The following is a 58,822-nucleotide window of genomic DNA, read 5'->3' as shown; positions in this document are numbered from 1 at the left end:
ATCACACTCTGTACCATAAGAGCCCATCCTTCCTTTGGCCAGTTTGAACTCACAGCAACCTTTTCAAAATGTTGGAAATACTGATCAACCTGATCTTCCTCAAAAGGAGGGACTAATCGAACCTCCCTGCTGGCTACAAACCCATCATCAGAATCAGATTCCAAACTCTTTCGCTTCATTTTTAACTCATGCTGCCTCTGTTTTTCCTTCTCTGCCTCAAACTTTAACCGAATTAGTTCCCGTTCCCGTTCAGCCTCTAACTTCATCCGAGTTAGCTCTCGTTCAGCCTCTAATTTCTTTTGCTCTTGTTCAGCCTCTATCTTCAACTGGGTTTGCTCTCGTTCAGCCTCTGTCTTTGCCAGCTGCACCTGTGCCTCAGAAATTGCTATTTCACTGCCAGGAAACTGTTTTAACACTTCCTTCTCAAACACCTTCTTTTCCACATAATGGCCAGCTATCAGTCTCTGAATATCTGCCTTTCTCATAGACTGCTTTACTTCTGTAAGGTTTAGCCTTGTAGCAATCTTTATCAGATCATCCTTTTTCGCCACCTCCAATCCCTTTAGGGTTGGTGACTCCAAAAATGCCTTAATATCCATTGTTGCTGGTTTCCACACACACAAGCCAATTAAAAAGAATTTATCAGACCTTCCTCAACAATCTTTGGATTGAATCCCGAACAAATCTCGTCAATCTGGGGAACGATCCCAGATGACACTCGTTAATCTTTGGGTTGGATCCCGGACGAATCTCGTTAACCTTGGGAACTATCCCGGACGAGCCCCCAATTTTGTCACGAACCAGCAACAAAAGAAACACACTGAGCATGATTCAGTGTTAAAAACTCTTTTATTAATCACTACTTATGACCATACGTAAAATAAAAGTAAAAATGTTAGTACGTTAGAATTCAAAAATGTTAAACCTTGAACGTTAACCCCAAAACTAAACTCTTCGTGTGTGTGTGTGTGGCAAAGTCCCAAACTCCAAGTTCAGGAATGGTTCTTAAAGTTCAGTTCCGCAAGCCATAAGGTGAAACATGAGTAAGGGCTTCTTCAACAACCACCGTTGTCTGAAGATAAGACGTAGACGTAGAGAAACATAGACAGAGTAAATACGAAATCCAAATGTTCCACGATGGAACCCAAGCGACATTTCAGTGTTTACTCGGTAGTGACTTCCTCACCCCGAAAAGCATCCGAGTCGTGGTCGTCCACACACAAATACCTGTTTCCTTCTACAGGTCAGCAACAAAGTGAACTCCACTGGATTACTTCCAAGTTCCATACATGGATTTCTAATGGAAGGCACAGTTATTGTTTCTCATCCATCGATAGAGAAAACTAGCAGGCTGGTGTCTCTCTCCCTTCTCTCTCTCTCCTTCTGCCTTCTTCAACAACGTCATTACGTCCTTTATCTTCTATTGACGTAAGCACGCCCCACACACACACACACACACACACACACACTCTATCTAAAAGGGACATTCACTGAGTCCGTAACAGTGAAGAAAATACGATGATGCTGGAGGAACTCAGCAGGCCAGGCAGCATCCGTGGAGAAAAGCAGGCGGTCAACGTTTCGGGTCGGGACCCTTCTTCAGGACTGAAGATAGGAAATGGGGAAGCCGGATATATAGGAGGGAAAAGTAGAGCAGTGCCCACCCCACCTCCCCACTTTTGTCCACCTAAGAGGGGAGGCAGGGTGGGCACAGGGAGGTGATAGGTAAGAGATAGAGAGTGGGGGGGGGAGGAGGGGAGAGCAGATCCACCAGGGGGATGGGTCAAAGGTAAGGAGAGAATATAGAACAATTACAGCACGAGTCAGGCCCTTCAGCCCACAAAGCTGTGCCGAACATGTCCCTACCCTAGAAATTACTAGGCTTACCCATAGCCCTCTATTTTACTCAGCTCCATGTACCTATCTAACAGTCTCTTGAAAGACCCTATCGTATCCGCCTCCACCACCATTTCTGGCAGCCCATTCCACGCATTCACCACTCTCTGAGTGAAAAACTTACCCCTGACATCTCCTCTATATCTACTCCCCAGCACCTTAAACCTGTGTCCTCTTGTGGCCACCATTTCAGCCCTGGGGAAAAGCCTCTGACTAGCTACCCTATCAATACCTCTCGTCATCTTTTCTCCAAGGAGAAAAGGCCGAGTTCCCTCAACCTGCTTTCATAAGGCATGCTCCACATCCCAGGCAGCATCCTTGTAAATCTCCTCTGCACTCTCTCTCTCTATGGCTTCCACATCTTTCCTGTAGTGAGGTGACCAGAACTGAGCACAGTACTCCAAGTGGGGTCTGACGAGGGACCTATATAGCTGCAACAATACCTCCCGGCTCCTAAATTCAATTCCCCGATTGATGAAGGACAATACACCATATGCCTTCTTAACCACACAGTCAACCTGCGCAGCCGCTTTGAGCGTCCTATGGACTCGGACCCCAAGATCCCTCTGATCCTCCACACTGCCAAGAGTCCTACCATTAAGACTATATATACATTAAGAGAGAGAAGGAACAAAGGTAGAGAAAAGAGGGAAGACCCACCTATCACTGCTCTGCTTTCCCCCCCTATATATCCGGCTTCCCCTTTTCCTATCTTCAGTCCTGAAGAAGGGTCCTGACCTGAAACATTGACCGCCTGCTTTTCTCCACTGATGCTGCCTGGCCTGCTGAGTTCCTCCAGCATCATCGTGTTTTTCATCTTGATTCCAGCATCTGCAGTCCTTTGTTTCTCCAATATATTTGTGAAGTGTTGATACAATGCAGACCAAGTTAACTGGGAGGGGAGAAGAGGTTTTATCCTTCAAACAGCATTTCACTACATTTCTCATTAATATCGATTAGCACAATAAATTAATGGCAAGCACAATGCAAATTACAGCGGCTGCTACATTGATCCAAGTTCCTCCCATTGAGCTCAGTGATGAAGTCAGAGCTGAGAGAAGCAGAGGCAGTGATTTCTGCAGAGAATTTACTTTAAGCTTAAATGGTGATCACCTGGGAAGACTGTGGTGAAGGAAAAGTGATAAAGATAGCCAATAACAAACAGTGCTAATAACCAGTGATAAAGATAGCCAATAACAAACAGTGCTAATAACCAGTGATAAAGATAGCCTCCAATGCAACTGAACCCATGGTGCATCGCGGCTTGGTACGGCAACTGCTCTGCCCAGGACCGCAAGAAACTGCAGGGAGTTGTGGACACAGCCCAGCGCGTCACGGAACCCAGCCTCCCCTCCTTGGACTCTGTCTTTACCTCTCGCTGCCTTGGTGAAGCAGCCAGCATAATCAAAGACCCCACCCACCTGGGACATTCTCGCTTCTCTCCTCTTCCATCAGGCAGAAGATACAGGAGCCTGTGGGCACATACCACCAGGTTTAAGGACAGCTTCTATTCCACTGTGATAAGACTATTGAATGGTTCCCTTATACGATGAGATGGACTCTAACCTCACGATCTACCTTGTTGTGACCTTGCACCTTATTGCGCTGCACTTTCTCTGTAGCTGTGACACTTTACTCTGTACTGTTATTGTTTTTACCTGTACTACATCAATGCACCCTGTACTAACTCAATGTAACTGCACTGTGTAATGAATTGACCTGTATGATCGGTTTGTAAGACAAGTTTTTCACTGTACCTCAGTACAAGTGACAATAATAAACCAACACCGATACTCTCCAAAGACACAAACTTCAGGCCAATTTCCAGTTCAACAAGAACTCAGCCATGTATTTTGTTGTGTTGACCAGTGCTTCATGTGTTGCAGTACCTGTAGTCTTGTGAAAGGGCTGCATTTGAACCTGTGATGTCCGATAAAGGCCAGCAAATGATACTCTGGATGCTGGGTCGTTGAGAAGAGAGTGTGACTTTGGATTTGAAAAACTGCGAGAGTCGGAACAATACCATGTTTACGTGGAGGCTGACAGCATTGAAACCACAGAGATTCTGGTGGAAAGAAACCTGAGCACGGTAATTTTGATGGAGGACATCACGAAGATCGAGGGATGGAATGGAGCTATTTCACTGAGAATGACCCAGACTGGGAGTGAAACACCTCAGTGCAGAGAATCATGTTGGACAATATCTCCTCAGAGAGAAAAGCTCTGTGAAAGGAAGAGGCAAGCAAGTCAGTTGACCCTGGTCCTTTCAAAAAGGAAGCATCATATTCTGGCCCATTTCCAGTGTTCCCTTATTTAACAGAAATGCTGTCAAGCTCATTTCTTTAAATTTTCATACCAATTCCAGCCTTTCAGAATGCTTTCTAGTTCAGACATCACCTCTCAGATCTCATTTTAGAAGTTCCTTTCCTTTCTTTGGAGATCTGTCAACAAAGAAATAGGGAAAATGGAAACGGACAAATTATTTAATGAAAACATCTCAATTTAATCATCCATTAATCGCCTCCGTCTGCCTCCCCTCCTTTAAGACGGTGCTCAAGACCAACCTCTGAACATGTGTTTGATTTCCTAAACTCTCATTACCAAGTCAAAGTTGTCGACTGGTTTATGCGACATCACCTTAGTCACCTGCATTTACCCTGCAAAGATATCTGGTTGCTTTTATGTACAAATCATTTTCTTGGCACGAGGCCATGCTGCGCCATGAGTCAGCAACATCAAGGATGATTTGATTGAACTGCAGTGTTCAATTATCTAGCCTATCAGTAGTCAAAGTCTTTCTGTTTAGACCTGCTGATATTTAACCTTGGATTTAATCAAAGTTCTATTTGGTTTTTCTCCCCCCACACTCTGTAAGAAATGTGGAATGAACAAGAAATAAGTTGTGTTCATAGAAACTCTATCAACCATAGAGTTATAAAACATAATAAGCAAGATGAAGTTACAGTCCAACTGAACAGTACTCTGCTCAGTTTGCACCTCAAGTATTAAGTCAAGTTCTGGTCACTAAGACTTAAGCTGTTGGAGTCAGTACACAAAAGGAACTGGAACACTGATCGCTATTGCAGGGACTGATTGGTGAGGAAAGACCGGGTTCTTCAATCTGGAAAGGGATGTGTGTGAGATGATCTTACGAGGCCAGACAATGGGCAGCTAAAGGCAAATGCAGAAAATTACATGAAGTCTATGTTCTGGGTCAAGACAACACAATGTGAACATTTGTATGGTGACAACTAACTCAACGCAACTGCACTGTGGAATGAATTGACTTGTACGATCGGTTTGTAAGACAAGCTTTTCACTGTACCTCGGTACAAGTGACAACAATAAACCAATACACCAGAACATTCTTCCTTACAAAGGAAATCCAAAATATTGCTCAAATCAAAACCCTGGAATAATTCAAAAAACAGTTGGATACAACATGGAGTGATTGAAAGGGTTAATATTGGACAGGATACTGTGCCCCCTTGTACCTGGACCAAGATGTCAGACTTGGTTTTGGTTGCATATCATGCCTGCATTGTCCTCAGTTCTGTGGAGAGAGACTTGAACACACAACCTCTGGCACAGGGAAGATGCTTTCACTGAGCTACAGTCTCCTGAAAGTACTAAAGCTAAAGGTATTTCTAATCCGATAGCATCAGTGTGATCTCGGAAGCTGATCTCAATGCCACTGTAATTGGTCACAAAGTTATGTGTACTTGCTTGCTTGTAATGTCGAGAGACGTTAATCAACAGGTTTAAGCTGAGTTAGTAAAACAGGAATTAGTGGATCAAGATCTTCATTGAGAGGCTCAGTCTACAAAAAAATTACCAGATTTCTACATGTATTAACTTTCCATCCCCTTATTTCTAGTGCTCTGCACTAAGACAAAACATTTCTTTTGCAATTATAAATAACATTTTGGACAGTTGACACAAATCCTTTCATAGATTGATAAATGAGAAGAAACCTGCTCCAATAATTAGAGGATTCTAATTGGTTTATTATTGTCACTTGTACCAAGGTACAGTGGAAAACAACTGTCTTTTGCAAGTTGTTATTGTACCTGCCTCAACCACTTCCTCTGGCAGCTCATTCCTCACACATACCACCCTTTGTGTAAAAAAGTTGCCCCTCATGTTCCTCTTAAATCTATCCCCTCTCACCTTAAACCTATGCCCTCTAGTTCTTGATACCTCAAACTCTGGGGAAGAGGACTGAGTGCATTCACCCTATCTATGCCCCTGATGATTTTATACACCTCTATAAGATCACCTCTCAGTCTCCTGTGCTCTAAGTCCTGGCCTGTCCAACCTCTCCTTATAACTCAGTCCCTCGAGTCCTGGCAGCATCCTTGTAAATTTTTTCTGCACCCTTTCCAATTTAACATCTTTCCTATAGCAGAGTGACCAAAACTGAACACAATCCTCCAAGTGCGGCCTCACCAGCATCTTGTACCTCCCAACTTTTACGCTCAATGCCCTGACTTATGAAGGCCAGCATGCCAAAAGCCCTCTTCACCACTCTGTCTACCTGTGACTCCACTTTCAGTGAACCATGTAATGGGAGTACACACTTGTTTTACGGGGCTATAGGGGAGTGAGACTGGACAGCTCTATCAAAGGTGGCACCAAAATGGTAGTGTGGCAGATGAGGAAGTTGAAGCAAGCATATCCAGTAGGCAGAACAGGCAGGGGCAGGACAGAGAGCAAGGAAGTTCTGATAGACTAAACTGCATTTATTTTAATACAAGAAGCTTGACAGGTAAGGCAGATGAGCTCAGGGCATGGATAGATATATGGGACTGGGATATTATAGCCGTTACAGAAACATGGTTCAGAGATGGGCAGTACTGGCAGCTCAGTGTTCTGCGGGTACAGATAGAGATAAGATATTTATTTATTAGTCACATGTACATTGAAACACACAGTGAAATGTGTCTTTTTTTTGCGTTACTGAGAAATGTGCCAGGGGCAGCCTGCAAGTGTTGCCACTCTTCCGGAACCAACATAGCATGCCCACAGCTCCTAACCTGTACATCTTTGGAAAGTGGGAGGAAACCGGAGCACCCGGAGGGAACCCACACAGACACGAGGAGAACGGGGTAAGAGAGGAGGAGGAGTTGCGTTTTTGATGAGGGAGATCATGGTAGTACTTGGAGAGGATATTCCTGGGTGATCAGTCAGGTGAAATGGGTAGAATTTAGGAATAAGAATGGGTGATCACTTTGATCAGATCGTACTGCAGGCCCCTCAATAGTCAGTGGGAATTAAAGGAGCAAATAAGTAGGAAGATTGCAGATAACCATAAGAATAATTGGGTTGTGATAGAAGGCGATTTTGACTTTCCCAATATTGACTGGGATTGGCGTAGTGCTAAGGGATTAGATAGGGCAGATTTTGTTAAGTGTGCCCAGGGAAGTTTTTCTCAAGCAATGTGTAGGTGGCCTAATAGAGAGGGGGGAGCATTCAACCTCCTCTTAGGAAATGAAGCAGGGCAAGTGTCAGTGGGGGAGCACTTTGGGACCAGTGACCATAATTCTATCAGTTTAAAGTAGTTATGGAAAAGGATAGGACTGGTCCACAAATTAAAGTCCTAAATTGGGGCAAGGCTAATTTTGATGGCCTTGGACAGGAACTTGCAAGGGTTGATCGGGAGAGGCTGTTTGTAGGTGAAGGGACGTCTGGCAAGTGGGAGGCTCTCAAAACTGAGAAAAGGAGAATTCAGGGCCAAAACGTTCCTGTCAGAGTGAAGGGCAAAGCTGGCATGATTAGGGGACCCTGGGTGACAAGGGATATTGAGGCTCTGGTTAGGAAAAAGGAGGCATATGTCAGGTATAGGCAGCTGGGATTAAGCGAATCACTTGAGGAGTATATCAGATGTAAGAGGACACTTAAGAGGGGAATCAGGAGAGCAAAAGGGGGACAGGAGATATCCTTGGCAGATAAGATAAAGGAGCAAACTAAAAGATTCTATAAATATATTAAGAGCAGAAGGGTAACTAGAGAGAGAATAGGTCCCCTTAATGATCAGTGTGGTCATCTATGAGCCACAGGAGATGGGTGAGGTCTTAAGTGACTACTTCACATCTTTATTTGCCATGGAGAAGGCCATGGAAGTTTGGGAATTCAGGGAAGAGAACAGTGATGTCCTGAAACATATCAATATCACAAAAGAGGATGTGTTGGCAGTCTTGAGGCACACAAGGGTGGATAAATCCCTGGGCCTGACCAAGTGTATCCTAGAATGTTGTGGGAAGCAAGGGAAGAAATTGCTGGGGCCCTGGAAGAGATTTTTGTACCTTCCTTCACCACGGGTGAGGTAGTGGAAAGCTGTAGAGTGGCTAATGTTGTGCCTTTATTTCAGAAGGGCTGCAAGGACAAGCCAGGGAATTGCAGACCAGTGAGCCCAACATTAGTAAGTTATCGGAGGGGATACTGAGAGACAGGATATTTTCTGGAATCTGTGGATTTTTCCACAGATGGCACCCAGTTTATCCATTATCTCCACAGCCAACCTTGGGATACAGGTCATCAGGTCCCAGAGATTTATCTTTCAGTCTCATTAACTTTTCTATTAGTGCTAATTTCTTTCAGTTTCTCATTCACTCCAGACCTCTTGTTCTCCAGTATTTCTCAGAGAGTCTCTGTCTCTTCTATGAAGACAGACATAAAATATTTGTTTAATTTCTCTGCCAGTTCCTTATTCCACAGTATAATTTCTCCAGTCCCAGTGTCTAAGCGACCTGTTACCTTTGGCTAATCCTTTTCCTTTTCCAGAACAATAGAAGCTTTTATGGTCTGGTTTTGTCACTAACTGGATTGTTCTTGTATTTTACTTCCTCTTTCCATATCAATACCTTTGTCCTCTTTTGCTGAATTCTGATGTTCTCAAAAAATGATTTTTTTTCATAGAACGTAGAACACCACAGTACAGTAAAGGCCCTTCGGCCCACAACGTTGTGCCGACATTTCATCCTACCCTAAGATCTATCTAACCCTTCCCTCCCACATAGCCCCCTATTTTTCTATCATTCATGTGGCTATCTAAGAGTCTCTTAGATGTCCACAACCTCCGCCGGCAATGTGTTCCACACACCCACCACTCTCTGTGTAAAAAACGTATCCCTGACATCCCCCTTATACCTTTTCTCCAGTCACCTTAAAATTATGTCCCCTTGTGTTAGCCATTGTCGCCCTGGGAAAAAGTCTCTGACTGTCCACTCAATTTATGCCTCTATCATTTTCGTTTAATGTTTACTCAGGGTTCATCAAAGAAGAGTATGGTGGAGGCAGAAATTGTCACAATTCTTAGGGAATTCCTGGCTATACATTTGATGGCCAAAACATACAAGGCTGTTGACCAGGAGGTGGAAAGTAGTATTAAAGCAGATGTTCCACTTTTGTTCAGCATGCATGCAATGGGTTGAATACGCCTCCTTCTGGCCTCTCAGATTTGGAGTCCTGCATTCGTGCCTGTAGTTACAAGGCAAGGAGCGGTCACATACACAAAGAGGGAGACACACATTAAAACCACAAGCCAAGCACGTAGTAAAGAATCACTAAAGATGTGTAGGTACCAGGGTTTCCATGCTTCCTGCTGTTGGAGTTCCTTTCAAACTCAATGCAAGGTTCTGTCACGGAGACTCAAGAGCCTGCAGGTGCTGGGATCTGGAGCAAAAAAGTACAATCTGCTGGAGGAACTCAGTGGGTCGAGCAGCATCTGTGGGAGGGAAGGGATTGTCGATGTTTCAACCCGCTGAGTTCCTTGAGCAGATTGTTTGTTGCAAAATTCTATCATATCATGATGCACCCTAAAGATCCCTTTACAATAAGAATATCAATTAACTGTATCATTCCACAAAACAAGATCTAAAACAGCCTCCTCCCAGTTGGTTCCTCAATATATCGATCTAAAAGAAACATCTAGTACACGTCCTATGAAATTTTCCTTCTCTTTATTAATGTTAATTTGAAAGTTAGTAATTACGGAGGACTTTAATCTAACAGCCAGAAGCAGTGGAGAAATTGGTATTGGTTTATTATTGTCACTAGTACCGAGGTACGGTGAAAAACTTGTCTTGCATACGGATCGTACAGGTCAATTCATTACACAGTGCAGTTACATTGAGTTAGTACAGAATGCATTGAGTTAGTGCAGGTAAAAAAAATAACAGAATATAAAGTGTCACAGCTATATACAGAAATCTATATACAGAAAGTTGATAAATATTAGAGAATTAATAACTTGGGCAAAGAATGGGAGAAAGGGCAGGGAAATGCAAAAAAGTGAGTGACACAACAGACAACTTTAATCCACATAGTCCCACATGATTATCCGTGTCACATGCACCTCTCCTTTCCTGATTTCTGCTGTCACATGATTATTTCATCAGATGCTTTATAAATAAGACATCACATGTTCTAAATCACATGGCCAGAGAGCCTTTAGCTTAAACTTATTGGAATTTCCCCACCAAAATCAGCTGTTCTAGGAGGAACTCTTAGAGAGAGAAAAAAAACATTGTTTAGAGCAATCACAAGAAACTAAAATCTAGATGGTGTGACTCAGGTAAAAGAGTTTCACATGAAGAGCAAACAACAAAGTTATTTGAACACCAGATTGTAAAATGGTAGCCTGACAGTCTGAACCTCCTTGACTCCCTAAAATGGATGATATCAAGAGTATTAAATGCTGCAAGTGATGTTTTGCAGTTAACTCCTGGGGTAATTTAAATTGTTAGGTTCCATTTTCCCAACAGAAACTGTTGCCTGAACTAAGCATGGACTCTCTATTACCAACTCACGTTGCACACATCTGTTCTCTAGAAATGAGCAGCACAGAAGGAAGCCATTCAGCTCTCTGTGTCTGTTCTGGCTCTCTGAAAGAGCCACCCAATTTGTCCACTCTCCTGCCCTTTTCCTTACAATCTTCCAAATTATCCTTTTCCCAGAATTCACATTATATATCTGGATTCTATTTTCTCCACTGCTTTTGGCTGGAGCATTCCATAGCTTAAACAAATCGTGGATTGAAAACAATTCTTCTGACCTCTTTTGTTTTAGTAATTCACCTCTGCTCTCTGGTACTACCTGGTATAAGTTGGATTGCCTGATTTACTGTATTAAAGCTCCTCACAATTCCAACTACTTCTCACAGATGTCCTCTTAAATGTCTTTTCTATTCTTACAGAACATTGGTTAGGCCACATTTAGAGTATTGTGTGCAGTTCTGGTCACCACACTATAGGAAGGATGTGATTGTGCTGGACAGAGTGCAGAGGAGATTCACCGGGACATTGCTTAGATTGGAGGACTTTACTTATGGAGAAAGATTGGATAGGCAGGGTTTGTTTTCCTTGGAGTGAGGGAGGCTGAGGGATAACCTGATAGATTACATAAGATTATGAGAGGCACAGATAGGGCAGATCAGAATATTTTTTGTGCTTCAAGAGGCTGGTCATGGCTCGCATTAACTCCAGCCTCCCAGACAACCTCGACCCACTGCAATTCATCTACCGCCGAAACAGGTCTACAGCAGATGCCATTTCCCTGGCCCTACACTGATCTCTGGAGCATCTGGACAGTAAAGACACCTACTATTGTTTATTGACTACAGCTCTGCCTTCAATACAATAATTCCAAGCAAACTCGTCACCAAACTCTGACACCTGGGATTCAACACCTCCCTCTGTAACTGGATCCTTCACTTCCTGACCAACAGACCGCAATCAGTGAGGATAGGCAGCAATACCTCCAGCATGATTATTCTCAACACTGGTGCCCCACAAGGCTGCGTCCTCAGCCCTCTACTCTACTCCCTATACACTCATGATTGCATGGCCAGATTCTGCTCTAACTCCATCTACAAGTTTGCAGATGATACCACCGTTGTGGGCTGGATCTCAAATAATGATATTGGAGTACAGGAAGGAGATAGAGAGATTAGTGACATGGTGTCATGACAACAACCTTTCCCTCAATGTCAGCAAAAGAGCTGGTCATTGACTTCAAGAAAGGGAGCGGTGCACATGCACCTGTCTACATCAATGTGGCTGAGGTTGAGAGCTTCAAGTTCCTAGGACTGAATGTCACTGATAGCCTGTCCTGGTCCGACCACGTAGATGCCACAGCCAAGAAAGCTCACCAACGCCTCCACGTACCACCAGGTTTAAGGACAGCTTCTACCCCACTGTGATAAGACTATTGAACGGTTCCCTTATACGACGAGATGGACTATGACCTCATGATCTACCTTGTTGTGACCTTGCACCTTATTGCGCTGCACTTCCTCTGTAGCTGTGACACTTTACTCTGTACTGTTATTGTTTTTACCTGTACTACCTCAATGCAATCTGTACTAACTCAATGTAGCTGCACTGTGTAATGAATTGACCTGTACGATCAGTATGCAAGACAAGTTTTTCACTGTACCTCGGTACAAGTGACAATAATAAACCAATACTTCCTCAGGAGGCTAAAGAAAATTGGCATGTCCTCTTTGACCCTCACCAACTTTTATCGATGCACCATAGAAAGCATCTTATCTGGATGCATCACAGCTTGGTATGGCATCTGCTCTGCCCGAGACTGCAAGAAAATGCAGAGAGTCGTGGACACAGCTCAGCACATCACGGAAACCAGCCTCCCCTCCATGGACGCTGTCTACACTTCACGCTGCCTTGGTGAAGCAGCCAGCATAATCAAAGATCCCACCCACCCAGGACATTCTCTCTTCTCCCCTCTCCCATCAGGCAGAAGATACATACGCTTGAAAGCACATAACACCAGGCTCAAGCACAGCTTCTATCTCGCTGTTATAAAACTATCGAATGGTTCCCTAGTATGATAAGATGGACTCGACTTCACAATCTACCCTGTTATGACCTTGCACCATATTGTCTGTTTGCACTGCACTCTCTCTGTCGCTGTGACACTTTACTCTGTATTCAGTATTGTTTTACCCTGTACTAACTCAATGCACTGTTGTAATGAATTGATCTGTACAAACGGTATGCAGGACAAGTTCTGCACTGTACCTCAGTACATGTGACAATAGTAAACCAATTCCAATATTCCCAGGGTAGGGCTGTCAAGAACGAAGAGGGCATAAGTTTAAGGTTTGAGGAAGGATTTTTAAAGGGGATCTGAGCGGGTACGCTTTTTATATAACTGGAAAGCTTTTTATATAACTGGAAAGCACTGCCAGAGGAGGTGGTCTAATCAGATCAATCACTACATTTTAAGACACATTTACACAAGCACTTAAATAGGCAAGGCATAGAAGATATGGCCCTAAATGACTGTCTATGCTTCCCACTGTCTTGGGAAAGCAGCCAACTTCATCAAAGACTCTTCCCATTCTCACTTCTCCCCTCCCCCCACTTCCCTCGGGCAGAAAATACAAAAGCTTGAGAACGTGTACCACCAGGCTCAAGAACAGCTGCTATTCTGCTGTTGTAAGATTTTTGAAAGGACGAAGATAAACTCTTGATCTCTCACTCTACCTCGTTATGGCCCTTGCACCTTATGAGTCTGCCTGCACTGCCCTTTCTCTGTAGCTGCAACACTATATTCTGCATTCTGTTATTGCTTTTCCTTCTGTGCTACCTCGGTGTACTTTATGTTTGGAATGATCTGTCTGGATGGCACACAGACAAAAGCGTTTCCCTGTATCTCAGCACACGTGACAATAATAAACCGATTACCAATTAATGTGGGCAAATGGGATTGATGTAGATGGGAGAAGAGGTCGGCATGGACATGGTGGGCTGAAGGGCCTGTTTCTGCACTGTATAACTTTTTAAATCTATTTCTGTTAGATCTTGAGGTCAGGATTTGAAGGATTCTGCCTGCAGAAAAGAGAAAGGGGAGGCAATCCCTGACTAAAGGATTCGAATTTATGATAATATTAAAAGAACAGTGAGGAGAATTTCTTTTGTGCAACATGTGGCTGTGACCTTTTACCATGGCAACACAGAAGTAGCCATTTGGTCCCTCAGGTCCATACTAGCTCCCAGTGAAGCAATCCCACCAGTCCCCTTGTGTACACTAAGAGGCAATTTACAGTTGCCAATTAACCTACCAGCACTTCTTTGGGATGCAGGAGGAAATGGAGGCATCTGAGGGGGGAATCCTGCAAAAACAGGGAGAACGTGTGAACTCCACACAGACAGCACCGGAAGTCAGGATCAAACCCGGGTCATTCATTCAAACCCGAGATCCTTCATCATGGGACCGACACCCTTCAAAAGGACCCTTTCCGGTCCTGATGAAGGGTCTTGGCCTGAAACGTTGACTGTTTATTTCCCTCCATGGATGCTGCCTGACCTGCTGAGTCCCTCCAGCACTTTTTGTGTATTGCTCCAAATTCCAGCATCTGCAGAATTTCTTGCATCTCTAACATGGAGACAACATTGGTCTGCCCTTATTCTACCCTTCCAGCTTGCATTCTTTGCCTGAGCACGGAAGCCTCCAGGAACATCTGCCCAATAGTTGCTAGCAAGAAACCAGAAGCAAAAGCACCCACAAGAAGAACTTTTTTTTTATTATACAGTGAGTCATTATGATCTGGAATGAACTGCTTGAAAGGGAAGTAGATCTTTCTTTATTTCAGATGTCCAGCATGTGTTCTTTTTTTAAATGTTGATTATTTTACTAAATTGATCATTCATTTAGAAGGGGAATTCTGCATAGCTTTGCACTTTGGGAGGTCAAATGTAAAATACAATAAATGGCAGGACCCTTAGGAGCATTGATGTACAGAAGGATCTTTGTGTACAAGTCCACAGTTCCCTGAAAGTGGCAACACAAGTGGATGGGGTGGTAAAGGTGTATGGCATGTTTGCCTTCATTGGTCAGGGCATTGAGCATAGAAGTCAGAAAGTCACGCTGCAGCTGTTAGAACTTTAGTCAGGCCACATTTGGAGTATGGTGTGCAGATCTGCTCACCCCATTACAGGAAGGACGCGGAGGCTTTGGAGAGGGTGCAGATGAGGTCCACCAGGACGTTGCCTGGATTGGAGAAAATTAGCTACAAGGCGAGATTGGACAAACTTGGATTGTTTTCTCTGAAGCGTTGGAGGCTGAGGGGTGACCTGACAGAAGTTTATAAATTTATGAGAGGCATGGATAATTAGAGTCTTTTTCCCCAGGGTGGAAACGTGAAATACCAGAAGGTATAGCTTCAAGGTGAGAGGGGGGAAAGTTTAAAGGAAATTTACAAGGCTTTTTTTTTGTTACACAGAGAGTGGTACGTGCCTGGAACAGACCAGCAGGGGAGGTGGTGGAAGTGAATATGATAGCAATGCTTAAGAGGCATTAGACAGACACTTTAAACAGGCAGGGAATGGAAGGATATGGACCATGAGCATTTTAAGTTGGTATCTTGGTCAGCACAGATATTGTGCTGTACTGTTCTATGTTCTAATTTACAGTATAGGGGCACAAAGATGCAACTGTATTGAAGTATTCTATAACAGTAAATGAAATTGAAAGCTTCTCCCAAGGTATCATGGATGTGTCATGGAAAATATCTCAGCTCATGTTGCTGCCCTCTGTAGGGGCCGTTGATGTTCAGCTGTGAACTTGGTTGGTGTGATCGATGTATATGTCAGCTAATAGTCCCAATACCACCATCTGCTTACAGTTCTTCAGAGCTGAACAAGACAAAGGACAAGAGAGAAACAAGTTTCCCTGTCAAAGAAATGTAACTATACACAGGATGCTATCACTTTTGGTGAAATTTCACTATAAAGCAGATACAATACCACATTTAAGAGGGATTTAGACAGACACAAGATCAGGCAGTGAACAGAGGGATGCAGACAGATAGGATTAGTTAGATTGGCATCATGGTCAGTGCTGACATGATGGGCTGAAGGGCCTGTTCCTATACTATGTTCTGTTAATAGACAGAAGAGTCAAACAGCTCAGAAACAGACCCTTTGGCCCATCTAGTCCATGCAGACCGTCAAGCATCATTTACATTAATCCTACACTAATTCCACGTTATTCTCCCTACATCCCTGTCAAGTCTCCCCAGGTTCACATGAGCATGGAGAGACATCAGTCATCGAGAAGGCTAACAGGTAGGACAAGATGATACAACATCTGAGCAAATGGTTCAGAGAGGATGGAAGACCATAGGCCCAACTAGGACAAATACATGCTCAAGGTGACCTGGTCTTCAGAGGCAAAAGGGGAGTTGTTCCCAAGCTAAAGGAGGAATAGATGTATTCACTTTCATATCTGGGAGTGAATGGTGGAGTTAGAGAATCTACTGACCGGGAATGAATGGGGAAGGTTTGGGACAACGTGCAGAAATGTGAGACCCGCAGAACTCCAGGAACCAGCCAAAAGGAAATACTTTCATTTCATCAAGACTTTCTCAGGGCATAGGTTTTTCTCATCAGAGCTAGCCTATCTGGTGACTGTAAATTGTTCCCCAATTTTTTTTTGAAGATATATTTTGAGATATTTGGAAACATTTCGGGCCAAGGACTGGAAAGGAAGAGGGCAGAAGCCAGAATAAGAAGGTTGGGGGAGGGGAGGAGCACACGCTGGCAGGTGATGGGTGATTCCAGGTGAGAGGGGGAAGGTAGGTGGGTGGGGAAGGGGATGAAAAGGGAGTGGTGCAAAGCTAAGAGGTGATAGAAGAGGCGAAAGGCTGGAGGAGGAGGAACCCGGTAGAAGAGGGCAGTAGACCACTGGAAAAAAGGGAAGGTGGGGAATAGATGGGCAGGTCACGAGGGCGGGGGACCCACAGGAATGAGGGAAGATGGGGGGGGGGCTGGCGGGGGTGAGAAAAAGAGGGGTGTTTTTACCGGAAGTTAGAGAAATTGACATTGAGGCTGTACTTTCTTACATCACTCCCTTTCACCCCCACCCCCCCCCCCCACCCTTCCCCACCCACCTACCCACCAGACTCTCACCTGCCAGCCTGTGCTCCTCCCCCCAACCTTCTCATTCTGGCTTCTGCCCTCTTCCTTTCCAGTCTGATGAAAGGCTTCCGAAACGTCGACCGTTCATTTCCCTCCACAGATGCTGCCTGACCTGCTGAGTTTCTGCAGCACTTTGTGTGTTGCTCCAGATTCGAGCATCTGCAGAATCTCATGTCTGACATAGGAACCAAGACTAGATGGGAGCTCCTCCTAGTGGACTTCATCATACACTGCAACCACCCGCAGTTTTGGACCACCAATTTACATTTACTGCATCAAATTCAGTTGCCGCACTTCCATTAGGACAGACTGGGTTATACCGAACTACATTAACTATACAAATATTTCCAATTTTTTTATTGCAGCAAATATAATCGACAAGATAAAAGACTAATAGAAGTTACTGCAATTGTAATGAAATAGCTTTTTTTTGAAAAGAACCAACTGTGCAGAATGGTCTCATGTTAATTTATAATTCCTTTAGAGGCAACTTCCTTTTAAATAAAAAGCTAGACTAATATTTCAGGAGAAAAATTAAGATTACAGTGGGGCAATCTCCATATACTGGAATTACTCCCATCCTTTGGGAGTTGCTTCTGTTCCATGTGTGGGAGATTTTAATTTTCATATTATGCAAATGACAAAATCTCAAACAGTAAAGGTAATGCACTTCTAGAACAACCTGCCTAAAAACCAACACAAGAGTAGATTGTATGGGGTTTAGTACTGAATCATGAGCCAGAATTAGTCTAACAGTAAAAAGGAGATTTTAAAGTGATCAAATTATTGAATTTAATATTGGAGAAACAAAAGGACTGCAGATGCTGGAATCTAGATGAAAAACACGATGATACTGGAGGAACTCAGCAGGCCAGGCAGCATCCATGGAGAAAAGCAGGCGGTCAACATTGAGTCAGGACCCTTCTTCATGACTGAAGATAGGAAAAGGGGGCTTGAGAGGGGGAAAAAAAAGTCACAGGATTAAATTTAATTAACTTTCAAAAGGATTATAAGTATTTCCCATTGTTTAACAACTTGAGTTTTTTTTTGTACAATTAAGACCAATGCATACTCCTCAAAGGCAAAGGGTCCATTATGTAATTAAATAATCAAGGTTACCAAAACATGCAAGAGACAACTAAGCCAAGTGAGGAGGTCTGAAGAGCCTCAAGAAAAGCTTGCTGGATTAGGAGAGAAGAAAGAAATGACGAGGAAAGCTAGAACTGGGGACACAGTCAAAATTAAGCTCAAGACTATTAGGAGTTAAATCTGGAAACTTGTTTTAAAAGAAAATACAACGAGGAAGAAGAAACCAGGAACACTCTGAAATATCGGTTGTGCTGGGTTAACCGAAACTTACCTGGAACTTTCTGCTGGAATAAAAGAGTAACAGGAGCTGTAGGTATTGAGGCACAGATCAGCCATGATGTGGTGCAATGATAAAAGAGGGTCTTTTCTCGTCCCCATGTATCAAATTCTATATTTTATTCTTGATGCTACTGGGGCTCCTCAGTTTATTATTTATGTGATCACATGCTCCATAATCCCATTTCCTTGCACCATATTTTGAAGACTCTAGGGTTTCCCTGCCTGTCAGTTTTACAAGGTGAAACTCTTATGTGGAGAGTCCACAAGACATAGGAGCAGAATTAGGCCATTTGGCCCATCGAGTCTGCTCCGCCATTCAATCATGGCTTATTTATTTTTCCCCTCTCAACCCCATTCTCCTCCCTGTAACTTTTGATGCACTTACTGATCAAGAACCTATCAACCTCTGCTTTAAATATACCCAATGGCTTGGCCTCTACAGCCGTCTGTGGCAATGAATTCCACAGATTCACCACCCTCTGGCTATAGAAATTCCTACTCATCTGTTCTAAAGGGACGTCCTACTATTCTGAGCCTGTGCCCTCTGGTCCTAGATTCTCCCACTATTGGAAACATCCTCTCCATGTCTACTCTATCCAGACCTTTCAATATTCAGTAGGTTTCAATGAGATTCCCCCCCCCCACCCCCCATCCTTCTAAGCTCCAGTGAGTACAGGCCCAGAGTCATCAAACGCTCTTCATATTGTCCTGAGAGACGACAAACATAGCAGTGAGCATCTCCATGTTGCACACAACGGATGCAACAGCCCATTTCTCAAATATCATGAAGAATGTTAGATGCCAACCTTACAAGACTACAATGATAAAATCTAGGTACAGCACCAACAGAAACCCTTTTAAAATGGGCCCATTTCTTTCATTTAGGGAATCATTACTCAAATTTAATCACATGGGATTCATTCAGTAAGCACATCAGGTGCAAGATCCCTTGAACAACTCTTCAACATCACTGCCTAAACTTGCATCGCAAACCTGACTCACAGAGGATTGATAACAGCCAAACCAAATCCTAGCAAGAATCATCATGAGGGAGGTGGAAACGGATGGTGGCAGATGGGTCTTAAGTAGTCAGAGCCCAGGATTTTTGCAACAAGTGATTTGAATCAAAAACTAAAATGTTTATATTTAAGCACTGCAATAGATTTATTCCTCATTGTCTTTTAATCTTTTAAACAAAATAGAGATCAAGCTGTATACCATGCCAATTAAACATGGCACTAGAGTCTGGACTGTGCATAGGTAACAGTCCCCAAATCCAGGACCAGCCTTTAGTTTCAAAGTGCTTTTACCATTTAATTAAAACTATTTTTCACCAATCAGGAGATACATGTCAATATCAAAACAAGAGGTGCTTAATTTTTGCTTATCTATGCAATGCCAGACACATCCAGTGTTACAACAGATCCCAGGGTTCAGTTGATGACAGACTCAGCACTCCTTAATGAATGGATTATTTGAGACACAGGTTTCTAGTTTGCAAATACTCAGTCTGTATACAGGTTCAACAACAAACGCAAAAGGGCATTTGGATCAGAGAAAACAAAAATCAGTGATGAATTTTGGAACAATTTTGTATGTGGTGTTCTCATTACCAATCTCTCAAGATGTAAAAGCAGCACACTACATTCTCAGCATCCCAGTGAATCCACACCTAGACCGGTTTACACAACTGTGCATGCCCCTTACTTGTGAACTCAGTCACCAACTCCGTCCACCGAAATCCAGAAAGTTACATGCGTAGAAAGGCTTTGATAAAAACAAAGTAGTACACAATCCATTTTCACTTTTTTGCAGCAGGATTATATATGGCCAAAAAATTAAATATCTTTATTCTGTGCGCAGAATCTTGCTAACATGGAAATAGTTGTCAACATCCATTTTAACACTGGTTGCTGCAGCAGTTTCAGCTGTGACTGGACAAATCCGAGAGGTTGTGTTCACAGGCTGGATTTGGGCCCAGCGTTCACAGGAATGGCTCTCAGCTCTGTCCGCATGCACAGGTACTCCCCTATCACAGCCATCAGGGCAATGCACACAATGTTCACCAGCCACCAGCTCAGCGCCGTGGGAAAGTGCAAATTGTAGATCCAACAGCCCATAAAGTGGAAGATATGGACAGTCACGGTGAAATCCAAACACTGCTTTCCTCTCCGGATAAAATACCACAAGCCAAGTGCGCTGGTGAAGGAAACAGGAAGAGGTTAGATTTGCACAGAGCAGAATGTAAAAAGCTTTTAGTGTTGACATCAATGATCTGATATTGTTTGTGGTGGAGCGCCAAGCATTCACTCACACAGTGACCGATGTACCACCTACGACGTGCACCGCAGTATTTAACCAAGGCTACTTTGACAGGACCCCTCGCATCCGCAGCCTCTACTACCAAGGAAGAGAAGTATGCAGACAGTGGGAAGACCATTTCCCTTCCAAGTCGCACACTACATCCATTTGGAATTATTATGCCATTCTTCCATCACAGCCAGGATCCAAATCCTGGAAAACCTCATCGTGGAAGTACTTTCACCAAGGATTGCAGCCGTTCAAGGAGGCAGCTCACCAACCTTCAAGGGAAGGTAAGAATGAGCAATAAATACTGCCCTTGCCTGTGACACCCACAGCTAGTAAATATAAATAGTTTCATACTGCAGCAGACTATCAATCTAAGGGAAGGCTCTACTGCTGGATCAGATGTTAAACCAATCTCCCAGGTGGAAGATCATCTCACCCCATTTCAAGGAACCAGTGGTCCTCCTGTCCAATACTGATCCCTCAACCACCACCTCCAGGAAAAGAGATTGTGTATAGTAAGCTCCCATGAACAAGCAGACAAATGGGCTGGGGGTTTCTCTATAGTGACTAGACTTCAAAAACACTTGCTTGTAAAGTATTCTGGCTTGTCCTCACATCACAAATAGCGCTGAACAAATACAAGTCTTTTCTTCTTATCAAGTCTCAGGAATGCAGCTGTTCCAATCACCCATAATCTGAATTGTATGCCCCACTCAGATACATTGCTACACTGAAACTTTCAGCTCGAGAGAGTCCCCCTGTTTCAGCAGTGAATCGTTTTGCCCACCATCACGACAACCCGCTGGCAACTGACAGTCAGATTCGGGTGGACTGAGCCGAGGAACTGGGCTGTCAGGGCTAAATCATTTCACGTAGGATTCCTAGAGACAGAAGTGAAAATAAAAGTCCATTTAAAAAAAATGGTCTGATCTGGTTTCAACCCATTGGGTCAGATACGAACAGATTTCTCAGCTCAAATGCCCCATTATTCCCTTTTTCTTAGCACTCAATTAGGATGTTGCAACTTCTGAGTGATCACAGCCAACACAATGGTGACATTCCATCAAGGTGAAGACATTTCCTGTGCTTCTAGCTGCACATATTCCTGCATTTTACAAAGCACGACCAGAAATAAAGCAGCAGAAACTCAGTGAAGAATTTGTGTAGTTTTAAGCTCAATTTGCTGGTGTTTAACCGGACTTTGCTTACATGAACAACTATGCACACTGTCAGCAGGAGGCAACTGCATGGATGAAGAATTTGCATTTCTGCAGTATCTTCCACAGCTTTACCGAAGTGCTTTACAGTCAATGCCATGGTAGGAGTGGTCACTGTTGTGATGCAGCAAACAGCTGCCAATTTACACACTGTAAAATTCCACAAACAGAAGTTCAATAAGTCACCAATAAACCATTTTTGATGGCTTGTTGAAAAGGAGAAAACACTCAATTTTCCTGCTGTAGTTTTATAGGACAGATGGAGCCTCAATTCAACACTTCGTCCAAAATACAGCACCTTCAACAGAGCAGCACTCATTCAGGGCTGGAAATAAAGTGCCAACCTTTTAATATCCTCAAGTCACTCGAGTATCTTGCAAATATGACATTATCGGCTACAATACACTCATTTGGGGCAAACAAGTGAACACCCTACGTCTAGTCACTATTACCCACCGACTTGCTATACTGGTGAGGTCAGCCGTTTATTACTGGGAGTGCTGTAAATATTGCATGATCCTTCAGGGCCCCCTCCTGTGTCCAGTGAAACCTCTTTGCCATGAGATGGAATGTATTTGATGTCGTGCTGGCAGGTAGCAAAGTAGTAATAGTCAGGTGTGCAGTTGGAGCCAGGGTCCAGAATCAGGGTTGGGTGTTTTGCTTTGTTAATGACTATGTAATTTTACATGTGAATAACCACCCAACTTGCAGGTTATTTCTAAATATACAACTTTGCAAGTCCTGTAATCATCAGTGTTTTAAGTTACATTGATATCTGGCTAATACTGCAGCCAGACCCTAGGTGTTTGGTCAGAACTAGGGGTCAGGTGTGTGGGTATATTTTGGCCAGGGCTGGGGTTGGGAATTTGGATAGCTGTGCTGACAAATCTGCCATTTTCTCCTTCAGTGGTAGCCACTAGCTGCTGTGGATGGTAAAAAGAGTCAGAAGCTGGTTAATCTCCTCCTGGTAAGGCTGCAAATGGCACTCATTCTGATCAGCTGAAACATGCACAGAAGTTGTTACATCCAGGGAGGGATTGATCACAGTACGTCATTGCAGACTTAGTACCTTAGCGGTATCCATGCTTTTTGTTATCCATGGGAGAACTATGCCCTGTCCCTCGTGGAAGATGAATACTGTGTGCAATTTGAATTCTGCTGCTCAGAGCGTTTGCTGACAAGAGGAACAGCACAGCAGTCATTGGCAAGAATATCCCCTCAGGGACAAACTCAAGAAAACATGCCAGTTTACCCAAATAAAACATTTGTCAATGAGAATTTATGAGTTATTTTAAGTGAACAGAGAAACAATGTAACTGCTGGGATTGTAGCTTTGCCCATGATCAAGGTTGGCCTTCATAGTTCTAGACATTCAATAACAAAGAATACCCCGTTGGCCAAATCAATGGAAGGCTGGTGTTTGAAACCATACCATAGCATGACTCAACATTGGGAGAAGAGAAAAGAAGGGGAAAAAAAGTGGCTGCCAATGCCTGGCCACCCAAAGAGGAGGTTCCAAGAGGGATATAGATAAATGAAGTGAGCGGGCAAAGGATCTGACAAATGGACTAAATATGAAATTGTTCTTATTGGCATTTAGAAATCAGCTAAACAAGAGGAGATTGTAGAGTTCAGAGATGCAACAAGATCCTGGTTTCCTTGTGCATGATTCTCAAAAGGTGTGTACGCAGTTATCTTGAGTAATTAGGAAAATGAACGTTATTGTTTAGTGCAAAGGAACGGAACACAAAAGTAGGGAGGAAGGTTGGACAGGCAAGGTCTGTATCTGCTCAAGTGAGAGAGGACTTGATTGAAATACAAGAACCCAAGGGGCCTTGACAGGGTAGATGAGGTTTCCTTTTGTGGCCGACTGTAGAATTTAGTGGGGTGGAGTAGGGTTTACACTGTTTAAAAAAGGGGCCACCCCTTTAAGACAGGCGAGGGGAACCCTTCTTTCGGTGGGTCGGGGGTCCTCCACCATCTCCATTCTCTGACTCCTTGAACAACCAGTTGTGGTGAACAGATTTATTCCATCTTAAACAGTGAGAAAACCAAAGTCATCATCCTGTCCAGCACAAACTCTTTTCCCTAATCATCAACTCACTCACCCTGCCAATTGTCTGAACCTGAACCAGACCGTAGCAACCTTGCATTTGACCTCAAGACAAGCCTCCATTGTTTATTTTCAACTCTAACATCATCCAGCTCCAAATCTGCTTCAGGCATTGAGCCTTCATCTGTAACCAAGTTATCCCTACACCCGACTTATCAGACTGAAAGACAAACCCTCAAAGTTAAAATCTTCATCCTTATTTTCAAATCCATTCACAGCCTCTGCCTCCCCATCTTAAATCGCCCCTGGTACCATGACCACAGAACTCTGTGCCTGTCCAGATCTAGACTTGAGCAACCCCTGTATTAACTGCAGCCAACTACAGTGGCTCAAAGCTGTGGGATTTCCTCTCTAAATCTGACTTATTACTCTTTCCTCTAAGAAGCTCCATAAAACTTACCTACAAAACCTGGCAATACTTGTCTCTCAGCAAATCCTTACACATCAAGGAAAATGTACTTTGAAAACATTTTCAAATTACATTTCCTCCATTGCTGCAAAAATTTAACTATACAAAATGCAAAAGCAATTAAATATTCAGCATCTCGGGTTCCTGCAAGTAGCTAATGCTGGATTGTTAAAGATAACTAAATGCAGAAAGAGATTGAAGATCACCTATGGTGCAAGTTACAAATTTAAAGAGGGAACTTGTAATGATTACTTTTAAAATCCACCTTTTTTTTTATAACCCAAAAGCAACACAAGTTTTAACATTGAACACTGCATCAAAGTGTGGGCACATCAGGTCAGAAATCTCACTTACACAGCAATCCTCTGCTTTTGAGCAGCTATGAGCAAAGATAACCTTGGCAAGGATAACATAACTACTGCTGATGGTAGCTCAGATACCTCGTTTCTTAAGAGAGCATGGACAAGTTGGATTTATATGTTCTTAATTTATTAAGCCCTCCCTGGGTGTTTCATAAAAGGTTCCAACATAATTTGGCACTGAGTGACTAAAAGCTCCAGTAAAGGGATAAAGGAGGAACAAGTAGAGGAAGGGAACTCCAGATCCGAAGTGTGATGGACACAAAGTCAACAAAAGGAAAGCACAGTTATCACTTGCTACTGATATTGTTACACGGATTTAAATGTCAACAAGTGAACTTTGAATCCTTAAATAAGTTTGTTCTTGCATTGTTCCTGGGGATTCTGTAAAACAGACAGCCATGGAATAAATTATAAGCAGCCCGGTTAATCTCCAATTCTCTCCTCACCTCTAATCTGTACATGCACTTACCACGTGAGTGAATTGAGGACAAAGGCCATCATCGAGAGTCTCCCCTGACCTGTGGAAAACCCCAACACCTAAATCACAAAGAAATCAAATGTAAATAGAGAAGTAAAATAAAACCCCCTCCAAGAACCAGGCCTCTATCCAGGTACTTCCCAATATAACAAAGGCAGCATAGTTTCACACACTTGTTTTGCTGGTTAGGATGTTTATCATAGAACATCAGCTGTGATGCAGAAGGTGGCCTCATTTGTAAGGGGGCCAGCAATTTGCTGCAAAGAAACATTAATACTTACCCATACAACAATGCGAGAACGCACCAAGCTCTTCCCTAGTATGGTTCCACCTTACCATGGTGCACTTTGGGCTCAGTTCTTCCAAGTTTAAACAGTAAATATTAAACTTCTAACAGCCTACTTAGAATATAGTTTTTAAACCAATAAAACTGTGCTAGCAATAATGTGATGCATTTTGTTTTAAGAAAAAGATAATGTGGATGGACTACTGACCATTTTTAAAAAAAAATGAATGTGTGAAAGAATATGCTAGCCAATGGTGAAGCTTGGGTAACTCAGTGGAGCAGGAAATCTAGAACAGTAAAAGTATGGCCTCATTGTGATTTTGGATGGGCTATCATTGTTATTACCAATTTAGTTCAAATATTTTAAAAAAGCTAAGCACATTTGCACACACACTTTTATAACGACTAAAACTACTTGGATTTTGCCAACCATTACAGTAATGGTAAAAACATTCATGTCGAAGACCTTTCATCAGATTCATCTACTATTTTACAAAAGCAGAAACTTTATACTGCATGACTATGTGAAGTAGAGCCTCGAATTTCTCTGCGACATTGAATGGACAACAGCCTTGAGGTGGTGGGGGTTGGCAATGAGTGAACGATTCCTGTTCCTATGTTAGGATGATTACTTGCTGTAGATTAGTGAAGGAAATATCAGAGACTAAATCCTGGTTGGCACTTAGAGGGTGATGAAACCCATGTTGCAGTTGAAGGGAAGCATGTGAGATATTGGATGGGATACACATAATAAAAGAGAAAGCATTAACATGCTTGGCAACTTCAAAAGTAGATAAAGAACCAGGCAGTTAAAAGAATGGACGAAAATGCAGGATGGATTTAAGGAAAGATCACTTCTGATTGAATATTTTGAGGCAGTAACAGGAGGGTTGAGGAGAGATGCACTTTTTACATAGTCTACTTGGATGCAAGACTTTTGACAAGGTCCCTCACGGCAGGCTGATAAAAGGAAGAGTAAAGGTGCATGGGATCCAACTGAGAAGGGCAAATGAGATGCAAAACTGCCTCAGTGGCACAGTCTTGATTCAGAGCCTTGACCTCAAACATCAACAGTTCATCTCTCCCCGCCCTCCCTCCCACACACATGCTGCTCAACCTGATGAGTTCCTCCAGCAGTTTGTTTTTTTTCCCCCAAAATTGGTAGGAAGCAGAAGATAATGAGCGATGGGAGCTTTTGTGACCAATGTGGCTCCATGGGGTCAATACTCAATTCCTTGCTTTATTTATAAAGACAAAAGTTTGCAGATATTATAAATGTGGCCACATGGTTGACAGAAGAAAAGGTTTCAGCTTCAAGAGAACATGCATGTAGTCTGGTCATTGAGGCAGAGAAGTGGCAAATGGAATTTACTCCTGAGAAGTGCGAGGTAATGTATTTGTGAAGCAGCGAGAGAGTATGCAATAAATGGGAGGATATTGGGAAGAGTGCAGAAACAGAGGAACCTTGCAGCGCAAATCCACAGATCCTTTTAAGGGTATATGGAATGCTTTCCTTTATTAGCTAAAACAGAATACAAGAGTAGGAAGGTTATCCTATAACGTACACAATGTCACAGCTTGAGTATTACGTGTAGTTCTGGTTTCCTCACAGAAATGGTGCAATTACAGAGCGTAGAAGAGATTTATGATAACATTGGCAGGAAGAACAAAGGCCGAAGAAAGGCTCGGTAGGCCAGGGATGTTTTCTTTGGAACAGAGGTGATGGAGAAGACCAAGTGGAAAGTTGTATAAAGTGAAGGGTCTATTTCAAATGGCTAAGGGGTCAAAAACCACCAGGCCTAAATTTAAGATAATTAAAGGAATAAGGGGAGATGAAGTTGTCACCCCAAAAGGTGCTGGGGTATTGAAATCAACACAATCAAGACTGAGATCCTCACCATATTTAAAAAATGTTTAGTTATGCATTTAAAGAACTGTGACCTACACATTAGTGTTGGAAGGTAGACTAACAATAGATAACTGTCCTAACTGGCACAGACGATAGGGTCAAATGGCTTCCTCCTGTCTCAAACTTTTAATTTGTAAATTACCTACTTTTTAAAAATTGGTATGGTGCAGCTCTCAAAGTATTATATCAACTGGCTGATATTACGGATTTGTTTACAACCTCTTCCCATTCTACTCCACCCCACCACAGACTGAATGTCTACTCACAACTGAGCCTCACGTGTACCTCATGGAATGGCTGTCACCCTTCCCAAACTACAATGTAGGGGAGGGATAATAGATAAACTTGTGATGCTTCTTTTCCTACTGATGAATTAGAAGTGTCTTACTAATACTGTTGGGAATTTCTCCACCCACAGAAAGGGGAGAGTAAAGTGATTCTAGTTTAAAAAGACTTCCTCATCATAAGTCCAGTCAGTGTGGATCAGTCGTAACATCTCCTCCTCACTGACAATCAACACAGGCACACCTCAAGAATGTGTGCTTAGCCTATGCTTCTACTCTCTCTGCACTCATCTAGAGATGTGTGGCTAAGCACATCTCGAATGCCATCTATAAATTCGCCGACGACACCACTCCTGTTGGTAGAATATCAAATGGCAATGAGGTGGCGTACAGGAGTGAGATAGACTGGCTGGTTGAGTGGGGTTGAATGCAAGGTTGTTGTTGTGACATCAGCAAGACCAGGGAATTGATTGTGAACCTCAGGAAGGGGAAGTTGGGAGAATAGACACCAGTCCTCATTGAGGGGTCAGCAGTGGGAAAGGGTGAGCAGCTTCAAGCCCCTGGGTGTCAACATCTCGAAGGATCTATCCTGGGCCCAACACATTGATGCACTCACGAAGAAGGCACGCCAGTGGCTCTACTTTGTTCGGAATTTGAGGAAATTTGGTATGTCACTGAAGATTCTTACAAATTTCCATAGATGTATAGTGGAGAGCATTCAGACTGGTTGCATCACAGCCTGGTAAGGGAGCCTCCAATGCACAGGATCACAAGAGGCTGCAGAGGGTTGTAGACTTAGCCAGCTCCATCATGGGCACAACCCTCCTCACCATTCAGTACATCTTCAAGAGGTGGTGCCTCAGGGTGGTGGCATCCATCACTAAGATCCCTCACCATCCGGGACATGCTCTCTTCTCGTCATTACCATCAGGGAGGTGGTACAGGAGCCTGAAGACTCACACTCAATGATTCAGGAACAGCTTCTTCCCCTCCACCATCAGATTTCTGAACAGTCCATGAACACTACCTCATTATTCCTTTTTTTTTGCACTATTTATGTAATTTATTGTAATCTTATGTCCTTGCACGGTACTGCTGCTGCAAAGCAACAAATTTCATGTCATACAAGTCAGTGATAATAAATCGGATTCCGATTCTGAAAAATCTTAGTTTAAAATATGTTTGGGTGTTGTTAAAACATCGAGGGGTCCAGTAAACAATACTCAGCATTCCAGTTAGTACCAGAGTTATGCTGTCTCCACCCCTCCCCCAAGAGGTTCCTTATTTGGAAGCAAATTGCCAAATTCTTACTTGTACCTAAGACAATCTCAGAAACAAACATCACAAACCCCATATACATCTCTCCTCCAAAAATCAGTAACATTTTCAGTTAGTAGTATTTAGCCAAGACTATCCAAACAGCTTCATATACACTGAACACACCCATAGATTTCATTTTTCTCTCCCAGAAAGTAGGATAATTCTGTTTCAACATGGAGGAGGGAGATATTTAGAATCTTTTGCAAGAAGAGAGGATTTTACTTTGTGAAAACTTTTACCTCATAACTAAATATTTGATCGAGTGAACGACTGTTCTGTACAAGGCTATCCACCATGGCCAACCAGATGCCCAAGAAGCTGTAGTAGATGCACTGCATTAGGATGATCTGAGACACAATGAGAATGGGATCCCACACATAGCTGCGGAAGTGTCCAGCCATTCCCACAGCTCCCTTTCGAATCACAGCTGCTTTCAGTCTTTAGTTACTGGGGGCATGGCTTTTGCAGAGACAAGGTGCTGAGAGAAACATCCAAAACACCAAGGGCTCCGAGTCTAGAAACCGATGCACTCACACACCTAGAAAGGAGGAAAACAAAATTCTTTCAGATAAAAAAAAAACACAGTTACTATTATCATCGTAATGAAGTAATAATGAAACTTCATGGAAAGAACATTTAGGGAATAAAAAGGTAACAAAGAGTTTCTGTATGTGAATATAAAGACAGGTGAACAAGATCAGGCCAATCAGTCCTCAAAAGTTCGAGATGCTGCCCCATTTGTACAGCAATTTCACTTGCTTGCCTTGCATTCACCAATATCCTCACTTGACAAAAATCTTTTAAGTTCCATTGAACTTGTTTTTAAATGAAAGGAAATTCTGAGACCATAAACTGAGGGTGCCCATACATGTATCTTCATAACCTTGTGTTCTAAATGAGCAGCTTAAAACTGTGAGCCCTCTCATAATTTTCATACACAGAAAATCTCAATAGATTGAGGCCAAAAACACCAACAGTTTTGGGGCTTGGGAAGGGTCAGGTTCTACTTCTTATGAGTACAGATCTAAGTTTAAGATATCTCATTAGAAACATTGGTTTCTTTGCATCTGCCTCATCTGGCTATTTTAAAACCTCAATTAGATCACCTCTCAACCGTCAAAACTCGAGTGAATAAAAGATAATGCAATTCATTCTCCACTTCAGCCCTGATAAAATTCTGCAGAACGTGTGCTGCAAACCATCAGAAGCCCATCTGCTGCCACTGCAGCACCACTTCATTGCATTCATTATTAGCTTAGAATTGCATACTCAGGTTCCTGCAGCTTGAACCCAGTCTGGTCACCAGTGTGAAAAGCTGACAGAGAAGGATGCAGCGGAAGTTTCAGCCAGTCATTACTGTGGCATAGGTGCCCAAAATAGACTATTTCATTTCGGTTTGGCCTGAATCCACCGAAAACCTCTCCCGTATAACACATGGCAGCATAATGACAAAGTTATAGTTTCATGGATAAACTAATAAGAATTTTTACTTGCAAGAGCCAGAAGATACAACAGGTAACCCGGCTGGGTCCTTTAGTTAATTGCACCAAATGCCTGTTCTATTTAAAAGCAGGCAGCTGAAAGACACCGTACATACTCCTTCACGTGGACATCAGGATCTTGCACCATCTGCTATGTAGAAGCCTCAATAACAGCGCACTGAAATTCAAGCCGTCAACACTGACACTGGACACCAGTATTCAGAGACCAAATGTTTTACAGAGCAACAAGATGAACAAAACCAATAGATAGGATGTTGTTTCTTTAATCTTGGCTTGTCGTCAGATGAAGATCCTACACTAGTAGAGATATTCAGTAGAAAGTTTATGCAGAAGTTAGCAGCAGAACTTGTGAATGTGAGAGATAGGGAAGAAGAAAGGGAACTTCAGCTTCACGGGCAGCATTCTGTAGATAGGAATTGGCACATGTGCTCTGTGACCAAGCGGGTTTCCAAGTACTCTGGTTTCCTACCACACCCCAAAGGCATGCCACTTGGTAGGTTCAATGGATCCTGGAGGTAGGTGGCAGAGATTCAGGCTAATGGGCATGTAAAAGAGAGTTAGAGGAAAGTGTGGGAGAATGGGAGTTCTCTGAGAGCCAGTATGGACTCGATGGGCCAAATGGAAACACGAGAGCTTTTCCTTCTACATTTTGAGTACTGGCGTTCAGTAACTCTGAAAATGTAATGCCCAAAGAGGCTAATACAATTGGTCACGAACCACACCATCCAGAATTGTACCTCAATCATTAAAAATGGTCATTTAACCACTGTTCACAACTTAACTGCTGTGTTTTCTTCATAACAACAATGACCACAATTCACTTGATTTGCTCTAAAGGCCTCTAGGGTCCTGGGATTGTGAAAAACTACTGAAATGAAACATTCCCTAAATGTTAAATAGATCACACACCCACAGGGTTTTTGACCTGGCACATTAACCGTTTGTCCTTCCACAGAAGCTGCCTGAATTAGAGTACTATGAACCCTGTCTATACATCTTACAGCCTCAGTAAAGCAGCCCGCCCACCCCAGACATTCCATCTTCTCCCCCCTCCCACCAGGCAGAAGATAAAGGCCTGAAAGCTCATACCACCAGGGTCAAGGACAGCTTCTATCCCTCTGTTATAGGACTACTGAATGGACCTCACAATCTACCTTGTCATGGCCTTGTACCTTATTGACTGCCTGCAATTTCTCTAATATTCTGCATTCTGTTATTGCTTTTCCCTTGTTATTACCTCAATGGACTGATGTGATGAAATTATCTGTATGGATGGGGTGTAAAACAGGTTTTCCACTGTGATAGTAATAAACCGATTACCTCCAAGATGCTGATATTTCAGAATTCTAGCAATTGCATTTTGATTTTCCACATTTAGTGGTACCAGTTTCTTCAGAAGCCGGTCATACCCATTAAGTTAGGTAGCAGTTTAAATTTGGTTAGTTGTCAGGGAAGGAAAGACAAAACTGCAAGTCAGGGTTGAATACAGTCTCGGGATATATATGCAAGAGCTTTTGATCTTGTTCAACATTTACAAGGTTTTGTTTTTAAACTGTACGAGAATACGTGCTACAGGGTTTGATCATGGCACAAGGGGTTATTTAAATGGAAAGGAGGGTGGGATGAGTGGGAAAATAAAAGAAACAAGGTAGTGGTAGGGAACAGAGTAATTAAGAGGAATTCATTACATTCGTTACAGTCACAATCTAAAGTTCCAATACGTTGCCTGCCTGGACAGGAGTTGGGGAGCTCACCCTGTGTAGCTGGATGGGGTGGGGAATTGCAGTTCTCATACAGACTTAGGAATCAATAAGGTAGGTAAGCCAGGAATGAGGTTTTACTCAGAGTTTAAGAATCAAAATGGCAAACCTCACAATTAGTCTCTGGATTTTTACCCACACATAATTTGAGATAGAGCAAAATAAGTGACAGCTGAAGGTGTACTCAATGGAGAGGCAAGACAGGCAGAGGTTTTGTTATAGGGAAAATGTTAGAAGCCATCATTAAAGATGTTACAGCAAGGCACCTAGAAAAACTCAAGGTAATCATGAAAAGTCAACGTGATTTTGTGAAAAGGAAATAATGCTTGGCCAATTTATTGGAATTCTTTGAAAAAGTAAAATGCACAGTGGATAAAGGGGAAAATCAATGGAAGTACTATACTTACATTTCCAGAAGGCACTTGATAAAATACCACATCAAATGTTATTGTGGAAATAAAAGCTCATGGCATACAAGGTAATATTAATGTGGATAGAAGACCAGCTGGCTAACAGAAGATGGGAGGCAAAATGGGTCTCTTTCTGGTCAGCAAGATGTATTGTGTGCCACAGGGATTGGTGCTGGGCTCTTAACTTTTCACAACTTATATAAATGACTTGGATGAAAGCACCAAAGGAATGGTTATTAGACTTGCTGATGATACAAAGACAGGTAGGAAAGCAAGTTGAGAAGTTTTAAGGAGGCTTCAATGGATATAGATAAGTTGAGTGGGCAAAGATCTGACAAATGGAATTTAATGTGGGAAAATGTGAAATTGATCATTTTGGCAGGAAAAATAAATATGTAATACCTAAACAGTAGAGAGTTTACTGAGTTGAGAAGCCGAGAGATCTGGGTGTCCTAGTGAATGAGTTGCAAAAGGCTCATATGCAAGTACAGTAAACTGACTATGAGAATTGAACAAAAAAGCAGAGAGGTTACACTTCAGTTATATAGGTCATTGGTGAGACCAGCTTTGGAATGCAAGAATAATCATTCAAGGACAGAGATAAATGTGTTGGAAGCAGATTAGAGAAGATTTACTTGACTAATACCTGGAATTAGCAAGGTCGTTCTCATGTTATAATTTCTAACAGCATAGGTGGAAGCTATTCAGCTCATCAAATCTATGCCAGATTTCAGAGCAATCCCATTCCCCACATTTTTCATTATTCTCTCACATACCCATCAACTTCACACATTCTCCTGATGAAAAACAACAAGACGCTGGAGGAGCTCAGTAGACCAGGCAGCATCCGTGGAGAAAAGAAGGCCGTCAACGTTTCAGGTCAGGACCCTTCTTCAGGACTGAAGATAGGAAAAGGGGAAGCCAAATATATAGGAGGGAAAAGCAGAGCAGTGATAGGTGGACAAAAGAGGGGAGGCGGGGTGGGCACAGGGTGGTGATAGGTAGATGCAGGTAAGAGATAGCGATAGGCAGGTGTGGGGGAGAAGAGAGCAGATCCACCAGGAGATGGGCCAAAGTATGGAAGCAGGTGGCATGAGGGGGGGGAAAGAGGGGAGTAGAGGAAAAGGAGAGAGAAAAAATGACGAGGAGAAAAAGAGAGAGAGGCTAGGAAAGGGAAGAGGCAAGGTGGTGATGGTGGTGGGGGGAGGCTGTTGGTTTACTTAAGGGTTCTCCAGTTTGCGTTTGGATCTCTCCCAGCAGTGGAGGAGTCCAAGGACTGGTATCAGCAATGGAGTGGGGGGGGGGGGGGGGGGGGGGGGGGGGGGGGGGGGGGGGGGGGGGGGGGGGGGGGGGGGGGGGGGGGGGGGGGGGGGGGGGGGGGGGGGGGAGTTGAAGTGACTGGCAACAGGGAGATGCAGGTGGCGGTTACGGATGGAGCGTAGGTGCTCTACAAAATGGTCACCTAGTTTGGGCTTTACACTGGCAAGACCAAACGCAGACTAAGTGACTGTTTTGTAGGACACCTACGCTCCATCCGTAACCGCGATCTGCATCTCCAGTCACTTCAGCTCCCCCTCCATCACTGATACGTCAGTCCTCGGCCTCCTCCACTGCCGGGAGAAATCTAAATGCGAACTGAAGGAACAGCACCTCATTTTCCGTCTTGGGGCCTTACAGCCTAACGGCATGAACATCGAATTCTCCCACTAAGTAAACCAACCCCACCCGCGCCCCCCCCCCCCACCTTGCTTCTTCTTTTCTTCCCTTTTCTAGCCTCTCCCTTTTTTCTCCTTGCCATTTTTTCCTCTCCCCCCCCCTCATGCCACCTGCCTCCATACCTTTGGCCCATCCCCCAGTGGATCAGCTCTCGCCTCCTCCCCCACATCCACCTATCACTATCTCTTAACCGTATCTACCGATCATCACCTTGTGCCCACCCGCCTCCCCTCTTTTGTCCACTTATCACTGATCTGTTTTCCCTCCTATATATTGGGCTTCCCCTTTTCCTATCTTCAGTCCTGAAGAAGGGTCCTGACCCCAAACGTTGACCGTCTGCTTTTCTCCACGGATGCTGCCTGGCCTGCTGAGTTCCTCTGGCGTCTTGCTGTTTTTTCATCTAGATTCCAGCATCTGCAGTCCTTTGTTTCTCGAGTACACTGATTCTCCTACTATCCACCTACACGGTGTAATTTACAGTAGTCAACTGTGGGAGTTTAGGACAGAAAGAAGTCAATTAAAACAAAAGATCCTGAGGAGTCTCAACAGGGTGGATGTATGAGAATCTAGAATGGGGAGGGGGAGACAGAGAGAAAGAGCGTCACTGTTTAAAAATAAGGAGTCACCTACTGAGGACAGATAAAAGTGAAATTTCTTCTTTCAGAAGATTGTGGGTCATTGTACCTCTCATCCCTTCCACAGAGCCATACAGTGTAGCAAGACGACAGAGGTAAATAGTAAAGAATGACTTCTCTTCAGTAAATCTGCAGAAGGGCCATGCAAACTTACAAATTAGGAACACTGCCCGGCTCTACAATTCAGGAAGATCATGACTTGATTTGACTGCAGTGTTACCCTGGCATTCCCATCTACCCACAGTTACTATTCCTTTTTTTTAAAAAAAGAATAACCTATTACTGCCTTAAAATTATTAAAATACTCTGAAACCACTGCCCTTATTCAACTCAAAAAAAATATTATCTTAAATAGGTAACCCCTTATTTTTATAGTGACCCCTTGTGCTAGATTCTCCCAGAAGAAAACCATCTTCTCCACATCTTCCCTGTAAAGATCCCTCAGGATGTCTGCTAATCACAGCATATCTTTAGGCAAAAAGTACAACATTCCCTCTGCCCAAACAATGGCACCAGAGCACCTATTAATGAGTCATCAATGGTAGTAAAATCATTACAATTTCACATAAAACAAAATGCTAGGTCAACAACAGATTGACAAGAACAAAGTTCCAATAGTACAAGGCACCCAAACTCAGCAAAACAGTTTTCAAGAAAGGAAAGCTCAAGCACATTTCAGCAAAAGAGCAGCCAAAGCCAGCACACTCTCCAGTCAGCAGATGTCAATGTATTCAAAAGTAGTGTGCTCAATAGCGAATCCACAATCAATGTCCCATCACCAGCAACACAGAACTGGAACTTAACTATCCCTCACCAGTCACTGCTGTAAGGCAGCAACTGTGGCTGTGAAACTATGGTAATGGAGCAGCAACTAGCACACGGGGGGCAGGGGGGAGATAAGGGAGGGAAAGGGGGAGGGAGTAGGAGGACACAATGGCAGAGAGAGGAAGAGGGCAGGCATGAGGGAGGGATAGGTGGACACTGTGGGGGGGGCGGAACATAGCAGGGGTGGTGGGGGAGGGTGGGCATGAGGGAAGGGGTAAGGGACACTGGGGGGAGGAAGATTGGCATGACAGAGGGGGTAGGGGACACGGGGTTAGGAGGGTGGGCATGAGGGGGTAGGGGGACACTGGTGGGTAGGAGGGTGAGCACGAGGGGGTAGGGGGACACTATGGGGTAGGAGGGTGGGCATGAGGGTGTAGAGGGACACTGGGAGTAGGTGGGTGAGCATGAGGGGGTAGGGGGACACGGGTGGGCATGGGGGGGTAGGGGGACACTATGGGGGGAGGAGGGTGGGCATGAGGGGGTAGAGGGACATGGGGGGAGGAGGGTGGTGGGTATGAGGGGGTATGGGGACACGGGGAAGGAGGGCGGGCATGAGGGGGTATGGGGACACGGGGGAAGGAGGGCGGGCATGAGGGGGTAGGTGGACACGGGGGAAGGAGGGCAGGCATGAGGGGGTAGGTGGACACGGGAGGGTAAGTGGGTGAGCATGAGGGGGTAGGGGGACACTATGGGGGTAGGGGGGTGGGCATGAGGGGGTAGGGGGACACAGGGGGGAGGAGGGTAGGCATTAGGGGGACATGGGGGGAGGAGGGTGAGCATGTGGGGGTAGGAGACACTGTGGGGGTAGGAGGGTGAGCATGAGGGGGTAGGGGGACACTGGGGGGAGGAGGGTGAACATGAGGGGGTAGGGGGACACTGGGGAGGAGGGTGAACATGAGGGGGTAGGGGGACACTGGGGGGAGGAGGGTGGGCATGAGGGGGTAGGGGGACACTGGGGGGAGGAGGGTGGGCATGAGGGGGTAGGGGGACACTGGGGGGAGGAGGGTGGGCATGAGGGGGTAGGAGACACTATGGGGGGAGGAGGGTGAACATGAGGGGGTAGGGGGACACTGGGGAGGAGGGTGAACATGAGGGGGTAGGGGGACACTGGGGAGGAGGGTGGGCATGAGGGGGTAGGGGGACACTGGGGGGAAGGTGGGTAGGCATGAGGGAGGGGTGGGAATCACGAAGCGAGGGGCCCGATAGGCAGCCCGGGACGGTGGGGGTTGGGGAAGGTGAGGGGAACGATGACCAGCGGGGCCGGGGCGGAGCGGCGGCTGAGGCTCCGACGCCAGGCAGCTGGTCACTCGCAGCGCCCGCCATCCCGCCGCCCGAAGGAGGAACCGACCTGCCGAGCCGAGAGCCTAAGCCCGGGCCTGACCCAGTCCGCCGCCGCCGCCGGGGGACGGTTCAAAATAAACAGCGACGCGGCGCCATCCGGGGCCTGTCCGCGCAGCCGCCGTCAGCTCCACGCCGGCCGGATGCCCCGCCCTACTGACGTCACGTCAAGACCAACGCGGCGCCCCACCTCCCGCCGTCCCGCCCCAACGACGTGACGTCATCCAGACTGGAGCGGCGCCCCGCCCTAACGACGTGACGTCAGGGGCAGTCCGGCACGGCGCCCGCCTCCCGCCCTCCCGCCGACGCCGAGGGGGTTTGGACGACGAAAGGCGAGTTGCCCCGAACCCCGCGATCACCCCGCTGTTCATGAGGTGGCTTCATGAGGGACCTCCACATGGCGGGCGGCAGCCCCCCTCGCATCACGTTGACGTCTGTCCCGACGGTGAAGCGGGGAGCCCCGGGTCCCAGGGCACAGCCTCAGACCGCAGGGCCTTGTGTCAGGAGGGATGAGGCGGGAGGGCGATCTCATTGAAACCTACCGGATACTGACAGGCCTGGACAGGGTGGACGTGGAGCGGATGCTTCCATCAGTCCAGGATCTGAGGGCACAGCTTCAGAATGAAGGGGCGTCCCTGAGACTGAGATGAGGAGGAATCTCTTCAGCCAGAGGGTGGTGAATCTGTGGAATTCGTTGCCGCAGAGGGCTGGGGAGGCCAAGTCATTTGGTGTATTTAAGACGGAGATTGGTAGGCTCTTGATTGGTAAGGGGGTTAAGGGCTATAGGGAGAATGGGGTTGGAAAAGAATCAGCTGTGATTGAATGGTGGAGCAGACTCGATGGGCCAAATGGCCTAATTCTGCTTCTATATCTTTCGGTTCCATCTCCATCAGCACAGGCACCAAATACTCTATGGTGCAGGCAGCATCTGGGAGTAGGGAAACACCTCTACATCTTGGATGGCCAACCCTTCATTAGACCAAGGAAACGTGAGAAAAGAAGTATGTTTTATGTTGCACAGAGAGTGAGACCATGTCTGACCAAAACGAGTACATTTCAGGAAGAGGTAACACAGTGGACCGATGAGGGCAATGCAGCTGATGTGGTCTCCATGGACTTCAAGGTCCCACATGAAGGACCTGCAGTATATTTCCACATCAGGGTGGTGTGTGACTTGGAGGGGAACCCATGGGTGATGTTCCTATGCACCTGCTACCTTTGTCCTTCTTGGGGCCTGGAATGTTTGAATAGTATAAGTAAACAACTGCAGTGTATTTTGTAGACGTGCTGCAGTTCCTGCTCACTGATGGTGAAAGAAATCAATACTTAGGGTGGTTGACAGGATACCAATCAAGCCCAACATCTTTTGTTGCAGTCTACCAAGGTCTCCTCATTCATTTTTCTGTCACACAATGATTTTGTTAGTGCTAGAGTCATGAGAGTTATATAGCATGGAAACATGCCTTTCTGTCCAATTAGTCCATGCCGACCAAGGAGTCTTCCTCAGCTAGTGCCATTTGCCTGCATTTGGCCCATATCCCTCTAAATCGTTCCTATCCATGTACCTGGCAAAACGTCTTTCGAGCATTTTAATTGTTCCCACCTCTACCACTTTCTCTGGAAACTTGTTCCATATAACCACTACCCTTGTGAAGAACTTGCCTCTCAGGTCCTCTTTAAATCTTTCCCCCTTAAACCTCTGCCCTCTAGTTTTCGACTCCCCTACCCAGGGAAAATGACTGTGACATTCCGTCTTATCAATGCCCCTCATGATTTTATGAACCTCTATAAGGTCACCCCTCAACCTCCTTTGCTCCAGGGGCACTGTCCCAGCCTATCCAGTCTCTCCTTATAACTCAAGCCCACCAGTCCTTGCAACATCTTTGTGAATTTTTTCTGCACCCGCTTTAGCTTAACACATCCTTCCTATGGTGTGACGACCAGAACTGCACACAGTGTTCCAGGTATGGTCTCACCAATGTCATGTACATCTGTAACATGACGTCCCCAACTCTTGTACTCACTGCCTTGAATGATGAAGGCAAGCGTGCCATACGCCTTCTTAAGCATCTTGTCTACCTATGTCACCACTTCCAGGGAACTATGTACGTGTACCCCTGGGTCTCTGTTCTACAATGCTCTCCAGGGCCCAGTCATTCACTGTGTGTCCTGCCCCGGTTTAACTTCTCAAAATGCATCACTTCGCACATGTCTGAGGTGGGCGGCACGGTAGCGTAGCGGTTAGCGCGATGCTACTACAGCGCCAGCGATTGGCGTTCGATTCCCGTCGCCGTCTGTAAGGAGTTTGTACGTTCTCCCCGTGTCTGAGTGGGTTTCCTCCGGGTGCTCCGGTTTCCTCCCACATTCAAAAAAGACGTACGGGTAGCTTAATTTGGGGGTTTAAAAAAAATGGGCGGCGTGGACTCGTTGGGCCGAAAGGGCCTGTTACCACGCTGTAAATAAAATTTAAAAAATTTAAATTCCATCTGCCATTCCTTGGCTCACTTTTCCAATTGATCTAGATCCTGTTGTTGCTACTGCCTGCTCTCTCCATGAACTAGAAAATTTCTACCCTCTCTCACCACCTGGTCCATCTCTGATTCTGGTCCCACATGGGAGACTGATCCAAAAGGTTAGAGCCCATGGGATCCAGGCCTAGTTGAGAAGTTGGCTTGGTAATAGGAGACAGAGGTTATGGTGGAGAGTTGTTTTCCTGACTGGAAGCCTTTGACCTGTGTGTTGTGTACATTAACGATTTGGATATGAATGTCAGAGGCATGGTTAGTAAGTCTGCAGCTGATATGAAAATAGTGAGAAGGATGGTCTAGGCTGCAGGATTATATTGTTAGTATGGGCAGACCAATATCAGATGGAACCTAATCAGGATAAGTGCAAGGTGATGCCCTTGAGTAGGACATGCACAATGAATGGTAGGGTCTTAGTGAGTATTGAGGAACAGAGGGGCCTTGGTGTACAAGTCCAAGAATCCCTGAAGATGGCAGCACAGTAAAGAAAGCATATGGAAAACTAGCTTTCAGAGAATATAAGAGGAAGAAGGTTATGGTACAGCTCTCTAAAGCATTAGTTAGGCTGCGGCTGGAATACAGTTCTGATTGCCGCACTTTAGAAAGGAAGTGTTTGCGCTGGGGAGGGTGCAGAGGAGAATCACTAGGATGAGCATCTCAGTTATGAGGGGAGAATGGATAGGCTGGGTTTGGTTTCTTTGAAGTGTAGTCTGAGGGGGGAAGTTTGATAGCAGTGAGCAAATTATGAAGGGCATATACAGTATAGGGTAGAAAGTAGGAAACAATTATCCAGAGCAGACTTGTCTAAAACCAGAGGGCATAAGTTTTAGGGTAAGGTGTGAAAGGTTTAGGATGAATCAGAGGAAGAATTCTTTCACACAAGGTGGTTGGAATCTGGAACACACTGAATGGATGGTGCAGGTACTAGCACAATACTTAAGTAAATATCTAGATGAGCACTTGAATCACTGATGCATAGAAGGCTACGGACCAAGTGCTGGTAGGTGTGATTCGTATGGATAGATACTTGATGGCTGGCATGGACTTGGTGCGTCAGGAGCTTGTTTCTGTGCTGCATGACTCTAGAACAAAGAAATATCAGTGATGGGGTGGAGACCAAGGTTTTACAAGTGTTGTGAGAGAAAGAGGAGTGTAATTAGAGGGTGATGAATGAAGGCAGTAGAGAGAAGAAGAAAAATGTGCTGGAACTCTGATGGAGAGCACAGTTGATGCTGGAAATCTGAAACAAATAGACTGCTGGAACTATCCAAAGGCTCAAGCAGCATCTGGGAGGAGAAAAACTGCAACAGAACCAGTCAGAACAGCAGAAAATGCTGGAAAAACAGCCGGTCAGGCAGCATCCGTGGAAAGAGAAACAGTTAGCATTTCAAGTTCAGGACTCTTCATCTGAACAGAGAAAGAGAGAAACAAGGTAATCTAGGGAGCAGAGAAGGTTGGGGAGGATGATGGGTGGAACAAAGGGAATATCTCTGATAGAGTGAAATAATGTGGCCATGAAAGGGGCATTTAATATCCAGGTAAGCTACTTTGTCTGTGTGGTGTGCTGCTAACGGTGTACAGTCTGTGGAATGTTGTATAATCTGGCCTACCGAGAAATGCCCAGCAAACCAGACCACACAAAGAAAAAAAGGATGGGTAGTTCTCATATAAACAGAAAGAAAGAACAGGTTATCTAAAGTTGGAGACTTCAATATTGAGTCTTGCAGGCTGCAGCATGCGCAGACAGAAGACGAGGTGTAGTTCCTCAAGCTTACATTGGGCATTGTTATAACAGTGCAGGAGGCCACAGACTGAAAGGCCAGGGTGGGAGTGTGATGGTGAATTAGTGTGGCAGACAATCGGAAGCTCAGGGTCACCATGGATGTACAATCCTTCTACACCTCCACCCCACATCAAAAGGATCTGAGGGCCTCTATTTCTTCCTCGAATAGAAGACCAATGAGTTCCCCTCCACCAGCACACTCATTCACCCGATGGAACTTTTCCTTATGTTGAACAACTTCTTCACTCACTTTCTCCAAATGGGCACTTGCATGGGCCCAAGCTATGCCTGTCTTTTTGTGGAATATATGGAACAGTCTTTGTTTCTGCCCTGCTAGAGCCTACCCCCCCCCCCCCCCCTCTTTTTCCAGGACATGAACAATTGCATTAGGGCTGCTTCCTGCACCCATACAGACATGAAAATTTCATCACTTTCACAGCCAATTTCCACCCTGCTCTCACTTTCACAGTTCATCTCTGACTGCTTGCTTCCCTTTCTGGATATCTCCATCTCCTTTGTAGGAAATAGTCTAGACACCAACATCCACCTCAAGACCACAGACTCTTACAACTACCTTGTTTATACTTTCTCACATCCTGCTTCGTGTAAGGACTGCATTCCATTTTCTCAGTTCCTCTGTCTCTGTTGCATTTGCTCCAATGATGAGGCATTCCGCAGAGATACCTCTTAAATGTCTTCCTTCTTCCTGAACTGTGGCTTCCCCTCTACCGTAGAGGATGGAGACTTTGACCACATCTCATCTGTTTCCCACATGTCTGCTCTCACTGCTTCTGGACAGAGCAAGAACAGGGTCCTTACCTTACATCCGCCAGCCTCCACACTCAATGGATCATCCTTCGCAATTTCAATCAGCTCCAACGAGGTTCCACCACCAGATACATATTTCCCTCCCCTTTCAGAATCTTGAAGGGATCTCTCCCATCGGGCTCCCTGGTCCATAGATCCCTCCCTGCCTACCACTCTCCCTCATATACTGCTTGCCTATGCAACCACAGGAGGTACAATACCTGTCCGCTCACTTCTTCCCTTCCCACCATCCAGGGACCCAAGTAGTCTTTCCAGGTGAAGTAGCAATTCACTTGGACTTCTTCCAATCTTGTGTACTGTATTCATTGCTGACAGTGTAGGCTCCTTTACTTTGGAGAAATCAAACACAGATTGTGGCATTGCTTCGCAGAGCACCTGGGTTCAGTGCGCAGGAGTGATCCTGAATTACCGGTTGCATGGCACTTTAATTCACCATCCCTGTCCCCCTCTGACCCTTCTGTCTGTGTTCTCCCGCACTGATTGTATGGTCTGACCTGCTGGGCATTTCCCAGTAGGTCAGATTATACAGCATTCTGTAGACTGTACAACATTGGCAATGCTTTACACAGACAAAGAAGCTTAATTGGATATTATCTGCTTCCTTTCATAGCCACCTTACTTCACCCCATTCAGGAATTTCCCCTTGTTTTGGCCATTGCTCTCCTCAACCTTCTCTGCTGCCTAGATTAACATTTCTCTCTTTTTCTGTTCTGATGAAGAGTCCCAGACTTCAGACGTTAACTGTTTCTCTTTCCACAAATGCTGCCTGAACTGCTGAGTTTTCTCCAGCGTTTTCTGTTTTTATTTCAGGTTTCCAGCATTTGAGTTCTTACTTTCATCAGAACTGATCAGTTCTGACACAAGCAGGGAAGATTGGTTGCCTGAAGATGTTGAATGCAATATTGAATCATGAGAGCTACAACATGCCAAAATGAAAGATGAGCTGCTGTTCCTTGAGCTTATGTTGTGCTTTGCTGGAACAGCGTAGAGGCCAAAGATAGAGAGGTCATAGATGGAAAATTAAAATGATAATGCCATTAGCAACTGGAAGCTCAAGCTAACTCTTGCAGACTGAATGGAGGTGTTCTGCAAAGTCAATATATTAAACTGGAAGAAGTGCAAGTGAGTTGGTGCTTCACCTGGAAGAATCGTTTGGATCCCAGGATAAATGAGAAGGGACAAGGTAAAAGGACAAGTGTTGCATCTCTGTGGTTGCATGGCAAGAGAAGAGGAGTGCATGGTGGAGGTGGAATAGTGAAGCAGAGAGTTACAGTCAGAATGGTCCCTTTGGAATGCTGAAAGGGGAGGAGAAGATATGTCTGGAGGTAGAATCAAGTTGGAAGTTGCAGAACTTGCAGAGCATAATCCTTTAAGTGCAAAGGATAGAATGGAAGGTGAGGACAAGGGGAACCCCATCATTGCTGTTACTGGGAGGAGAGGGGTTGAGAGCATAAATACGGGAAATAGAGAGGGCATGTTTGAGAACCCTGTGAACACTGGTAGAAACCTTGGTTAAGGGAAATGGAAGTTATCTCAGAAACACTGATAAGAAAAGTCTCTTTATTAGAACACATATGATGGAGTCAGAAAAACTGGGAGAATGCATTGGTCCTTACAGGAGGCAGGTGTAGTCAAGGTAGCTCTGGTAGTCTGTGGGCTTGTAATGAATATTGGTTGCCAACCTGTCCCTTGAGATGGAGATAGAGAAGTCAAGAAAGGGAAGAGGGAGTCAAATATGGATTAGATCATATGGAGGGAGAACAACATGGAAGTGAAGGTAATGGAACGCTTTGTTTCATCAGAGCCGTGAAAAAGTTAGAAGCAGAACAGGTTTTAAGATGCAGGTGGAAAGTGTTGTTGGTGGAGAGAACAAAAGGGAAAGTTTGAAAGGCGAAAGGCAGAAGAGATTGAAGGACAAGAAGGGCCGTTGTCCAGGGTGGATGTGGGTAGTAATGGGACAAATAATGAAGTAGAAGATCAGTCAAGGAGGTGTAAAGCAAAAAAGGAAGGCACATCAGAAGTACTGATATGGAAGCTGGCATTATCAGGCAGATGGAGTGGAACCAGAAAAACTGTAAGAATGCGATAGAGTCCTTACAGGAAGCAGGTTGGGCAAAAGTGTTACCGACGGGATATTGGTGTGCTTATTGTGAATGTCTGTCACTTATGCCACAATCACAAAAACTATTGTGTGATAGAAAATTGGGTGTTTGTTGACTGAAACAAAGGATGTTGGGCTTGATGGGTATCACGTCAACCACCCTAAATATTCATTTCCTTCACTGTCAGTGTGCAGGAGCTGCAGCACATCTACAAACTCCCTGCAGTTGTTTGCTCATTCTATTCAAACATTCCAAAACCAAAAAGGACAAAGGTAGCAGGTGCACAGGAACACCATCCTGATGTGGAATAGATTGCAGGTCCTTCAACTTCGCTGGGTCTGTTTAACAGTACAGTGAGAGTCCATCCACCAGGAGGACTGCAGTGATTCAGGGAGGTGGCTCACCACAGCCCTCTCAAGTGCAATTAATTTTTGGGCAATAAGTGCTGAACTCATTGCTGAAGTAAATGCTCACACCCTGAAAAATGAACAAATAAAACAAAATTATGAATTTCCATGAATCAGCTCTTATTTAGAAGAAATGCGTAAAATCAGAGGAGGGGTTGTTCAATGTAAAATCAAATTCAGTCAGGTGGAAGAGGACTGGTAGGGTTTCTCTCCAGTGAAAGTCCTTCAGGTCAAACTGACAAGAGCAGGAGTTGCAGAGGGGTTGGACAGGTATGCTGAAAATGAAATGATTCTGGCCAGGATATGGCAGAGGGCTTCAGACATGTTGTGAATGTAGGTGGGAAGAGACTAGATAAAGTGAGAGAAAGAAAAAGTTAGCTCCATGGAATAAAAAGAGGCTGAAATGATGAGTCTGTCCTGGTTGTATATCTTGGGCTGTGGGGAGCTGGGACTATAAAGCTGAAGGTTAAGGAAGGAAGATACAGGGAGGAGATGCTGTCAGTGACAATCTAAGAAATGATGACCAAGTGTTCAGTGGTGGTGTCGTGGTCCTGAGGGAGGTATAAGGAAGTGCCAGAAGTTTCAGCTTTGTAAGACAGAGATTGCTTCACTAAACAACAAACATGTTGGGTTTGATCCTCAGTGAATGGATTATTGAAAGCTCACTTTGATTCTTCTTCCCACTCCTGGTCTGACCTCTCAGTCCTGGGACTGCTACACATTCCATGAAACACAAAATAAACTTGATGAATTGCACTTCATCTTCTGAGTAAGCACCTTACAACTCCATGACTCAGCACTGAGTTCAGCCAGTTCAGTCATGAGAACTTCCAGCATTCTGTGTTTATTATATTTAGATATCCCCACCTGCAGTAATCTTTGATGATGATACTGCTCCTCTGATTTACCTCTGTGTCTGTTTCTTTGGGTCCCACTACCACTCTCTTTCTCCTTGTTCTATTGTCCTTTTACTATTTAATCTTTCCTGCCCAGCACTCCATCACGGTCATTTGTTTTGTTTTCTCCAGTGCTTTCTCCTTTCTCTGCAGCTTAAAACCCATTTTCCCGGTTCTGATGAAAGGCCATCGATCTGAAATGCTAACTCTTTTCAAAAATGTTGTCTTTGCCTTCTTGCATGGAGGCATTAAATCGAATGTTGACTTTCTAAAACTTTACATAAAATTTACAAGGAATGAGAGGGAGAGTAACTGTCTAATGTAATATCTTAACTTTTACCAAGATCACAGGTTACCCAAAAGGTCAAGCAATAGAATGGTTTTATTGGTTCACAAAGAAATGACAGTTACCATTATGTATTAGTACAAAACAGCTCGATCTGTAACGGATATGATGATTCCCTCAAGGTTGATTGGTCAGTCAAGCAGTAAACAATGAAATGTCTCAGCAGCAGCCACAGGCGGTGACAATCTTTTTTTTCTGCCTCTTTCTTAAACTAATCAAGATGTTGAGCCAAGGGAAATCAAGGCTAGCATCAATTCCACCAAAAAGAGCTCTTAGCTGTGTGCTTTTTGCCTTTGGTGCACAAACTTAACTGCCCTATCCATCACTATCCTAATAGCGAAAATAGATGCTGTTAGTGATCACATGGCTATGAAGCTGAAAGCCAGCCTTGGGATCAAATATGACACCAAATTTGCGAATAGTCTATCATCTTTTTTATAGGAAGCTACCCTGCTTGGGGCTGGAATGAAAGAACATGGATTTAAATTGCAGTTTTCATGACTTCATGGAGTCATACAGCACAGAAACAGGCCTTTTGGCCCAACTTGTCAATGATCACCAAGATGTCTACCCAGGCTAATCCCATTTGCCTGCTTTTAGCTCATAGTCCTCTAAACATTTTCTATTCATGCACCTGTCCAAGTGTCTTTTAAACATTGTAGTTGTACTCACCTCTACAGCTTCCTGTAGCAGCTTATTCCATATACCCACCACCCTCTGCATGAAAAAGTTTCCCCTCAGGTCCCTTGTAAATATTTCCCCCCTCACCTTAAATCTATGTCCTCTAGCTTTAGACTCCCCCACCCTGGGGAAAAAAAAGACTGTGATGATCCACCTTATCTATACCCCTCATGATTTTACACCTCCCTAAGGTCACCCCTCAGCCTCCTATGCTCCAGGAAAAAAAGTCCCAGCTTATCCAGTCTCCTAACTCAAGCCCTCCAGTCCTGGTTGTATCCTTGTGAATCTTTAAAACTTTTTTTTTAACTTTATTTATACAGCACGATAACAGGCCCTTCTGGCCTAACAAACCCGCGCAATTACACCCATGTTAGCCTACTAATCCGTACGTCTTTGGAATGTGGGAGGAAACCAGAGCACCCGGAGAAAACCCACGCAGTCATGAGGAGAACAGACAAACTCCTTACAGAAACCGGCGGGAATTGAACCCTGATCGCTGGCGCTGTAATAGCGTTACACTAACCGCTACACCACCGTGCTGCTCCACTAACCCGTATGTCTTTGGAATGTGGGAGGAAACGCATGCAGTCACGGAGGGTGTTTCAAGAAGGCAGCATCTATCACTGAGGACCCTCACCATATGGGACATGCCCTCCTCTTGTTACTACCATTGGGGACGAGGTACAGGATCCTGAAGACCCACACTCAGCTTCCCCTCCGCTATCAGATTTCTGAACCCATGAACACTACCTCATTATTCCTTTTTTTTGCACTATTTATTTATTTATTGTAATTTATAGATGTTTATGCCTTTGCACTGCTGCCGCAAAACAACAAATTTCGCGTCATATGTCAGTGAGAATAAACCTGATTCTAATTCATTCTGCACCTGTTTTGAAGGATTGTGCCCTCGGCCAAGCTCATTCTGATTTTTGGATAAAATTGGAGTACTCTCGGCCTAAATTATTCTTTGCCTATGTATAAAGGGAGCAATGTCTGTCAAATCTTTCTGTGCCTGTACAAAAGTGTATATTGTGACTGAATTAAAAGGGGTGCACTGTCATCCTCAGCTCCTTTTTGGCTTGTATCAGAGCTGGCAAATCGTCTGCCCTAGATCTTTCTGTACTTGTATCGCAGGGGTGCAGTCAGTTATTCTGTGTCTGTAATAAAAGAGAGACGCTGAGAACCCCAGGTTGATCTTTATCTGTGTTAAAGGAGTGCACCGTCAGCACTGGACCATCCTATACCTGTATAACAGGGCTGTGCTCTCAGCCTCTGATCATTCCGTGCCTGTACATTAGGTGGGACTCCCAGCCCTATAATGCCTACAGAATGGGGGGCAAGGACAGTCAAGGCTCATTCTGTGCCTGTATCAAAGCATTGCACTATTGGCCCCCAGATTATTCTATGCCTAAAAGGGGAGCACTCTCAACAGATCACATGTCATGGCAGAAAGTTGTGCACCCACTGCCGTTATGAAAGTGTGCACTCTCATCCAGGCCACTCTATGTCTGTGTACTGGGTGAACTGTCAGAAGGAGCAGTCTGTACCTGTATAAAAATGGTGTACTCAGCCCCAGATCAATCTGCGCCTGTGTAAGAGGGGTGCACTGTGAGTCTTAGAATATTCTCCACCTGCAGAATAGGGTGTATGGACAGTCCTGGCTCATTCTCTGCCTCTGTTAAATGTGGAGCACTGATTCCCAGCTCACTCAGTACGTATTAGAAGGACTCCATTTGTATTCCCAGATTGGGAATTAAAGGGGAGCACTGTCATCCCCAACTCTCTGTACCTGAATTAAACGGGGTGCACTGTTACTTCCAGCTGATTGTGTGCCTGCCTTAAAGGCGCCTTCATCCCAGATCATTCTTGCCTGTACAAAAGATTGCACTGTCAACCCAGATACTTCCGTGCCTGTATAAAATGAGTGCATTCTCAGCCCCAGTTTATTCTGTGCCTATATGAAAAGGGGTACACAACCCCCAGTCTTCTGTGCCTGCATTCCATCCAGACAAAGAATAAGAATAAAGTGCTCCCCTTTAACCAGCTGGCAATAACAGTACACCCCCTTTAAAACTAACAATGAGTCAGAGTACAGGAAGGAGATAGACAGCTCAGTAACATGGTGTCATGACAACAACCTTTCCCTCAATGTCAGCAAAACAAAAGAGCTGGTCATTGACTTCTGGAAGGGGGGGGGGGGGGCGGCGCGGTGCACATGCACCTGTCTACATCAATGGTGCTGAGGTGGAGAGAGTTGAGAGCTTCAAGTTCCTAGGAGTTAACGTCACCAAAAGCCTGTCCTGGTCCAACCACGTAGACGCCACGGCCAAGAAAGCCCACCAGCACCTCTGCTTCCTCAAGAGGCTAAAGAAATTTGGCATGTCCCTTATGACACTCACCAATTTTCATCGATGCACCGTAGAAAGCATCCTATCCGGATTCATCATGGCTTGGCGTGGCTACTGCTCTGCCTGTGACCACAAGAAACTGCAGAGAGTCGTGGACACAGCTCAGAACATCACGGAAACCAGACTCCCCTCCATGGACGCTGTCTACACTTCACACTGCCTCTGTAAAGCAGCCAACATAATCAAAGACCCCACCCACCCCAGACATACTCTCTCTTCTCCCCTCTGCCATTGGGCAGAAGATACAAAAGCCTGAAGGCACGTACTATCAGGCTCAAGGACAGCTTCTATCACACTGTTATAGGACTATTGAACGATTCCCTAGTATGATAAAATAGACTCTTGCCCTCACAATCGACCTCGTTATGACCTTACACCTTATTGTCTACCTGCACTTCACTTTCTCTGTAGCTGTTACACCTTACTCTGCATTCTGCATTGTTTTGCCTTGTACTACCTCAATGCGCTGTGTAATGAATTGATCTGTACGAACTGTATGCAAGGCAAGTTTTTCACTGTACCTTGGTACAAGTGACAATAATAAACCAATTCCAATTCTATTCTTGCTGTGCTGTTATTACTGACCCAGTAACAAAACCATGTCCAGTCTGTGTTTGGGTGATGTATTCAGCTCTGGGTGCAGGGTTACATTCTCCCCTTGCGCTAGTTTCTTTCCTGCGGAGAGAATACTGGACACGTGGACCTCTTGGGCAGCACAGTGGAATAGCTAATAGAGCTGCTGTCCCACAGCACCAGCGACTCAGGTTCTATCCTGACCTTGGGTATTGTCTGTGTGGAGTTGGCACATTCTTCCTCCAGATGCTCTGGTTCCTCCCATATCCTAAAGACATGTAGGTTGGAGATTAACTGGCCACTGTAAATGGCTCTGAGTGTACAGGCAGATTCTGGGGGGGGGGGGGCAGTTGATATGTGAGGAGAATAAAAATGAGCTTAATATAGGATCAGTGTAAAAGGGTGGTTGATGGTCAGTATGGACTCTGGGCTGAGGGGCCTCTCTTTGACTTTATTACCATGTTTGGGGTGAACAGTAGATATAAAATGGAAGTCAGGAGCTTCCTGAATTGCAGAAGAAAATTTGGTTTCATTTTTCTTAGGTGACTTCTGTACATCTACTCATGGTTGGTGTGGAAAATAGGGCTTGAGTCCTGAGAGTCAGAGAGTCGGCTTGGCATTAAGGATGTTTGAAATTCAATTGGGCTGCCAAGTTGCACAAAATAGCTTGTCTCACTTTTGAGTTAGTGGCCTGGATGCCATTGAGAATATCAGGCATAATTTTGCACACGTACATGCTGGGTGCTCTCCAAAATGGGTTTGGTGGAGGGAGTCAGAAATTGGGTCCAACTGCCCTACACAGATATCTGTAGTGCAGTCCAAATCAATGGGTGGGAGGCAGATAGTTAGGCAGATGGTGGGAGGCGGGGTTATGCACTCTCCCCCGTCTTGTTTGTGTGCTGCATTGAACCCTTTGCCGAATCCATCAGGGAGGACATAAGAGGGGTGACGTTGCCAGACAGTGGAGGCACACAAGTAAAACCTCCCTGAACATGGATGATGTCGCCGTCTTCTGCTCGGACCCACGGTCAGTGCACAGGTTGATCAGCATCTGCGATCAGTTCGAGTTGGCATCGAGGGCCAGAGTCAACCGTAGGAAGAACAAGGCCATGCTCTTCGGTAACTGACTCGACTGATTCAATGTCCCCATCACCATCAGGTCCAACTACCTGAAGGTGCTGGAGATCTGGTTCGGAGGGGCTGAGGCGTGCAACAAGAATTGGCTGGAGTGGATTGGGAAGGTAAAACAAAAACTGGGTCTGTGGAAATGGCGTTCTCTGTCAATAACTAGAAAGAACTTGGTCATCAGGTGTGATGTGCTCTCAGGGCTGCTGTACTTGGTGCAGGTGTGGCCTGTTCCTTGCTCCTCAGCCTCAGCAATCACATGGGACACCTTCCAGTTTATCTGGGGGTCTGAGGTGGAGTGAATCCGACAGGTCATACTACACATCCGTTGAGAATGGGGGCAAAAGTGTTACTGATATTGCCCTCATCCTGATGACCATCTTCGTGTGTGGCTGTATCAGCTGGTGTGTGGACCAAAAGTACGTGGGCACCAAGCGTCACTATGTTCTGAAGTTCTACCTATCCCCAGTGTTGCAGAAGATAGGCCTGGCCCCTCTACCGCGCAATGTTCCAGTCAGCTGGATGTTGCCGTACTACCTGTCCTTTGTGGTAGAGTTCTTCCAAGCAAACACCTTTGACCACGTCCATCAAACAGTGGTGAGTGCGGAATGTACTGCACACACTGCAGGATAGGGACACTGTGGATTCTGTGGGTTTGTTCCCTGAGCAAATGGTCCAAACCAGATGGCAGAGTGCCTCATCGCCAGATCTATCCAACAAGCACCAAGGCCTCGCTTGGCTAGAGGTGAGAGGTGCCCTCACAGTCAGAGCCTTCCACTACAGACAACACATCAACCCCAATGCACACTGCCCTCGGGAAGGCCATGGGGGGGGGGGAGGAAATGGTCACCCACCTCTTTGCAGACTGACGGATTCAAGGGTCTGTGTCCCAGTTCATCCCCAGCAGCTGCATTACAGAGGACTCTCTGATCTACAGGCTGTTCCTGGGGCCACAGACATCAACTGCCTGCTGGAAGGGTCATCATCTCGGTGACAGACACCCTTTGGTCTGCCCGAAACTTGTTGGTCTTCCAGCACAGCGAGATGTCCGCAAGGGAATGCTGCAGACTGGCACAGTCCAGGCTGCAGGAGTCCGTGCTGAGGGACGCACTGAAGCTCGGTGCAGCCAATGCTAAGGCTCTATGGGGAAGTTCCACAGTCTGGGCTCCTTCCGCTACCGGACATGGAGGGGCAGAGTTGGATGGGGAAGCCCCTCGAACAATAAAAGGGGTATCACCTCAGGGATGCCACATCAGTGGCAATGGTGCTATGTTTGTTAGCGTGTTTTTTTCTCTCTTTAAGTTTTACACTACTGAATATAACAATCATGAATGTTAAGCTTTTGTATTTTGCACTGTGTATACATTTTTTATTAAGAATAAAGTTTATTTTTGAAATAAAAAGAATATCAGGCATAACTGCCGACATTTGCCTGTGTAACTCTGTGATCTCCATGTGAATGCGGAAGGACTTGTTGTCAGCCATTTGCAATATTTTTCAAGCAAGCCCTTTGACGTTAGATATTTCATCCAGTGCAGCAGCAGAGTGCAAACTTGCGACAGTTACCGAGCCCTTAAATTAGTGAACCTGCACTAGTGTTAGGTCTGGCATCAAAACATCATCTCCGCTTGGAATGGCTGCACAAGGCAAAGATAAGTTTTAGTTTTTTCTAATTCTTTTTGTATATCTAAAATGCTTTAAATATGTTTACTTCCAAGTGTTTTGTTTGTTTTTAAATTTAAGAAAAATAATTTTAACACTTTTTCATGTTGTGTATTTTTTCAATCATTTTGATATGCTTTTGAATCTCTTTGAAATATTCCTTTTTTTTAACCTCTTGCTAAACATGGGAAAGCGCCTTAGCCTGTTGTTGAAGATTTTTCGGCAGTTTCACGGGTGAGACATTTTCTGGCAGCTCCACATATGGCAGCATTTAATGCAGGGGACCCGTCCTGGTGGGACCTTACCACTGAGGATCTGACTAGCTTGAGAAATGTTGACAGTAAGGGTTTGCATTAGGTAAGTGCAGTCATTTGTAGACTAGTGCCATGCACAGATATTAAAAATGATGCCTATGGTAATGCTGCAGGAAGAATCCATGTATCAGGCTGTTGAGAGGTCTGTCCATTATCCCTTGCTGTCTGGCTGCCTTGGTGCCCAGGTGTCTCTGGAAAAGCAGTGTGTGGTGTCTGCCGGTTCTACACCCAGTGCATGCTGTAGAAGCCAGAATGCATTCTAGATGGCAAGAACAATATTTTAACTTTACTTCTTTGGTTGCGAAAACAAACTACTTTGAAAAAAAATGCACACTAAAAACTGCCCCATGAAAGAAAACAAAAAAAATTGGAGGAGTAGTTTTGTCATTTCTGACCTCCGCACTTGATGTCAGGATTGTACTTTACACACAGTTGCATGAAGAAACAGCGGTGTGCTTTCATGTGAATCAGGTATAAACATTTTTCTACTTGTATTACAACTTTGAATCGCCCCAATGAGTTTTCACAATTTTGACGCATCAGACAATTCTCAGTACAAATGCATTGATAAATATTTACCGAGCATTAATAATGTTGTTCTGTAATGTAGATAGAGAATCACGAAGCTCATGTGGTACTGAGACTGGATGGAACTTAGGAAGATCTGAGGCTGAAGGATCTGGATTTCTGCCCTTCTGCAGACAAATACCTTAACTTGCTACAGCTGTTCAGCTGATATCTCCAGCTCCTGAGATACTTTCTGGCACCCATTTGGATGTTCCGTTGTGGTAGGGTAGGAGCAGCCCAAGGGCAGAGGGGAGACAGATAGCATTTAAGAGGGCTAAACACCACCAAAAATTAACCAACCCTCAAAAATACCATTCGTATCCTCCTTCTCTGAGTGGTCAAGGGGTGGGAGGTTCCCATTGGGGATGTTGCATTTCTTCAAGGAGCCTTTGAGCACAGCCTTGAATCTTTTCCTTTGTTCTCCTGGTAACCTCTTTCCCTGACAGAGCTCATAATAATCAGGAGTTTGGTGTTAGGCATCTGACCAACGTGACCTGCCCAACAGAGATGACTGAGTGCAACCAGGGCCTCACTGGGATGTTGGCCTGGGAGAGAGCACTGATGTTGGTTCTCTTAAACCTCCAGCAAAGTTGGAGGACGTTGCAGAGGCAATATCAGTAGTACCTTTCAACTGCTTGAGGTTCCTGCGGTCCAGGTCTCAGAGCATATAGGAGGGCAAGGGTCACTGATACCTTATAGACTATTGGTGTTGTCCACTGTATTGGTATTGGTTTATTATTGTCACTTGTACCGAGATACAGTGAAAAACTTGTCTAGCATACTGATCGTACAGGTCAATTCATTACACAGTGCAGTTACATTGAGTTAGTACAGAGTCCATTGATGTAGTACAGGTAAAAACAATAACAGTACAGAGTAAAGTGTCACAGCTACAGAGAAAGTGCAGTGCAATAAGGTGCAAGGTCACAACAAGGTAGATCGTGCAGTCATAGTCCATCTCATCGTATAAGGGAACCGTTCAATAGTCTTATCAGTGGGGTAGAAGCTGTCCTTAAGCCTGGTGGTACGTGCCCTCAGGCTCCTGTATCTTCTACCTGATGGAAGAGGAGAGAAGAGAGAATGACCCAGGTGGGTGGGGTCTTCACCACCAGGTGGGTGGTATGCTGGCTGCTTCACCAAAACAGCGAGAAGTAAAGACAGAGTCCAAGGAGGGGAGGCTGGTGTCCGTGATGTGCTGAGTTGTGTCCACAACTCTCTGCAGTTTCTTGTGGTCCTGGGCAGAGCAGTTGCCATACTAAGCCGTGATGCATCCAGATAGGATGCTTTCTATGGTGCATCGATAAAAGTTGGTGAGAGACAAAGGGGACAAGCCAAATTTCTAAATACCCCTTTCCTCTGATGGCCAAAGGCTGTGCTGGTGCATTGAAGGCTGTGGTTGATATCTGCCTTCACTGAGAGTTGGATCCTGTGATATGGGAAGTGGTTCACATTTTCCAGGGTACCTTCATCGACGGAGGATAGTGTAGTGTGGCTCAGGCAGGTGGATAGAGGACATTCGTCACATTAATATTGAGTGTAAGGCTTTCCTTTTATCTTCAGTAAACAACTTAATAATGGCTTGGAGCTTGGCCTCTATGTGCATGCAGATGCAGGTGTTGTCTGCATACTGCAGCTCAGATTCTGAGGTTGGAGAGACCTTGGCTCAGGAGTGTAGTCACCATAGGTTGAACATTTCCTATTAGTTCAGAAGTTTAGCTCCACTCCAGAAGGAAGCTTATTGGGGGCAAGAAAAGCAGTGAGAAAGCTTGAAACAAAATGTTAGTGCAATGATGTAGCTTTGTTTGGCACCAATCCTCAATGGTCCCACCAGGACTAGTTCTGCTATAAGCTCATTGTTCAGGAACGTGGCTTTCATGTCATTATATAACGAAGATGAATTTATTCCCTCCTGATTGAAGGAGTCAAAGGCTTTTGTAAGGTTGAAGAATGATATGTATAGAGGCTGCAGCTGCTCCCTACAATTCATTTGGGGTTGTGTTGAAGATTATGTCCATGTGCCCTTGGATGGATGGAATTCACAATGCAATTTGGGGAGCAGCTCTTCAGCCATGAGAAGAAAGCAGTTGAGAAGGACTCTGGCAATAACTTTCCCAGTGGTGAACAGCAGGAAGCCCCTCCGTAGTCAGCTTACCATTGTACCAGAGTGTACCATAGTAATATCATAGTACCATAGCATTCCCTGGCTCCACTGCCTCATCGTGGACATCAAGTCCCTATACACTTTCATCTCCCATCAGGAAGGCCTTAGGGCTCTCTGCTTCTTCCTAGAACACAGATCCAGCCAGTTCCCCTCTACTAACACCCTTCTCCACCTGGCAGAACCTGTTCTTACCCTGAACAACTGCTCTTTTGATTCCTCCCACTTTCTATAAATCAGAGGTGCAGCCGTGGGGACTCCCATGGACCCTAGCCGCACTTGCTACATCAACGACTGCACTGGTGGTGTCTCCTGCACTTGTACAGAGCTTGTTAATTTCATCAACTTCACTATCAAATTTCACCCTGCCCTCAGATTCACTTGGACCATCTCCAACACCTCTTTCCCCTTTCTTGCTCTCTCTGTCTCCATCTCAGGAGACAAGACTATCCACCGACAATTACTACAAACCCACTGACTCCCACAGCTAGCTGGACTATACCTCTTCCCACCTATCTCTTGTAAGGGCGCTATTCCCTTCTCAGTTTCTCTGTCTCCGCTACATCTGTTCTTGAGATGAAGCCTTCCACTCCAGGACATCTGAGACAGCTCAAACGTGGAGCCGTCATGCACATCTCCTTTATTACCTGCACTTCTTCTCTTACCCCATCTCCCCCAGACAGAGCAGGGATAGAGTTCCCTCGGTCCTTACCTTTCACCCCCACCAGCTAACGTGTCCAGCACGTCATTCTTCAACACTTCCACCAGCTACAACATGATCCCACCACCAGTCACATCTTCCCCTCTGCACCCCTTTCTGCTTTCCACAGGGATCACTCTCTCCGTGACTCACTGATTCTCTCATCCCTCCCCACCCGTCTGTCCATCTCCCCAGGCACCTGGTTGGGTGGAAGGGTCTGTTCCTGTGCTGGATGACTCTATGACCCCAGAGGAGCCACAGGTGCCAACCACGGCAGGTTTCAGGGCAGCCAATAGGCAGTCAGCAATCTGGGAATTAGGAATTGTCATCCTGGCAATGCCCAGTCAGCATTGGCTGGGAATCGAGATGCTGTCTGAGAAAAACTACCTTAAGGGCTCCTTGAGAGCATTGCCGTCTTTATGCAGCAATGCTTCTGCTTGGGACCATGACGATGGAGAAAATAGAGTGGATTAGGCAGTGGACAGTCCAGCAGTTATTGGTAGCTGTCATGGCATGAGGGATGCAGGAACATTTGTGGTCCTTCGCTCGGATTACGGTAGGCTCGTTACTCATTCATGGTCATCTGAAACAAGTGGTGCACGACCCTTTTGCAGGCTCACTAGATGCTTATTTCTGTTGTGCTAACGTGTCCACAAGGATGGTCCTAACTAGGCTTTCAGCAGGAGGTTTACTACTGCTGTTCTGGTGGTTCCTTTGTGGTTGGACGATCAAGTGTTCAAAAAGAAATAAAACAAATTAACTGAGTTTCAGGCATGGGGAGGGTCAGAACTTCAATACCCAGTCACCTTTAATACACCACAGAATCGGAAACATAATTCTCATTAACTTACAAACCTTTCTCTGTTTCATTAAAAAAGTTGAGACTGTATTTGCAAATGCATCCTGCAACATACAAGTTATATGCAGATTTTAAGAGGATGTTAAAGAAAAAAGTAATTTTTTCAATTGAAGTTTTATGACCTTGCAAGAATTGGAGAACGTTAGAATCTTTAGTGGTTAGCGTAATGTTTTACAGCGCCAGTGACCCGGGTTCAATTCTGACCACTGTCTGTAAGGAGTTTGTACATTCTCCCCGTGACTGCGTGGGTTTCCTCCGGGTGCTCCGGTTTCCTCCCACTTTCCAAAAGACGTACGGAGTGACAGTGGTTTACATGAGGGGGCGTAATTTTAAGGTGATTGGAGGAAGTTATAAGGGGGATGTCAGGGGTAAGTTTTTTTACACAGGGAATGGCGGGTGCGTGGAACGCACTGCCGTCAGAGTTTGTGGGGGGCAGATACATTAGGGACATTTAAGAGACTGTTAGATAGACAAATGAATGAAAAGCACCTTTCACGGTATTTATGATAAGAAAACCACTATTTCATTGTTATTGTTTGGTGTGAATCTGAACATAATTCAGGCTTCCAATAAACTTTAGAATTCGTGTCTAAGGACTCATGGGCCAGGTTTGCTTCTGACTTTGGTTGCTGCCTGTGTGGAACCTGCACGTTCTCCCTGTGAAGGTGTGGGCTTCCCCTGGGTGCTCCGGTTTCTTCCCACATCCCAAAGATGTGCCAGCAGGTTAATTGTAAATCACCCCAGTGTAGGTAAGTGGCAAAAGAATGGAAGCTGAGTTGATGGGCATGTGAGCGAGAATAAGCTGGCATAGGCTCAATGGGCTGAATGGCCTCCATTGTCATGATAATGTCATCATATACATGACTGAAAATATTGGTATCTGGTTCAATGCTGTTAGAATAAAATATGTTTCATGGGAGTGGCTCCCAGAAATAAATCCCAGCAAAAGAGTTGTGTATTAGTGGTGTAAAGTGACTGAATGACTAAAGGGGCAATAGGGAGACAGGGTTGTCTGCTGTAGACAGGGTAACTTGTTCACAATGCTCGCTCTCTGGCTCTGGTGCCCATCACACTCAGCTCTACGGCACTGACTGATTTGGGCACCCACAGGCAAATTCTGCAATATCAGCGAGGTGAGCAAGGGGCGTGTTCATCCGGTAATGGAACCACTTTACAGGAGAGCTGGGGAATACATCACCTTTGGTAACACAGCAAGGCATTAGGAGCCGGGGCTACTGGCTTTAGAGCTTTGCAGGCTTTTCCAAGAACGTCCCTCAACAACTGCTATAGATGGCCTCAATACATAGCAAGTGGAGTACACTGTGACAGACCTAGAAAGTGGTCACATTCGCTGTTGAGCCCTGGAAGAAGATAATAACGATGAATGATTTTGGTGTGAAGTTGCTAGAATACCAATGCAGCAGCCCCAGACTCTGGGAATACTGTAGTACTTGCAGCGTGGAAGTGGTGCTCCAGATTATAATTTAGTGTTAAACCAAGCAGGTTGTTGTATCGGAGTTTTCAGTTAGATTGCTGACCTGATTTTGAGTTAGACGTATTGACAGTGAAGCACAGCAGTGATAAACGGATTCTCTGACCTGTCTGTAAGGCTCCAGAGATTTATAAGCAGCTCAAGGGGCTAGGGGTCCAGTTAATAATCATTCCACTGGTCTACTCCAGTACGCGAATTGTAAGTCATCTAATATATCTTGTTACTTATAACTCCCCTGTCAAATCCCCGAAGGCTACTTACCTAATGTTAAGCAGAATCAAAGACTGATTCAGCACTGCAGTGAGGGTAT

General features: G+C 44.9%; 1 protein-coding gene across 1 annotated transcript; it reads right to left on the bottom strand.

The window, feature by feature from the left end:
- Positions 1–19,357: 19,357 nt before the first annotated feature.
- sys1 (SYS1 golgi trafficking protein) lies at positions 19,358–37,249 on the bottom strand. Its single transcript, XM_052031386.1, has 4 exons — positions 37,094–37,249; positions 29,137–29,435; positions 25,090–25,157; positions 19,358–20,408 (listed from the first exon to the last, which is right to left on the bottom strand). The coding sequence occupies exons 2-4, from the start codon at positions 29,296–29,298 to the stop codon at positions 20,168–20,170; spliced, it is 471 nt and encodes a 156-aa protein (XP_051887346.1). The 5' UTR covers positions 29,299–29,435; positions 37,094–37,249; the 3' UTR covers positions 19,358–20,167.
- Positions 37,250–58,822: the final 21,573 nt, after the last annotated feature.

Source organism: Pristis pectinata, chromosome 16 (assembly GCF_009764475.1).
Source record: "Pristis pectinata isolate sPriPec2 chromosome 16, sPriPec2.1.pri, whole genome shotgun sequence".
In the NCBI taxonomy this organism is placed as follows: Eukaryota; Metazoa; Chordata; class Chondrichthyes; order Rhinopristiformes; family Pristidae; genus Pristis; species Pristis pectinata.
The sequence above is the reverse complement of the archived record's forward strand: the minus strand, read 5'-3'. Positions and strand labels throughout refer to the sequence as shown.

Coding starts and splice junctions, on each gene's coding strand:
- sys1 (XM_052031386.1), bottom strand. CDS start 29,298: ATGGCTGGACACTTCCGCAGCTATGTGTGGGATCCCATTCTCATTGTG. Junction 25,158..29,136: donor ATCAAATATTTAGTTATGAG/GTAAAAGTTTTC, acceptor TTTGTGATTTAG/GTGTTGGGGTTTTCCACAGG. Junction 20,409..25,089: donor GTCCTCAATTCACTCACGTG/GTAAGTGCATGT, acceptor TTCCTTCACCAG/CGCACTTGGCTTGTGGTATT.